Source organism: Annulohypoxylon maeteangense, assembly GCF_022496945.1.
Source record: "Annulohypoxylon maeteangense strain CBS 123835 unplaced genomic scaffold GGS22scaffold_18, whole genome shotgun sequence".
In the NCBI taxonomy this organism is placed as follows: Eukaryota; Fungi; Ascomycota; class Sordariomycetes; order Xylariales; family Hypoxylaceae; genus Annulohypoxylon; species Annulohypoxylon maeteangense.
The window spans coordinates 478091-536042 of NW_025953265.1; the positions used below are offsets into that span (position 1 = coordinate 478091).

Genomic DNA, 57952 nt, shown 5'->3' on the forward strand with positions numbered 1-57952 from the left:
GTTCATTTTTACCTAGGCGAGTCGTGGAAGACTTACGCGGTTGGATGATACAGATCTGTAGGTGGTGAATCAGATTATCAGAAGCTAGCTAGTCGGGTCGAGTTGCGAAGAAGAAGGCGACGATTGAAAAGAGTTTTAAGTTGGAGTGCATAATTGTCACAGCAACTTCAATGCATCTTTATCGAAGTCTGGCTCAGATCACCCGGATCTTACATCCCTTTCGCATATTGTTGGTGGACGAGGGTAGATCATTAATGCGTTGCTTGTTGTCTTCTTAGCGTTGGATATCTGGAAATTCCGGAAATCGAGGCAAGCGAAGCGGAGTGATTCGTTACCTATTACCTAGCAGGTAGCTAAGTGGCAATCTGGTTCATGACCTTGTCTTATTTGATCCTATTCCGAATCGTATTGGTTGAATTGTAGCGGTTTGTAGCGATTTGTAGCGATCGTAGTTTATTGTTCTTTCGCTGTTGATTGGAAATTTAGAAAACCTGGAACGCCAATGATTTTCCCGGATAGCGAACAATTAGACCAGAAGCTAAGGGACCTGGACTCAGGGGTCAAACTCATTTAACGATTTATCGCATTTAACGGGCTGTCCGATTGCTGATAGGTACATAGATTGGTGTTGTATTGAGTTTTATTTCTCATGCGAATACCTGTACCTACCTGTACCAGTGTACCTACCTTCCCGTAGACAGTTCCTCCGACAACTATTAAGGAATTCGCGACCGAACTTCCTCTGTATGGATGCTTTCACTTCTCAGTCAATACAAAATATTCGATGTTTGAGCAAGTCTTACTTCATGCATACAAACATCACTACTGGGTATCTTGCACTAAATAATAAAATCAATTCAAGATACCGTAGAATGAATGGGATTTTCAACTTCCGATATTTTTCTGTTGGAATTTGTACCCCTGACCCGGACAACCCTTTTTCCTGCCTTCGCCCCTCCATTGCCCCAATGCCCAGCCATTTCTCGTTCTGTTTTCAGTAAGGTGTTTCTGCTGTGGCAGTGATTCGTGTGGCCCTAGCACTACCTATAATTACATTTGCCCCGCCTAAAATACACCTGCAATTTGACTAGTACGAATGTACCCAGAGTACCCAGCCCAGGCCAGCCGTACGCCAGAAGACCCGCCTAAGCCACTTTTGGAGCCACTGCCGTTCCCCGACCGCTTCTCCCCAAATTCCTCCCTTTCTGATCTTCACTTTCTCAAGTTACTTACCATTCAATTCATCCGACCGATCAATTCAACCCAACAATAATCTGGCAAGGATTGACTAAATCCGTCAGCGAGACAAGCCTCGAGTCCTAATCAATCCATCAACACTCGAGAGGGATGAGCTTTCGGTTTTCCTGACGACTTTTTCGAGTATCTTAGATACTCCTGACGGACGCCAGCGACGATTGCCAACCTGCAACTCGCTCCTCGCAACCCGCAATTCCCTTCCGACCGTGGTGTTTTTTCTCCTTCGCTCCGTCGTTTTGGTCGTCCTTAACTCGTAGCCCGGTGAAAACCTTCGACATCTCAGACAATTCACAATGGCTTCCTCGTCGTCAAATGTCGTCGGTGTCCATTACCGAGTAGGAAAGAAGATTGGTGAAGGCTCTTTTGGTGTTATTTTTGAGGGTACCAACCTATTAAATAACCAACAAGTGGCTATCAAATTCGTGAGTCAATTTAGATCATTTCATTCGCAGCCTTTCATTTGACCACGGCGAAATCGCTCCTTTTGGTCAATTAAACTACCATAATACTCCATGAAGATAAGACTTATTCTAACTGAAGACATTTCTAGGAACCCCGAAAGAGCGACGCGCCACAACTACGAGATGAATACCGTACCTACAAGATTCTCGTCGGCTGCCGTAAGTCTACTACAACCCGCAGCCTTATTGAAGAATCACAGAACTGACAGGTTTCATTCGCAGCCGGTATCCCTAATGTCTATTATTTTGGCCAAGAAGGTCTCCATAATATCCTAGTCATAGATTTGCTCGGTCCCTCGTTGGAAGACCTCTTCGATCACTGTAATCGGAGATTCTCAATCAAGACAGTGGTGATGGTAGCGAAACAAATGGTTTGTCATTCCTCCAATTACTATTTTTAATAACGTTTAGTGCTAAACTAAATCTTAGCTCTCGCGTGTGCAAACCATCCACGAGAAGAATCTCATCTACCGAGATATTAAGCCCGATAACTTCCTAATCGGGCGTCCTGGAACTAAGGCTGCCAATGTGATCCATGTAGTCGACTTCGGTATGGCCAAGCAATACCGAGACCCGAAGACGAAGCAGCACATTCCTTACCGAGAGCGAAAATCTTTATCTGGAACTGCCCGTTACATGAGTATCAACACTCATTTGGGACGGGAGCAGTCTCGGCGTGATGATCTCGAGGCTCTTGGTCATGTATTCATGTACTTCCTACGGGGTGGTTTACCATGGCAAGGTCTGAAGGCTGCGACGAATAAGCAGAAGTACGAGAAGATTGGCGAGAAGAAGCAAACAACCCCAATCAAGGATCTATGCGAAGGTTTCCCGGAAGAGTTTAGCAAATACCTAACCTACGTGAGAAACCTTGGTTTCGAGGACACCCCCGATTACGACTACCTGCGTGAGCTTTTCACCCAGGCTCTCAAGAACACTGGCGAGGTGGAGGATGGCGAGTACGACTGGATGAAGATCACCAAGGAGTCGTCGAAGGGTTGGGATGCCATGCACAAGCCCGGTCCTTACCACAACCCGAACAAGCAGCCGGGCATATCTGCGAGAGAATTACACAACCAGTCTCGTAACAACACACCTGGCGGCCTTACTCACGAGCGTTTAAACGCCGCGCAGCCCCCACCTCCGTCTCCAGCCAGGCCGACGGACAAGCGCCGGCCAAACGCCCCCGGCGCCATAGGAGCCCAGCGAGGTAGCGCGGTGGGGGGTCTTCGGGATATGGCTACACCAACCCCGTCAACTCAGGCCCAGTTCCAGAACAGCAACCAAAACTTACAATCAAGGATGGTGCCCCAGGCCAACATGGGGTCATCAGCGGCCGGCAACGGAAGGTCGTCGGATCCTCAACCGACGGGATTCCAAAAGTTCATGAAAGTTCTATGCTGCGGTTAGTCAAGGCAATGCCATGCCCTCTCCTAAACCATGCGTACTAATAGAATACCAGGTTAAATATTTTCCCATTCTGGCATGTTAGCGATTTCGTATAGACTAGAGACGTTTTACTGGTTGAAGCTCCCTCCGCTACCTTATTACCTTTAATGCATTCTCCTGGTCTTCCGTGGTCAGGGTGTTTACCTCACCCCATCTGAATTGCTGCGTGTCGTTACATATCATGGTTGTCCGGGTTTAGGAAGGGCGGGTTTCATAGCCTGGACAACACGGCATACTAAGATATGTTTAAGGCACCATCGAATTCCCCGACACCATGGATTAACATCTTCAAAATCATCACACCTTTGTTCGCGGAACAATTTTCCACAATTTCCCTTTAGGAGACTTGGGAAGACGACCGATCGAATGCAACGAATTCCCGTTAGGATCCAGGCTTGGCGCTAACCCGGAGACATGAACGAATACTTTTTCCTTTCACGACTCTCGTTTTCATGAGATAGATACAGGCCGTTTAATCAGTAGAGCGCAGCGCGGCGCTTATGGGATTTGTAACCGTTGGCGAGCATTGGGATCGGGTTTCGTTTTTCCTGTTATCCGTCCCCTTATACACCATTCATAATTACATAAGAAAGAAGGAGAGCTGTTGTTGAGGGGAGAACCCGTGTTGTTGGTTGGGAGTTGGAGTTTCGGGTTGTGTATCAAGCAGAACCAGTATATGAAGATGGGAGGAGAGCTGAGTGGCAGAGTGTGGCAATTAGTGGGAAAGTCAATTACCCAGACGAAGTGCACGATAAAGCACCGAGGTTTCGCGTTTGGTAGAAGTGTGGGACATAGGGCAAAAAGACTTGATAATGATTTCGATGCCAGAGATAAATGCATCGGTGACCCCCAGATTCGAAAAAAAGGGACTTGAACCTCTTGTGCCTACCTTTGTTTAGGTTAATCAACGCTTGCTAGAGAGAAAAAGGGGAGGTATTAGCAAAAGGTGCCCCCTCCCCTTTCCTATCTCACTTTATTAACTCCTAGCGGCGTTGGGAAATTCATGAAGTTCTAGTATTAATAAAAGGCATTCTCCAAAGACATATACATACATACATACTCGTGTTTCTCGTTCTTGTATAAGGGTATTCCCTACCTATAGTAGTTTATTTTGTACGTTTATAATTCACTTTGTCTTGCCAACGGTTGCAAGACTCTTTGACCGTTGAAAGTTAAATATGTATGTATGACGGCTTGTAAGGTTAGTTGAGTATTAGTAATTCCGACGTACATATGGTAGTAGGTAGGTAAGCATGGGGTTGGTGGATGCTACGAAATGCAACGCCTTGTCCAGGTAGATGGCGAGTAAGGCTTGGGTGTCTGTCCTCTACACGATGACTTTAATCACGTTTAATTATGGTCGCAGATAGTCTAACATCGATAACCTTTTATTTCTCGCCCGTACATACATACATACACACGTAGAGAAGAAAGCCAGAACTCCCCTTTACCCTGCCAAAATCGTGACCTCCCCTCCCATCGCTCATTACTAAAAGGGGAGAGAAGGTTGTGTGTGGGGGTGTTGTGAAATGGGAGATGGGGGGTTTAGGTGAGCTTCTGCTTGATGAAGAAGGAGCGTAGATGCGAGAGCTGCCAGGCGCAGGTGATGCCCAACACGACGATCTGGATGAACATCCATCGCACGACGCGCGAGTTGGTGGATTCGGACTGGTCTCTGAATTCGGCTTCGCGTTCCTGGGGTTGCGGTTAGTAAGGATGTCATTTTTATGAATGTGGTAGTTTGAAATTTTCAATGCTGTATTCATCGTAGATCTTTATGCTTGTGTATCCTCTGTAAAGTAGATAGTGGGAAATCATTCTCTTCTCCCTGTCTACCATCTACCTTCACCGAGAAAAGGGGAAATATCTTGAAAGGGTCGGTGCTGGGGGTAGAATGGACAGGTAGAAATGAACTCACCCGTTGGAAGATCTGCTCGCGCCGGATATCCAATAGTCGCGCGTTGAGGTCGCGCACACGCTGACTGATGTCCATCAACTTGGTCTTGTCGGTCGACTCAATCTCGGAGGAACCGATGGCCAAGTCGAGGGTCAGCTTGATACCACCGTTAGGCTGGAGCGCGGACAGCCAGCCCGGGCGACCGGAGGAAGACGAGGGTGTAAAGCAGATCTTGTGTTCGCCGGCGTCAGCGGCGGTGAAGGTGAACCGGCCTGAGGAGGAACCTCGTTGGGATACTACGCGGTGGTCGTTGTCGAAGATTTCCTGAGAGGGTAATCTGTTAGTATAGTGCATTTACCTACGCCTCGCCAAACAATGACGATTTGGGAAGATAGATAAGAAGTATGACAGTAGGGGATAAGCATATCCTAATCAGGGGCGTAAAGGGAGGAAGAGACTAACATCGACGGAGATGTAGATACTGATGCCGTCGTGCTTAGACCACGACCGCGTGTTGTCGTCCCATTCTTCAGCATTGTAGTGGCCGACTACGAGTGTGTCCTTGGGCAGCTCCTCGAAGAAACATTTCGGTGTCGTGCCATCGATGAAGAAGTAGAGCGCTTGGGCGACGGAGCCCAGCATCGCGAGAGGGAGTAGCGCCCTCATTTTCTCGGGTTGGGATGAGGTTGCTAATGGATTGGATCGAACACTTTCTCAATTGATTGTCCCGGGGTTATTCGAGGTTGGTTCGAGGTCTAAGTCGCGATCGTTAGTTGTTTATTAAGCGCCGTCGTTGCGGTGGTAGGAAGCTTTTCGCGGATTCCAAGTCCAAGGTCCAAGGTGCCACGTTCGAAAAAAGAACCAGTTAGGTATTGTGCAGGGATTGCATAGCGCTAACTTACGCTAAACATCGCCTAGAAAGGAGCGGCCTTGCATTGGATGGAAGGAGCATTATCGATAATAAACACTATCTTTTCAGGTCGTCAATCACGTGCCGCATAGAACAAATCGTGGAAGGATCCCTGCCCTTTGATACAGACGGTGCAATTAATTCCGTCTTCAACTTTTTTACACCACCAAAATCCACGCCGCGTTCCTCAATTTCGAAGACAATACAGCTTCATCCACCCGCGTACTCGACCGTTTGAACCCATCAATCCCACTATTCTCGCGCCCACACAAACACGTCCACTATATCGGGATTTTTATGTTTGCTTCCCGCCATGTATTATTTAGAACTTATTTACAATACCTAATTTAATACATTCAACAACTCCAAGTCCGCACTTTGCTCTTCCAACCTCTTTCGCTGTTTACATTCCAATATTCGTGAAACGCCACGAACCCATTTAATACATACACTGGAAGCTAGCTGACCTCGACCATGGCTTCGCACGACGTACGCGACGTGCTTAATCTACCACTCGATGGCGGTTCGCGACCCGCGAAAAAACTTAAGACTGGTGCCCCGCGAACGAATTTAAAGGGTTTAGCAAGAGAAGTGCAGAACTTAGGAGGTGATAACCCTATCGCAATTGTACCGGAGCTATCCGCATTCAAGAAACGACGATTCGGAAGCCGTAAACCAGCTGCGCGATGGGAGTTGCAACCCTTCCGCAACTCGGCGCGAGGTGACCAATCATTACATCTACGACACTGGAGAAAGCAGACGGAAGATCAAACAAGACTTCAGGAAGGACAAAGTGGAGAGAATGGAGCCGACGTGGAGACTAAACCGGAACAGTTAGAGGACTCGGGATTCGCCAAGTTCAATGTGCAGGTCGATATTCCCCAGTACAGCGATGATCAGTACCAGTCCAACTTAAAGAGCGACGAGTGGACGAAGGACGAGACGGATTATCTATTCGATCTTGCTAGACTTTTTGATCTTCGATGGCCGCTCATATGGGACCGTTACGAGTACCAACCTAAGCCCGAGAAAGTGATCAACGGAGATGGAGGAGAGACTACTGACCCTAACACCGCAGTAGTTCCCGCGTCTAAGGTGCGATCATTAGAAGATTTAAAAGCCCGATATTATGAAGTAGCAGCGAAGATGATGGCAGTCCAGAAACCAGTGCAATACATGACGCAAGCAGAATTTGCTTTGCATGAAGTTATGGCCAATTTCAATCCGAACTCAGAAGCACAGCGCAAGAAATTCGCAGCAGACGCGTTATCTCGATCTAGCGAGGAGGCCCGAGAGGAGGAAATGCTACTCATCGAAGTGCGAAGGATCCTCGCTCGTCAAGAGAAGCTAAACCAAGAACGTCGCGAGCTGTATAACCGCCTGGACTACCCACACCAAGACCAGGACATCAATGCCTTCAAATCTAGCGCTGGCTTGCAGACCTTGCTCCAGAACCTTATGAATGTGGACAAGACCAAGAAGCGCAAGTCCCTTATGGAAGCCAACGGTGCCAACACGCCCGCTTCCGCACATCCCTCCGCCCATCCTGCCAACTCCACGCCCATATCAGAAACCCGTCGTGAGAGCATCGCCGCCTCTACTGTCACCGCCGGGCACCGTGATTCGATTGGCGGGGGTGAGCGACCCGAACGTCCAACGAAGAAGGGTGCACAACCAGAGCGCAAGAAGCTCACCGAACAAGAAGAACAAATATACGGGGTTTCGCATCACGATAGGCTACCATCTGGCCCAACCTTCCGATACGAGCGCATCAATAAGATACTCACGACGAAGAGCAACGCCCAGCACCAGCGCATCACGAACACGTTGGCAGAGCTAGATATTCCGAGCAGATTAAACATGCCGACGCGTGCCGTCGTCGAGGAGATGGAGAAGCTGCTCAGTGCGATCGGGGCCCTGCTAGACTTAAGAAAGACTAACGATAAGGTGGATGCGGAGATTCGACTAGAGAGGGCGAAAAAGGCTGAGCGGGATAGGAAGGAGGGGAAGGTTCCGTCGACGGATGAGAAGACTAATGGCGATATTAAAGGGGAGAAGGATAAGGATAAGGATGGTTTAACAAATGGAGACGCTGCTGCTAGTGCTGGAGAAGACAAGACGAATGGCGACGCACCAAGTACGAACGGCGAGAATGCGGATGCAGACGTGGTCAAGAAACAGCTCAACGCAGAGGAAAAGGAGAAGGGTGCGAGACCTGGAAGTAGCAGTGGGCGAAAGCGGAGTTTAAGCGTGCTGAGCGGCATCAGTGATAAGAGCGCTAAGAGGCAGAAGAAGTGAGGGTCACTACAGATATTGCATCAGCACCGGCGTTGATATCGACGGCCTGTGGTATTAGATAGGTGCTGAGTTAGTACATGAGTCCAATCAAGCAGTTCAAGATGAAGTCCCGCGAGGGAGTGCGATTCATATGAAGTACGGCATTCGAACAGAGAATGGGGAGAGGAGATGACTACGATGCTGGGTAGTCGGTTATTGTTAGGAACTTCGTGGTTGGGGATGGGGGATATGGGTGGATATGCCCCTGTATACCGGCTACGTGTATGTATGAATGAGGCTGCGATGGCTTTAATCGACACATTGCATTGCTATGAAAACATATCCTGTTCTGATTGATAGTTCTGACTTGTTTGGTTCGGCTGGATGTGACTGGGTAGATGCGATGGTTTCCGTGTTGCTTTATTGTGCTTGTGGATTGCGTTCTATTTGTTACTGCGTGATAGGTGTTAGGTATGGGTATACTGATATTTTCTGGGTGTTCTGGTCGTCGATGACTTGGTCAGGGGGACACGTTCTAGGTGAGGCTACCGGGAGTAGGTGTCTGTATCATTCATCTGCTTAACTAAGATAGAATATTCTACCTTCGGGGAGCGGTGGTTACTATAGTAGATGTAAAGAGCATTGGTGACTGGCGTGCGGTCTATGTTTTGGTATTTGTTCATTACTACGAAATAGCTTCACTGGCGATAGAGGGCATATGCTACCTCTGCTCCCCTTTTCCTAGGCGGCAGTTCGAAGGCCACCAGCCATGATTATGGGTTGGAAGGAATTAATCCAGGTCATCCGTAGATGTTAATGTAAAATCTTCACGAATTCATCACTTAGAATATTGATACAGGGTTGTTTACTCCTAAAAGCATTAGGTCTGCTTTCCTGAAAGTTGTCTCTACTCGAGCTCCATGGCACAGCTATGGTCTACTCCAACTTGCAGGGTATATGAGGTAATATCCAGATTAGTCCTATGTTGCCTAGTGGGTAGGTACCTATCTATTCTTTAGGGCGACTCCTGTTCAACAAGCGTTAGAAACGTCTTCAACAAAGTCCTAAAGAATTAGGAGGAGCTCTTACAGCCTAGGTTTATAACAAGTGAGGGCCTTCATTGGTAGTACAACAAAGAATAGACGCCATCGGAAAATAATGGTATATTCCAAGGTTGACTTATCCCTGGAATATTGGAACATGTGAGTGGTTAACACCCTATTGGTGGTGATAGTGATAGTATCTGAAGTTATCGTAAGCACCAAAAAGGGGTAACCGTTGAAAGCGGCTATGTCCTCCATTAGGGATATCTAGAGGTTCTCACAATACTACCCAACCTATTCCGTGTAATCTCTTAGATGGTGGCAAATCTAAATAAGGGCAATTTGGGCCGTTGATATTTTTTAGACATCGAGTGATGGTTTTTCTTCTTAGACACTGTGAGGATGATAAGCAGCCTTGTAATATCGTCTATTTTCAGCATCATAAGGCTGCTAGCAAGGATGGAGTTTCTACATTCTTTGCCACGTTATTGACTGATCTGTAGGAAGTCATACCCACCGAGCTGAGGGGGCTGGAGTGACTTTGTCCTACTTAGTTGATCAGGAGAGACGAAGAGACATTGAGTCACTCCAAGTCCAAAACGTGTCTGTGAGAGTTTCGGTGAATATCTCAGTAGAAGTTATTCCACTTAAACTCGATTGCGTATTGGTGACCTTTCTTCCATTGACTAGCATAGAACCTATTGGCGATATGTAGCCGCCGCGAAGTGGTAACGTGAAAAGGAAATATAGAACTTGAAACAGCAGATGACTATAGCTGGGAGCGAGTGAGGGATTAATAGTTTCTATTGGCTAGGAAACGGACCGATGAATGAGACAAGGGTAACAGTCTAGAGATTTGATCGCGATCACGATGGCTTTACTTAAGCGCGCCAAGGGAAGTTATAGGCTAAGGTAAGCATCTTATACATGGATATTCTAGAAATCAAGGAAGTCAGAGATGTTTCTTTTAAAGAGGTGACGTCTAAATTAACGCTTGCAGTCGCGAGCGGCTGCATATTGAGGCTATATCTTAATTTAGCAACCTCCCTAAAAATAAGTACCCCAGCTGATCCTCGTGGTACGAAAAATCCCCGAGCTGGATACGTCATGAGCGGTAGCTGGGGCGTGGTCGCAAGGGAGTCTAGGACGATCTGAAGGTCGTTGGGGCCCCGAGCCTTAACGCTGCCCTGTACCCCCAGGTACACCAATAAAGGTGATGTGATAACAGAGCGCACACGTGCAGTGTGCCATCTAGCAGTTGGGAGTCTCGCGTATAGCCTCGGAGCCTAGAGCGCCAGCGTCAAGGTACCCGCCGTAAGCACGGTGAGCTCTCCAAATATATGGCTATGATTGCCGCAAATGACCTAGACAAAAGTCAACTTATAAACTAAGGTCGCTTCCAAGGCTCGCAGGCGCTTCTGGAAGTCGGTGAAGGTAGGGATGACGCTCTCCCAACGCCGCTTGGTACCGCCTGGTAAGGTACAACTCGCATGCAGGCGGCGAAACGCCCGTTCTTCAAGCTTTCCCCAGATTAGAGGTTCCAACCATGAATGTAGGGTCGTAGTGCCGCCTTGGTGCCTTGCAGGAAGGATCACGATAGCAGCAGCGCGGAAGAGAGTAGGAGGGTAGGACGGGTAGATTTTCTGCAAGTGATCTAGGACAGAAATAGATTTAAACGCCCGACTCGCAGAAAGACGTTGGCGGTATGCACAGAAGAGATAGAAGACGCCATAATGCCGCGATGTTCAATTACGTGCATGAGAGAAAGAAAGATTCTCGAACACGTTGTGATGCCCTGGCGCTTAGATGTTATCGCCGGGCGGCTATTCGTGGTAATATCGTCTTATCATTGGTCGTTGGATCAAGGAGAAGTAGTAGACTGTTTCTGATTTGAGAGAGATACCATGGAGATCTGGGGTAATCAAATTTTAGAACTTCTCACCTGTAATTTTAAAGTTGGAGAAAACGATAAGAAAGAGAAAGGAGATACGAAGGCAATTCTGGTGAGGGCTAGTTTAAATTCACGAGAATGAGGCTTAAAGACTTTTTGTCGTTGTTTATGTTTAGAGGGACCTTTGAAGCGACCATCTAAACTGGATCACTAAGGTCACTAAACAAAACAATAGGCATTGAGTTTAGCGCGAATATATCATGTGACTGCCATAATAGATAGATACTGTACAGCTGCAAGGTAGCAAGATATGAATCACTGATGGTCGATGGTCGCTACCCACCTAGCATATTATGTACTACTAGGAGGTAGGTACATCCATGGATACGGCAATCGCAACCTGAAGCCACAAGATAGAATAGGAAACATCACCTTGACTTCAGCTAGCCTTGAACCTGCCGTTATTGATGAACCTTAACTCCGGAGATGTTAGATTGCATCTTTCAAGGACAATTCTAATCATTCAACGTTCCCACCATATTCCAAGGGGTTCTATCCACCAACATCTTGTTAATAATCAATTCATCGTGCTGCGCCAACGTCCACAACCGCTATTTGATCTTCGTGTTACCCGTTAATTACCTACATACTGCAAGGATGCCAAGGCCGCTAAACACAATGCCTACGTGCTATTTAGCTGTCCCTCATTCGGGCGTCGTGGGTTATACTTGTGGACTGCGACTTCTGACTTGTCACATTACTACGAGCCTTGCTTAATTTTCGGTAACAAACCATTACCTACTAGGTTCCCAAAAATAAAAATAAAAGTAATTTAATTACACCGAAATAACAACTGGAAAACGCAACAAACGACCCAGGCTAACAATGTGCTACCATCTTTATACCGGTATGTATGAATCCCATCTTCTTAGAACGTGGGCACACATACCTACCTAGCTCACCGTACTATATCTATTAACCCGGGCGATCCTAAATCGTCAAATCCTTCGCAGACTAACCCCTTACACAACCTCGTACTAACAATTCAAGACCCCAAACCACACGGTCGGGTCTATTTTTGCACAAGTCATTTATTCGGCTGCCTCCCTACGTGGCAAAGTCGAAAATAGTCTTCAAAATATCCTTAAAATTCGGGGATATTTACAGTTTGCTCGAGTTTTATCCTGTTGCCTTGAGGTCCTTCAGGGCTTGACCTTCCTTGTTATCTCAGAGTATTGTGGTCAGAGCGCGGGTCCGCCTCCGGCGTGCCTCGCGCTTACATATATAGTACGCTGTACATGACGGCCGGCTGTTGGACGTGACCCTGCAGGTCCACGCTAAGCGTTCAACAGGGGTATTAACGGACCTTTTCCCGCTTTGACTGTGTCACTTTTCTTACCTCTCTACCTCTTCTGGCATGGTATGATTTCGATATTGCTTAGGATACAATTCTAAGTCCCATGGGGTCGGCTTTCATCAAGACCAGATTGACCAGACTGATGGATTGATAGCAACGTTTACCTACTGGGTAGTACTAGGTAACTCTGTGATGTTATTAATCATCCAACAGACCGAAACTTGACCGCGATCGAACGAGGCGTATTCAGCTCTGGACCTAATAGGAATTGCTCTCCTTCACCTTTTCTCTCTGGAAAGGCCGATGGCCCCCAACGGTTGTCTCGGCTTGGTAGACCGGGGACCCTCTCATAGTCGCAGATACTGCCCAGGTTGGCTAGGTATTCACGTGTACACCTGGGCAGTTTCTAGGTGGGCAAGGAAATCAAAGCACAGACGGTAAGAAAAAAGCGTGTGCAGATCTCCGAGCAACCTGTGGGCATCGCTGATTTACAGAAGACAAAAAGTTCTATCGACTTTGGCCTCGTTGTACCCCCTCCCCCAAGGATAAGCCTTCACCGTCAGCCTGACGCAACCTTGAGAACTTCCACCTCCGCTTTCTAGTATTAGTGTCATGAGGGGTAGTAGCGAACCTTATCGGGGTTGATGTAAGGAGACCGGGGATGGAAATAGCCGCATGAGAATCCTTCAATTACTTAAGTGATGTGTCGAGGTCGCGCGCACACGGCTCTTTGTCGCAATACCGAATAGTTCTTACTTTGTGTCCTGCCGGGCTTCCAAGGTTCCAAGGTTACCAAGCGGGTCGCAGCTCGAACCGAGAAATGTTCCGCCGATTTCTAAGAAAAGAAACCCGGACCATCAGATACCAGATAAGTTTTATGCGCGGACGCGGTTGATCTAGTGTGTCTCGTCCGAACTACGAAGTTGGCTTCCCTTGTCGCAAGCTAACCAAGCTAGGAGCTGTGGCGTCGGACCAATGAGCGATGGCAAGCCGCTTAGGAGCCGATCACTTTCCTGAACGGCGGCAAACCCATAAGACCAAGGTTCCCGGACGATTCGCGACAAGCGCTTTACGCTCGCCCCACGAAAATCTACAGCACATCAGGGAAGTACTTTCAGAAACACCCTTTGAGAAAATGCTAGGGTCATAAACATCGACCCTAGCACTTACGCAAGTAAAGTTGTTCGATAAATGGGACGAATGCTATTATAGCGTGCTGAAATTTATCTTCTAGGTTTAATCATAGGATTTACCTGGTTGTTAGCTGAAGGGCCTGATATATTCGCAGGAATACCTATTACATGTATCCTTTTTTTCTTTTCCCTTTTTCGGACGAAAGCAAATTGAAGCTTCCTTTGCATCAGGCTCCGATTGTGAGTGTGGGATGCTCCCGTGTGTGCCGTGCGCGACGGGCTCTTCGAGTCACAGTTCAAAGGGTGTCATCCGGCCGGCAGGGTGCATGGCAATATACTAAATTCCAAAATGGAAGAGTTTCCGGAGCTAAGCATGCCAGCATGTGTAGCGCCCTGATCGATTACGTCGCAGTAAGATCCAGGGGAAGGACCGGCAGCGTTAATATTACTTACCTGAGGTACCGTATCAGTGTATCAGTGTATCTGCGTATTTCTTTTTTGACGGGCGGTTTGCTTGGTGAAGAAAGTAGCCTTATTTCTTATTTCTTGACCGAGCAAGCCCCCGAGATGATGACTGGCATGCCTACGTCAGCAGAAGCGGCCGTGTCGCAAAGGTGCACCGCCGCCTTCTCGGCTCGACATCACTAGTTTGGTAGAGAAGTCCCTATGACCCAGGCAGAGGCCTTCCCTGCTGCCGTATTAGCGCGTCCTCGTCTCTCTATTACCATGTACGCCATGTACGCCATGTTTCCCCCATGGTTTAGGTTTCAACTCTCGGGGTCAAAGATCGATGTAACTCGTGAACTAATACGAGACATTTGTGACGATGGGGCGAGCACATGCGCTAGCAACAAATCAATGACTTCTTGTCGGCTCTAGACGCGGGTATTCGTTGCGCCCTAATGGGAGCCCTTGACATTTTCGACATCACACGCCCGCGCCAAATTGCATGACAGCTAGATCCCTGTCTCGAGGCGCCCATTGGCTGCGGACGGAGTACAACCAGAGTCACAAACTCCTCTGACCGCACATGCCGGCAATGCTCCAGGGTCGGCCTTTTCTGGTTGGAAGCAGTGCTGCCGCAAGACTTGGCGAGAAGAATTGGCAGAATTCCAAACCCAATGTGGAATCGACGTTGCACCTTGCTGTGCCGCCCGCCGACTTCTACAAGATCGAGGACCCTTCAAACTACCTAGATCCTCCCAATCGCATGGCCTTCTCCTGCATCCCTGTTGAGATTTACCAAGCCCACCAACGCGTATGTGTGTGCTATTTTGATCCCAAACAGTCGTGGGTTAGGATAACGAGACCTGGCGGTCACGAACCGCGGCTAGGCCGCAAGAAACGGCCTTTATTGATTCATCGATGCTCTCACCTTACCATCGCGTCGCGGGTGCCAGTAATATCTAAGACGATCACGACAACAGATGTGTCGCGGGCCGAAAGTACTGAACCTATCATAGCATACGTTCGCAAAAAGAGGTGAGGGACAGCGAATCGGACAGCTCAATGGCATTGATGAGAAATTCCGGTGCAACGTTAGAGGGGCTACTAGCTGTTGGTGGCATTAAGGAGGGGGGAACGGTAAGCGCACGATTAGGTCGACGATGTTTCTCGACGGCTGTTTCTGGATGTAGAAACATTAACGACAACAAACCACAAGTTAGCCACGATGCATTAAGGCTGGTTCAGGATAATGGCACATTCCCCGCAAGGCTAGGTACCTGTTCGAAAAGAAAGCGGACAAAGTTCGTCGCTTCTAGAGTCAGATACATGGCGTTCGTCGTATTCGATGATGAATTATGCTCCTGCGGTGCCACCCAGCCCAGATTTGGTAACATCGCATGAAGAACGGCGGGAAGCAAAAGAGAGAAGAAAAAAAAGACTACGTAAGGTAGGAAGAAGGTAGGGAACGAAAGAACCTAACATATCATATGGAAGTTGTTGGTACATCCATTCTCATACCTAGCACAGCACATTACAGCACATTAATACAGCACAACACAGTACAGCACAGCGCAGCACATTCGATGTTCATCATCATGATCATTACCTACAGCGCCAGACGTATTATCTAGACGCGCAGGGCTAGACCTGTGCAAGATTGAAACAAAGTATGCCATGTAGGTACGATTCGTCATGTAGGTACTATAGGTTTATGTAAGTAATTGTCATCTTTCATGTCGCCTTACGGTATTAAAGGTATTAAAGCTATTAAATAGGTACACTGGTACAATCTATCCGAACAGGGATCCACCGCGGAATTGGAAAAAGTGTCTAAGATTCTAGCGCAAGCGGAGGTACAATAGAAGGTACCACTATGTTAAGTTAAAGTGGGTGCGGATCCCCCTGCTATCCTTGCTAGAAGCCGAAGTTTCCCTCGACTCGCTTCCAAGTTCTCATGGGCTTGTCGTCGCACACAACAATCCTAGTCAGGTTCAAGGTACCTCGTTCGGTTGTACCTCTTGTTCTTTCGGCTTACCAGCACAGCCAGTTATATACCACATGTGCAGTTATTCGTACATCGAATACATACTAGTTCACGGGATGTATGTATCTACAGCTTCCAAGCGCCATGCCGCCCAATATTGGGGCAGGTTAGCCAGGGTTCGACGATCTCGTTCTGCGTTCTAAGGTACTAAAGTATCTAGGCATCCCGCCGAGGAACATCGAGGTTGTGATCAAATCCTTTTTTGGGGGGGCATGTTTCTTTTCGTCGTCTCTTGTTGACAAATTGACAAATTACAAACTACTACTACTACAACTACAACTACGCACGTTTAATTGCTTGCATTCACTCATTTTCTTTTCCCACTCTCGCTGCCCTGCATGTTTTACATGCTAGATAAGGTACTCTACCTATAAAGTGCTGTATTGTACAATTTTCCATTTTACATACCTACGTACATACATACACATAGGTATACATACATATATGTATTTGTATACGTATACGTACCTCTATATCTGATCCCAACCAGTCCAGCCCAGTCTGGTATTCTGTATCCAGCTGTATCCTGTATGTACATGGCTCTTGCCTCTTTGCCCTGGCTAACAGACCTGCCCTATATCCACCTTCACACATACCCCCAGCTACCTTGCACCTTACTTACCTACTTACCTACCTACCCGTCTTACTTTATCTATCCTTACCATCCTTACCTTACATCACTTCCCGCTCCGCCTAGGCCCTGGTGCTGGCTAGCCACATAATTTTGTTTTCTTTATATTTTCTTATATTCCCCCTACGCTCCACCTACTACCACATGCTACCTTGATTACTGTTAACCCGTTAACCCAATTGCTCTATTGCACCATCGTATACCTTATTTCCTTTAACTCTCTCCCTAATCTCCCTTCACTCATTTTATTTTTTACATGGTGACTCGGTTGCATTAGAAGAGAGGTGAAGAGAAAGTCTATTGACATTTGAGGTTCTAACTTGACATTGACGAAGGGAGAGACGATATTCAAAAACCATTCATTCCCACAGCTGGCAAAGAAGAAAAATTAATCGCGCGTTAAATCGCCAAGCGCTGGTCCTTTTTTTGTGTACGCATTGAATAAGGGTCAAGGATCCTAGCACAAGGAACGGGTGGGAGAAACTCAATATAGTTGGTTCGAATTCGACGAGTAGCAATCGTGGGCCGGACCGCACGATAATAGTTTGGAGTTTTTTCCACACGCAGCCCAAAGCAAAAGAGTATACACGCTCAAATCAACCATCACTAGAAAAGAAAGACCGGGCAATTTCTTGGATAGGGTAGGGGGGTACTTAAGCAGGATAGGCGATTGAGGCGACATACAGTCGCCTAGGCGCAGCTGCCTGCGAACTTGTTGCTTACACCGCAACACAGCAATACACGACGTACCGCATCGGCCCTTGCACGTCACAGTCGTATTACGCAGTCCAAATTCAATAAGAAAGAGGTGCGGTTCACTCACTCCCGCTTCGCTTGTACAAAATTGCCTCCCCGCGCACCCGCCTTCGAAAGTTCGTCACCGTCCAAAAAAAGAGTTGTGCAGATCCCACCCATTGTTCTGCGCCACGACGAGCGCATTGCTTTGAGATCCGAATTGCGTATAGCTAAAGTCTATATCTTAGCTCTTATTAATGTGCTGACCTCCGGGAACGCTAGTTCGGAAGTTTTAGCAGGCCGCATCGCGACCGCTGTGCGGGTCATCATCTCTGGCCGAATTTACGATTTTTAGCTCTTACTTTTCCAGCTTTCGTCACGACTTCTCGGCTAGTTTTATTTTATACTAAGCCACAACGTTGACGGAGGTTACATACATCGGCTGTAGCTCGGACCTTATCGACAATTGCTCTTCACGCTCTCACGACAGGGCTTGGTTGTGTTGGATTGCTGGGTCTCGGGTGCCAATTACAGCGGCTACTAAAAGTGTTCAATCGCACAGCAACTGCGTTCCGACCAAACTAATAGAAGTCCACATATCGAGTTCCTATGCACCTCACGCAAGATTGCTGGGCAGAAGATATTGTTGGACGAAATATGGCTACCTTCACGGCCTTAAACGGAGGTGAGCCAAAGGGTGTCGAGAGGCCTAGCAGTAGCCCTACGTCGATACGAGCAGTCTCCGAGGAACAGTCTCTTCGCCAAATAACTACCCAGGAACCAAAGGTTGGAGAGAGTTCCGCCAATCAAAGAGAGCACTGGTCTGGTCCGAGTCCTGATCGTTCATCTTACCAACCCACTATTTATCCGGAGGCTGAAGGGGCTCACAAGCGTAAGCGATCGTATTCGAGCGAGTCTCATAGAGAAGGTCCGGTTAGTCGTGAGCGGGAACAACCGTCCCAAGCAGAGTCACGTGATGTATATTCTACGACGCAACGAGAACGAGAGTACAGGCAGTATGGTGAGGAAGGTCGAGACCATCACGATTCATGGTATCCGCGGCATAGCCATGCAGACGACCGCAGTACGTACGACCGACAAGGCTCTGCGAGTGTAGTTCCATCACCGAGTGACGAGCAGGTTGGCGATGTGCTTCGAAGAGCTACCACCCATATGGATTCCCAACACGATTACTCGGCGACAAGTCCTGACGGCGATGATAGCTCTGTGCTTTATGGTAGTACTTCTTACACCTCGGAGCAGCGGAAAGGAGACTCGGTAATCCAGTCAGACCCCAAGAAGAGGAAGCGCAACTTTAGTAACAGGACCAAGACTGGGTATGGGACCTTCAATCCTTGTTTAATACCTTGCCAATTGGAGCCTATTGCTGACTTCTAGGTGTGGTGTGGCCGAACTTGCATCCTCTTAAGTGTCGTTGGTGCGTAGCCACCTTCGAACCTAAGAGCGAGGCATCGGCTTTCCATACCGAAAAATATAGTTGCCTAACGTGTCGGAAGAGAAAGAAGAAATGTGATGAGACGAAACCGCAATGTGAGCCTCTTTAAGAACGACAGTTGAGGCATCATATACTCACGAACGGAACAGGTACTAATTGCGTTCGAGGTGGATTTTTATGCCACGGATATCCCAATCAACGAGGTTATCCGAAGATGGAGAATAAGCCCGCCGCCGTCCCTCTCGAATCTAAGGATCCTAGCTATGTCCCTCCCGGAGCCTACGGAATGCCGCAACAGAGTAGTTATCCGATTGCACCGCCGCCGCCTCCCAAACGTGACCAACCTACCCAGGCTTATCGTGGCCCCTCGCTCCGGATAGAACCGGTGCAGGGCCGGCCAATTGTGCCAGACGACGGCCGACAAGCGACCTCCGCCACCCTTCCCACCCCGACCCCATCCGCTTCGAGCCCAGAGAACAATAAATTATCATCAATATCATATACTAACTCGACAAACATGTTTCCTACTCCAATTAGTGCCAACTCTACCATACAATTGCCAACGCCGTTAAGCAGTGTCGATCGCCATAAAGATTACCAGAGAGTACCGCCGTTGCACGACATCACAAGGACCGAACATGAGACACCGCATCCGAACTCGCTTCCTCAGATTAATGTTCTCCCACCAACTCGAAGCAGCAGTCCGCCACCCCAGTCTGCGCTGCCACCTCCTCCCCCACCTCCGCCATCTGCAACTACAGCAACTAATCCTCAGGAAACTGCACAACTCGCGCTGTCACATTCTCATTACCCTCCTAGCAGGGAGCGAACACAGAAAGAGGAGATGCTTTCGGGGAATTTGTACTACCCCTTTGACGAGGAGTTGGTACTCGAAAGGCAGAGATGTAGTGCAGCATGCTTCAGGTTCAACAACTCCACGAATCCCAATGTTGGTGTATCAGCATCCGAACGATCGCGCCTCTTCCGAGAAGTTTTGAACCCGACGGAACCAATCTTTATGGATCGAAACTCGACAGCCATTACTCGTGTTGGAAGAGTTGGGCAAGAAGTAGTTGTTGAGGCACCATTCACCTGCGACTATGGATACAACATTGTGATTGGAAACAACGTGTTCATCGGTCGGAATTGTACCATTATCGATCCCATGGAGGTCATTATTGGTGAAAACAGTTACATCGGTCCGAACGTCAGTCTCTTTGGTGCTACGTTACAGACGGACCCCAAAAGGCGTAAGGGCAGCAAGAGTGCACATATCGGTGCCGCGATCTGCATCGACGAGGACGTATGGATTGGGGGCGGTGCCATAGTTCTCTACGGAGTCAGGATTGGAAGAGGAGCAACAGTTGCCGCTGGAGCTGTGGTAACTAAGGTAAGCCGATTAAACAGAGACTCCTTACTTGAACACGAGCTTAACGAAGACATCAGGATGTACCACCATTCACCGTCGTAGCTGGAAACCCTGCTCGAGTAACGCGCGGCGCTATTAGCTGACAGGGCAAAAGTTGGATTTGTTTCATATTTTTGCTATTTTGCGAATTGGCCATGATACCCAAATTCGATGTTGCTGTTGTTTAACATAATACATAGCCCCGCCTCTTGCCTTGCGTGTACTTTCCCCGCGCGCACAAGAGTCAGACATTCTGTCTATGACTTGCTGCGAGGGTTTCTGTACTAGTTACTGACAATCTTGGCTCTGGTTATCGAATCCCTCTTCTTGACATCCCTCTCGGGGAAGGATGAGGGCAACCAAGAATAGGTACGGAAAGCGATTACGATATACGAGGCGAGAGCGATGTTTTTATTATCTACGTGGAAAATCGCGATACATATTATAGAAAGATAAGAGGTAGCTCTGGAAGCTATACGGCTATATCGGCTGGGCGAGTTCTTTTTGATTTTAAGGAGGTACGCATATTTGGGGTTCTCCGGCTCTTCTGCGACACCAATTGATTGGCTTCGCTCCGGTTGTCGGAATGGGACTTGGGAACAGGTCCACTCACGAGATGACGGCCTTCACATGGATTTACGAACGCACGCAGGCACGCTGCTTATGTAGAGTAGGTAGCGAGCCACAATCGCCACTTATATGAAGACGAGGGTCAATGAAAAGACAGTTAGGGTACGATATAGGTAGATTTAGGTTAAAAGATACCCGGTTTTTTTCTGGTTCAATTAGCGGTGTGGGAATGTTTACTACATTATGCATGTCTATAGGTATGAGATACATTGATTGTCATCGTGAGTCAGCACCAACCACTATTCATGTTGTAATAGACTTAATTAACAGGTATACGTGTCAATAATATACTAGGCGCTTTCCAATTACTGCCAAAGTCTATCTAGCGTTTGCGTTCATGGCATGTATCAACAATTAAAGGGTCTACTCCAAACCAGCCCCTTTTCCTCGTTCAAAGCCCCCTCCCGATTTCTCATTTGCCTCGTAACGAAATTAAACTCGCTCATATATAGGTAGTATAGGGATGCAACAACGAGATTCATATAGAAGTTACGGTTCTAATTACTCCTTAGAGCAAAGTCAAAATGAGTGATATACCGACATATAAACTGCTCGGGTTTGGAAGTTATACTATCACTTAACTTACCAATGCCCAAACTCTAACTCTATAGGTACCTATACAATCTTTCTCAAAGATATAACTCTCTCAGGACTTGCCTTCCTAGGCCCGAGAGCAGATATTTGCCTAAATGTGCTCATATAAACGATTGACTAAAGGCGGAATATATAAGTCGACGGTTCACCGACACAATTCCTTTTCCTGACAACTTCTGGGATCAATCCAAACGTCTTCAGGCGTCGATCTACTCGCATTCATTCTTTAGACTGAGAAGATTATCTATTGCTCCTCTATTGTTGGCTTGCCCATTTTCTTGGTGTATAAGTCACCAACTAGTCACATCACGACTTCGAACCCTTACATCGGTTCTGTGTCATAGGAAGCTATCTACAATGCCGGATTAGGCTTACTGCCGGCTTCTCATCGGGAGGGCCACGACACAGGCTCGGGCACAGGACCAAGCGAGAGGTCCGTGAGTGAGTACTGCGAAGGCTGTGCCGATATTGCCTACGCAATCAAATCCCTCATGCCGTCGGTGGCGGGTACCGATGTGAGATCAGTCATGCATCCTGACATGGTCCGCGCCTTTGTGCGCTTGGTCTTCAATTGGAAGACCCATATCGAGAGGTCGTCAGTCCCGCACATTTCCAGCCATGTCCAGACGACAACGCTCGTCACGTACTGACTCACGCTTCTCTACGTACCTAAAGGGGTCGTGGATCAGATACGCAAAACAAGATACAATTATTCAGGCTACTCGCACGCTGCTCGTTTCGAGGATCGGGTTATGGAGTTGATGAGATTGCGTCGAGTACGTGGGTGATGACACCTCACGATCAGGAGGAATGGGAGGACTTTGTCGAGATGATGAGAATGAAAGACTCTTCGATAAAGGCATACTAGACGAGGCTTTAGAAATGGATTCCCATTGGTTTGGATCCATACCGGATCCTTCCCGCCGTTACATAATATACGGATAACTTCGAACTTCATCCAATGCCTCCAATACTTCTAATACTTCTAATGGGGACAATACGAGTTATGTTATATCACGGCATCCTCACCATGTCGATGAGCGGGATTAATATAAAAGGAAATCTCCCCCGACACCCCGATATTGACTAAGAGAACCTAGATGTTTCCGTCTACGAGATGAAGAAAAGGAGACATACGGTACGAGGCGATTAACGATCTTATCAGCAAAACAGTACCACAACTTGCACAAACCCTCGCCGAGAAGATCGCGGTTAACGGATGATGGTTTCTAATATTTTCAATAAAGACGCATAAAAACGGCTTGCTAGAGGAACGCCGAAACAGAATCGCAAACACGGCGCGTGAAATATCGTTACCGAAGTCATCCTGGACGCGGAATTGGCCTTGTTCGAAGTAGTGAAAGTGTCACGAGGCGGAACCAAAAGACATGGGAACAACGACGTTACTACGTAACCTACCGTCACTAAGGGAGTGTGGTATACATACGCCTGTGGCCCGTTATCTACTCTATCTCCAGGGCTAGCAACCAACACGCCTACCCAGAATCCTTCACGAGCTCTCGCGGATCTCAACGGGTTGAGTTCCGATCCTGCTAGACCCCCGGTTGCCAGTCCTCCTACATACCTGACTTCCGACAGAATACACACCAGAAATCCAAGACGGAGGCTATATCCCTCCGCGAAGATTCGCATCGAAGAACGAAATAGAAGCTACAGATACCTATGGATGATCCGGAAAACTGGATCTCCGGTAGAGACGTTGTCAAAAAACCGACTGGTCCCACAGATCCGTCAAGACCCAACACCCTGTCTGGCGCTGGAAGCATGGGTCCCAAGGCCCACGACTGTCTGTTTTGGTGAGAGCTGGAGGATTCGAATCTTCTTCCGAAAGAAGCGATATGGTCGACGAATTGAACGACCTGAAGGCCGCAATAGACATGAAAGGAGAACGATTCTCGGCCAGAAACAGCGAGCATAATGGCTGGTGACTGTTGGCTTGGCATATGCGAGGATACTTTAATTACGACACATCTTGGGAGTATCATCAAAACTTTGGCCCTGCGCTGCCCCTATTACTTGTTGTCATCAATTGGGGGGGACGAGGCGACTAATGACGATATGAAGAAGCTAGAGCAAGCACTGAAGGACAAGTACCCATCCAACCCCATTGATGCGAAGTTAGACGAAGTCGAAGACCTCACAAGAATAGAGCAAGAGAAGGATGGGCCATTGAGTCAATACTTTTCACGTGTTTCACAGGCACTGAGAAGAGCGGGAGGAAAAGGTTCGTGCGATTACGAAGCTCTCCTTGAACTCGGAGATAGGGCTAATTTTGCCAGACGAATCCAACAGCACCAAGCCTTTGACACCCAATGTCGTCAGGGGTCCTTCTCTGCCTTTTCAATACTCGCCTGTAGTTCCGGGTCCCAGAGACGAGGAATATCGCTGTAGTCTACTCTACTGTAGCTCTACTCCAGTTCGGTTGGAGGACCTCCGGGTTATGAACAGGCCCTTTTTTCTCTAACTTACCTAAGTTTAAACCCGATCCGGATCCGGGAAGGACAATGCCTCGGAGACGATACCCGCTGGCTACATCGGTCCACGAGATGACGAAAATACTAGGTCGTAATAAGCACACACGTCTGCGCATGGTCAGTTCAAAGAATGGGCTATGGGTGTGGTTCGGAACTGTCGAGCTTTACACATGAATGACCCGAACCTTCACATGCATACCCTGTGCCGTTAAAAGACTTGAGACTTAAGTCACCGCTTGCCCCTGCCCCCGATACCGAAACTGGCCCTCCCGCTGCCCCTGAACCAACTTCCACTACAACGTTAAACACCGTGTCGACCGCCCCTGCCCCTGCCCCTGCTGTCGCCGGTCCCGTCGCTCCTGCTCCTGTTGTGGATCATGCCGCCCCCGACACCGACACACCCACGAAAATCGTTGCTGTCGTACCGAAAACGAACATTCGAGCGGAGTTACCATCCCATCAACCGGGACGTTGATGTTTTTCCTTGCCGCGGACAGTTGATGGGCTCCGCCCATCAGGATGCGTCTCCGGTTCTCTCCTTCTGTTCTCGTGGGTTGTGACTTCGTTGTGAGAAGGGTTCGAGCCTTCTAGCTGTGGAGGATCAGGCATGTGATATCCAGCGTGTATATATATCCCATAGCTTAGAGAAGATTCTCTTCTTCTTCTCCTTTCAATCATCATCATCATCATCATAATCATCATCATCAATCTCTAGATTCGGTCCTCTCAATTGGTAGCTCTGGTGGATTACGGCATGGATATTCCCGCTGACTCCTACAGCTTGCCGATTTCCAATTAATTGCCGAGTTTAAGGACGCAAAAGTCCAACAATTCACGGACTGGGAAGAGAGTCAGGAATTCCCTCAGCCTCTACACAACTAGGTATGGTGGATTAGTATGCTTAGCTAGACAGAGAAGGGCCTGCCTCGTCTACAATATTTCTGCTCCGCACAAAATCTTGGAAGAGTTTAGAGTAGTTTACACGATACGGGTTTGGAAAAAGGCATAGTGTTTATACATATCTGAGCAATACAGATGAAATGGTGGTAATGCGCATAATCGACTGGTCAGGTTTTATCGAAGTAAAATAGTATGAAAAATGATATCTCACTTCGTAGTAAGCTGTTACTCTAGCTCTCTTTCATTTTTAATCAACCTCTACATATTCTCACTTCAGATTAAAATATTAGGTATGACTCGTTCATGCACCTGAACCCACTTTCGAGAATTTTCCAATGGTGAGTTGAGGCTCAATCTTCCTAGACGGTACCCACTCGTTAGCCATAAGGGTTAAGCTAACTTCAGAATTTTCAACATCACACGGGGTTCATGGCCTAATGGTAAGGCGTTAGATTTCGGTTCAATTCTTGAATAACTGTCCTCTAAAGATTGCAGGTTCGATCCCTGCTGAGCTCGACCATTCAATTTTTTGGTTTTTTTGGGTTTCGGTTTTTTATCTTTTTTTAATCCTGAGCTTTATTTTGCGGGTGTGGCGAGATCTACTGGAAAGAAACAAGCACCAATCAAATCGCATTCTGTTTGTCGAAGCAGGTATCATATGATAAGTGAGCACATGCTAAAGAGAAGAGAGCGCGACCCATGGCAAGACTTTCAAAAGTAATAACCGAAGCAAGGCTCTCCTAAACCCGGATGCTACCTCTTATTAAATCATTCCGATTTGTATAGGTCTCTAACACATGATCCCGTTGTTGGAAACTTTCGTAAGGTGGTGCACCAACAAAAGCTCAAGGCCAATGAATGTGCGGGGATTCGAAGATGAGAGCCTTGTGGCTGATCTGAAGTATCATATGGATAGCGGACATCCGCCGTACATACTAGATCAAAGTGATGCCCTCTAGTCCTCCTGATAACGTAGGTGCCCGGGTATAATTAAAAAGAGCCGCGAAATCCAATTGGTAAGGGCCATAAAATCAACTGTCGCCCCGGGTTTTGAGAGGCGTTTGCTAGCCCAAAAAGACTTGGCACACCTGAAGGTAATGGAACTTCGGGGATATGTCGTTACACCAACCTATAGTTGGTAGCGACTTAAGCAGCATGCTACTAGTAAAGTGCACTATAGAAATATCCAATTCCCAACTTGCATGTTGGAGGTCATGGTGAGCTAGATAAACGCGTAATTAGTGATATCCCAAATGCGATGAAGAGCGAATTGAAATGGCACCGATGAATTTTAGGTGGTCTGATTGAGAAGCGACGTTCGATGTGGGATGATTCGACCTGAGGGTGATATAATTCATATTGCTAAACTGTACGACGTATAAATGTAGCAGCGAAGATGGTTCGCCTCCCCCCTTTCAGCCCGCGTTATGCATGACAAATATGTAGCCTATTATTTGCCGCTCTGTCTTCAGGTGTATGTCTCGGCTTTAGAGGTGCAGGTACGTTATGCGGTGATGTTACTGGGGCAAATCCGTAGTTTTCGGGGTCGTAGACTTGGATGCTACGGTGGTAAGGGGTATTTAAGAGAGCCGTCGGACCTACGCCTTGATGCATTTCTCGAACCATACAGTCAATTCCAGGGCTAATCTTGGCTTTGGCACCTTGTTGGGACCTTCGTACGATTCATCAACGCTCCTACCACTGCACCGGTTGGAGTAGTCCGGGCCAATAGTATTATTACCGGAGATGCCGGGGACCGGTAAATTCGGAATGGAGAACCGGGTGTAGAAGGAGAGCTATAGTCGGAATGAATATTGCCGGGCACGATTTCAACTACCGTTGATTTTCGGACCTAGGTATTCTGATCCCGGGTTTGCGTCTTAAACCTAGTAAGCTACGAAACCTAGGTGCGAAGAGAAATATCCATGGTGAGGGGAAGACAGCTGGCGTCGAGTTGTGTTACGTAGATGAGGGATCGAAACCGGAGATTAGAGCCCAACCTGATCCAAGTTAGGTAAAGACGCAAGTAAGATTGTTCCGGTTCTTTGCTGTCTCGCAAGCGATAGGAATAGAAGAGTTTGAAGAGCTGCGGAGTTCGAGAATACTGAACTGCGCTAGATAAGCAGTCGATTACTGATTGCGTTGCATTCTTGATGATATTGAACATTGGATATTGGAAATTAATATTCATATCCCGGTTTCGAAGAGTAAAAAAGTACCCCCATGAGGAAAATTGTTAGTCAACGACTCGCCACTTTCAGCTAAATACCAACTATATTACCAACTATACCGAATATACTAAATACGGATATAGTAGGTCGCGTTATAGTGGCAGATTAAACATCGGTTAAGTAGCCGCATGATTGTCAAGATTCGATCGGTTCGGGTAAGTCGATCTGTTAATAGAAGAAAGGAATATCTATATTGCAATTCCAAATCAGTTAAGACCGGAGGTATGGCCGTCGATATTGCCGTAGGTTTAAAAATAACTCCCGAAAGGAACATTGGAATGTTGAAGCACTGAAGCAGGAGAACGGATTTATGAGTTGAAATGAGGGAGCTATCTTAGGACCTATCTTTAAATCCAGCCGAAGAAACTCCGTCGGGCGTAAGTTCCCAATCGGAAACGCCAAGGATGGTGCTATTGGTAATCGGTACATGTTGACGTTACTGTTACCCGCACACTATCTATTGTCTTATGTACAATATTTAGGTACCGTGTACTCATGCAACAAGTGTGGTAGGGATTAGTAGGTACCTACAATACCTCCAGGCTAGTAGGAATAGAGAGCCCTGAAGAATGGGAGGCCGTAACCCGCAACGGAGTTTCCTAGGGCGTTAGGGTGTCTGGGACTCTGGGTGTGTTTTCACCCTCCCGGATAGGCGGATGACATTGTTTCCGATAAATCCAAAGAATGCAAGAACCCACGAACCCAAGAAGCTAAGAACCAAAAAGTGAACGGTCAAGGATAGTCAAGGTTAATTATGACCATAACCTTTAGCCAATCCCATATCTCGTACCTTAGTATCCAATCCATCATCCTGGCTCGATGAACCCTCTGTAGGTACGGTAATAATAATATTTTATTTTTTAGTCTTTTTATGCTTTTTCACTTTTCGGCTTTCAATGTTCTTCGTACTACCGGACTTCTTCTCAATCAGGAATATTCTTAAGTCCTCATCGCAGTCGCGCGCTCGCTGAGACGGGAAGTATTCCCTGCTCTCATTTCGACTTGTCACTGCGCCTTGAAGCTGAACGCTTGAGGCTTAAGCTGTTTTTTTAGATGAGGTTATCGTTATTTCCGACCGAGATTCATTCGACTGCCGTCTTTTAATAAATCTTACCCGGGCCACGATGGACTCTCGGCCCGGAAGTTATCAGACAAGTGTCTTTCGCGCACAGCCAAGTGAGGGACTTCAACGGAAGATTCAGAAGCGTAATCGTCCTCCCGTCTCATGTTTGCTATGCCGGACACGCAAGTGAGTAATTACCCGATTTCTTTGTTGTACTATACTGCCTATCCTATCCCATCCCATTCCATCCCGTCTTTTCTCGCCTCGTCTCGTCTCATCCTATCGTATATTATCCCAATCCCATCCTTCGCTCATCTTCGTCTTCCAGAGTGAAATGCGACCGCCAACAGCCATGTGAGAGATGCGTCAAGAGTGGTGAGGCCAACTTCTGCGAGTATGCACCTCGTGCCTCTCGCAAGACGCGCACGGATGTGCGGCCGCAAGTGGATACCCGGTTAAGGCATGAGCCTATGTCGAGACCCGTCCTTCAGGTCCGCCTTCAGAAACTTGAGGAGATGGTCAACGGCCTAGTTTATACTCATCGCAACCGTGAGCCTGCTCTTGATACTCCCTCAAGCTCGGATCAACGAACAGAAAATACAGAGACTCGCTCCGATTTGAGCTCCCCACCTAGTTTGGGGACGACGTCTGGAAACCCGCTTCTCCCCACAACCCTTGGCGGAGAACATAATTATGTCGGTGCAACTCATTGGGCCTCCATCCTTGAGAGCATCCATGACATCCAAGGCATACTTCAAAATGAAACAGACGGGCCACCTACTCCGTCACCTCCGCCGGAACTTGACAGCCCGGAAAACCCAGATGTCATTTTTGGCAAACTTGCACCCATAACTATTTCGCAGGCCGTCGCACGATTACCGCCAAAGAACAAGACAGATGCGCTCATATTAGTCTACTTCCGCCACAAGTTTATAACAGCTCCGTACATCCACACCACGAAATTCCAAAGAGAGTACGACGCCTTCTGGGAGGATCCATCTTCTGCTAGTCTACTGTGGATAAGTTGCCTTGCTTCTATGTTATGGGTTGCTGCATCAATCACTCGCTTGAAAGGCGAGGCCGATGAACCTGAAGCATCATTTCTCGATAGGTTGACCGCGCTAGCAACTGAATGTCTCGTATCCGGAGACTACTTATCCGCCAAACCATACTGTATTGAAGCACTCCTCTTACATAGCTATTCGGAGCTACAGAAGGCCAAGGAAATTAATTCTGGCTTATGGGCCAAATTTGGACTCACTGCCCGGCTTGCGCAACGCATGGGGTATCATAGAGACCCAAAGTATCTCTCTAATATCACACCTTTCGAAGGAGAACTCCGTAGGCGAGCTTTCTTCTTCATCGAGGTCTTCGATGTCCTATTCTCGTTCCAGCTAGGCATGCCCCCAATTATTCGTGACGATGAGTGTGATACTGAGTCGCCGAGTAATCTGTTCGATTCCGACTTCGACGAGAACGTTGTGGCACTACCTCCGTCACGACCAGCTTCGGAGCCCACTTCTACTTTGTACCTAAGCTACAAATCAAAATTATGTCGACTATTACGCCGAGTGATTCGATTCGCATTATCGATACACCCTCCCCCATATGAAGAGGTTGTCAAGCTAGACGAAGAAATTCATCAGTATCACGCTCAAGTTCCCCCTTCTCTGCAGATAAGGCCGATACGTACGTACAGTTTCACGGACCAGACATACGACATCATGCACCGTCTCATGCTGGAGATGATGTATCTCAAAAGTCTTTGTGTTTTACACAGGCCATACCTTAACCGGGAAAAGGACAACGCTCTATACGATCGATCACGGACCACATGCGGAGATGCGGCTCTCAGGATTCTAGATCTACATGCCGAGTACGAAGAGGAGAGTAGACCTGGTGGTCGGATATATGAGGATAAATACATGCTTTCGGCCCTTACCCTTCACGACTTCCTAATCGCCGCGATGATCTTATGCCTAGATCTCACGGAGAACTTACCAAGCAGGTACGTTAAAATCAAACATCGTCATTGAACACTATCTAACAATATTACAGTCCAGCGGATCGATCGAGGAAACTCAAGGCCCTAGGAACGTCATACAAGATGTGGGCAGAGAGAAAGCACACTTCTAGAGATGCAGCTCACGCCACTCGAGTTGTGGGTGCTATTCTCCGGAAGGTTTCGATGCAAGACCCAGCTTCTAACCGATCGCCACCGCCACCTCCGAGGCCTGAGCTACGGGATGGCTCACTGGCCATCTTATTAAACAATGATATGCAACAAGGTCCCATGACGCCGTCTTCCTCACTCGACCCCATGTCTATTGATTTCTCCTCTTTAGACTTCATGAACAACTTACCATTAGACACTATTCTAAACGGCCAAAACTCGGTTGATTGGGTGAGGCTTATTTCCTCAAGTCTAAAATTTCAGCTCACGGCATACGCTAATTCATTGATAGAGTGCAATCGACTCCTTCCTCCTAGACAGAGTAGACAATGGGTTCAGGACCCTACCCTAGTGGCCTCACTATCGAGAGTGTCACGTTTTAATTTTCACCAATTATATCGAACGACTTTTAGAGTCTCATCGGCGATGGAGTTACGGACTGTTATGCTAACCCTCGTGTTCTAGCTGAAAAGGAGTAGGCGGCGAAGTGGGCGGTCATGGGTTCACTGCTTCTAGACCGTCTCTTTCCCACCACGGATTTTTTTATTACTGTTATTATTATCATTTTTTATTTATTTACCATCTATGTATATGTGAAATCCCTGTATAGATAACTGGGCTATTTCTTCGAGGGCGACTTCTACATACTACCTATTGCATCATCATCATCATCATCGAGGGCGTCTGGGCGCTTAGTTAACACAAAAGCAGGGCTGGTCGTCTTATTACCCACTTAGTTCACGAATGGTTTTATGATTTTTTTTCTTCAACAACGGTTTCTATTTGCCGATCGTCGTCGGCGTTTTACTACGTATAGTGACGCCATCACGGTGCTTAGCTGCCCGGGGTGATTATACATAACCAGATGTAAGCACTTAAATAGTACGTACGGAGGTAATGTGTGTGGTTGGCACTGAATAAGCCGGTGACTGCATGCGGTACACCACCACGTAGGGCTTCCAATAGCGTGCTCGCTTTTGCTTAAGACGGCTTCTAGACCACGAGCCTTGTTGTGTAAGTGTGTGTGTGTGTGTGTTTATGTACCCCACGAGATGTTGACTTGGGTGCGCTGTAGGGGTTTCGGTGAATGGTATCCATCTATGTATTTCCCTATTTACATACTCCACAATGCATACTGTACATACCTAGGTACATACATACGTAGTGGAAGACGGCAAGCCGCATTTGACCTTAGCTAACTACCTAGGTACCTACCTATCATGTATGTATGTATCATGTAGGTATCCATCGCCGGATAGTCGCAGCATATCACTCGCGCGACGGCTTATCCCGAAACCCCGAGCTGCGTGCTAGCGCCCCTTCGAATAGGGGTTTAGGTGTGTATGCAGGTGCTAGGGAGAAGCGCTTTATCGCCGCTCCGCCGATGGCTTATCTCCGCTGCGATTACACAGAGACAGATCTTGTCCCGTATTACTTTTTTTTTTACTTTTTTTTTTCTTCCCGTTTTTTTTTTATTTCCCTACCTCAGTTTATTGGGGGAGCGGGTTTAATTGGGGGAGGGGGTGGCGTGTGGTTGGCGAATCGATTGTGGTTTTAGTAAGCTTGTGGTTGGTGGCCCCGGGGTTGGTTGGTGCTTACCTAGGTCTGCTCGGGTAGGCGCTTATGAGGTGTGGATGTGTGGGCTTGGAATCGATGCTTATTGATCCTGATCCGTCTCGCTTATTTTTCGGACTTTACACACCTACCAAACACTACGATAGCTGGACTGGTTATATTTTGGAGATGTGTAAGCGTATAGTATCGAGATTCTACATAGGTAAAATTGTGCATGTGGCTATTACTATCCAATATCTATCGCGTACATCCATAGTGGTGTTTGGCGTCTGAGGGCGAAATCCGCACGTAGGGATTCAAGTTGCAGGGGCGTTTTCTTGTTCTCTTGTGTAACCCGAGCCCGGTCCCGTTGTTCTAGACTCTTATTCTGGCGAATCGAGTGGGAGGATCCGGCGGTATGGATTTGCCTGGGTCGCTGTTGCTTACCGATCTTGGGATTAATAGGGGGGTTGGGTAGAAGCATGGTTCACGAGCGGTGTTCTCTTTAGCTCGCGTGACCATCTGATAGTAAAGATGATCCTTAAGCTTGGGATAGCTTCTGAAGGTGTAGGCATTATTGGAATGCTAGGTGGCTTGGTGCGGGTATGTATGGCTGTTTAATTGAAGTTAGAGAGTAGTTTTATATTTATTTGCATATTTATGATCTATATCGGAAGAAATATATGACCCGTCTTCTAGCTATTCTCTTGACTCTCGACGACTAGCCTTGTTCTCCTTGGCATTCTTTCTCACGGACATGATAAAATCCATGTCTTTACCACCATCCTCGAGCTTCTCGTCGACCTTAGGTTTATCTTCTTGATCGCGTAGACCCGCGTTCCAACGTATATTTTCGGTCTCGATATTGTCGTAGAACCTATTTATTAGGCGAGCATCCTTCTGGGAGATGTTGGGTTCTTTTGATTCCTTTGGCCCATTCTCTTCCATTCTCCAGAGTCGGATAAGCCATTTGACGAATGTGCGCGTGTCTGTTTTTCGAGGATGTTTTTCCACTTGCCCCATGAGATCGGCAAACTCTTTCCTCTTTCCTAAGCTTAGGTGTGTAACTTCCTCTATAGTGCGATCGTTTGGTTGCAGGTCGATTTGATTTAAATGCTCTATAACCCTAACAGCTCGTGTCATCGACCCAGTGTCAAGCAAGCTCCCGATCACAACATTCCAAGTGACGATGTTGGGTGTAATATCCTTCTCGATCATCTCGTTAAGCGTCCTAATTACCCCTTCGTATTTCTTGTGGTTTCTATAGCCGTTCATCAATATCGTGTATGTATAGACTGACGGCGGCGGATGTAATGTGTTTTTCCCATGTTTCTGTTTTTCTAAATTTGCGTACCTAGCCACCCGCTGAACCAATGCAACACCGCTGTTGAAAGTCTCTTTGAATTGCAAGAAATCTCGTAGAAAAATGTCATAGATTACAGTGCCCCGGTCCTTGACGAGAGCAGTTAAAACCGGATCGCCCCAGGTCAAAGAGGACATGAAGTGTCTGTAATATATTATCAAGGCATCTGGTCCCTTGATGGATCGAAAACGGGCCCTGAGCATGATTTCGAGGGTGATGCTATCCGGCTCCAAGAGCAAATCATCTGGTAGTTGTCGCAAATTGGAAATCATCCGAGTAACTTCTTGTAAATGTGGGTGTATTGGGTCGTCTAAACCCCAATCATAAAACCCCAGTGGAACATCAACGAGCTTTTTCAACGGCGCGTAGTGGAAGAACTTTGAATATAGCTGGATCATTAGCCGATACGCCTTTATGTTCAGTCTTTCACGTTGAGCCCGCCTCTTCTCTTCTTGTGACTCGGCGAATTGGTAAATATAATCTAAAAGGTCATTTAGAAGGACTTGAGTCCAACCTTGTGTAGCCTCGATCATGTTGATGTCACGTTGAACAGATTCTCTATCCAAGTTTGTTTTTGCTCCATTAAGAAGTATCGAAAAGACATGGGCGTCCGGTTCGATGCCAGCTTCAAGCAAGCTGTTGAATATTCTCCACGCCACATCGATCCGCCCTCGAAGGCAGAAATTACGCATGAGCGCAGATAGACCGAATAGACTTGGACGGAATCCGACGTCAAGTAGCGTTTTAAATAACTCGTCGGGCGCAGCATCATCATTTGTAACCACGTCATCTTCCTTCATAGTGAAGAGTGTGGTGCAGACACTGGAAGGCGCTGGCGCATTGATATCGAATCCAGGCATGGTTGAAAGGAAACGTAGGATATCGGTGGCCTGTGCCTTATATTTAGATTTGACAGCCAAACGCCTTGCAAAATGCAGCAACGTGTTCTGGCGAAGCGGATGTTCGAGCCTCCTTAGAATCTGGTAGAACTCGAACAACCTGGACACAGGTATCAAAGATACTGCCTGCCAGATCGACCATTGATCTAGAACTAAATATTTGGGGGGCGCGTTCTGAAGTAAAAAGAAGAGGAGGTCTACTATTTGTTTGCCCCTTTTCATACGATCTTCGGCGCCCTTTAAACTCCACAGAATGAGATAGACTGAGTCTTCCACGACATAGTTTAAACACCATTCAGGTCGGAAGGTCTTATGCATAAAACTTATCGCCTGGTCCGGAGTTGAGCGAAACAAGGAGGCTATATAATCTCGCCATTTTAACTTGCGTCTTTCATTGCTTAGTTCGCTCCACACACCGGCGAATGCCTCCCAAGACTGCTTCGTAGCATCCGTCTCAACGTTCGTCTGGGTCGAACCGTCACTATCATTGGAAGTCGGCGGCTCAGCCTTGACCGCCTTCAATAATTCATGGATATTAATTTTCCATTCATGATATCGATCGAGCTCTTGGCCGGCCTCTAATCCGGAATGACGCCCACCAAGTAGTCTTCCCAGTTGGTTAACCGCATGACGGGCGCCATAATCCGGTAACCCATACAAGTAGGCGACATCATCACGAATAAACCGGAAGTTTGCGCGAGACTTCAGTATTTTTAATTTCAGATACCGGAGAGTCACAGGTCTGTGTATGTGGGCACTCCTTGCAACTGCAGGGTGTCGCTGAGGAAGAAATTTCCTCAGTCGGGGTTCTCGTCCCCTACCTGACTCAAATCCAGGAATTTGCGATACAAATGGCCCTGGATGTGAAGTAGGCGGCTGAGATAGGTGGTAACTTGGACCATCATGTTCGATAGAAGACTCTGGTCTTTCTGGCGTTGGTAAAGCCCATGCCTGTTGTTGTACCGGCGATGGCAACGCTTGGGTATGTAATTGAAAACACTTCGGTCTAATCTGGCTAGCATGAACTTTCGTAAGACGTGCTATGCATTGGCGGCATATGAATGGTGTTGACATTGTCTAAGGGGGGGATGTATCGCAAAGGGAGATAGAAAGCCTCGATCGATATGCGGTTGGCAACTAGGCATTTTTGTAGTCGTAAGAGTACATCGCCTAGAAAAGGAAAAACAGCGATAGTATCGGAGGTTATTGAAGCATAATTATAAAATCGTAACAGGTTCAAGATCTCGGAGTCGGAAATAATATACAAGGAACATCGAATAATACATACATGTGAATATTGAGAAGTAAAAGTTCCGGCGCAGATGTTGAACTTTGGGGTTGACTTTAGTGGCCCTCAATTTCTTTATCGCGGTTATCTCTTATCGATACGCCCAAACACCTACCAACCCGCCAATTCAAGGTCTGTCGTTCTTTCATCTTGTCTTTTTTTCCAAGCTTCGCAATAAAACCAAAACAAATCGTCTCCTCCTCAAGTTTTCGACGACCTTTACCTCTCGTTGTCGAATATAAACCAATTAGCACATCAAACTCTTAACGCAAAGATGTCGACGTCGCACGCGACGCTCAGCGCGGCGGCCGACGACCGCAAGGCACGGCTCGCCAAACTCAAGAACCTGAAGCGCAAGCAACCCGCCGACGAGATCGCGCCACCTGAATCAGAGCGCTCGGCCTCGCCTCCCGCACCCCTCCCACAAATCACAGATAAACCAGAACTAGAGCACAACGATGACAACGGGTTGGAGAACGACGTGACGCGCCTGCACCTATCCGGCCGCAACTACGACGCCGAGGCCAAGGGGGCCAAGCTCGGGTTCGAAGCGCCGCCGACAGCGACGATGGAGGGCCCGACGCTGGAGCAGCAGGCAGCAGTCGCCGAAGCGGAGATCAGGCGGAAGGCCGCGGAGGACGCGAAGGACGATAAGGGCATTGATTTGTTCAAGCTGCAGCCGAAAAAGCCGAATTGGGATCTAAAGCGCGATCTGGATAAGAAGCTGGAGGTGCTGAACGTGCGCACGGATAATGCTATCGCGAAGTTGGTCAGGGAGCGGATTACGAATGCTCAGGCGATGGCGGCGGAGAAGAAGAAGAAGACGACGACAGAGAAGCAGGTTGGGAATGGGGAGGAGAGCGAGGAGACGGCGGGGGTGGATGGGGTTGCGTTGGTGGAGGGTTTGCGGGTGAGGGAGAGGGAGGATGAGGAGGAGGAGAGAAGGGAGCGGGATGAGGATGATGCTATATAAGAGGCTCTCATGGTAATTCAGTTGCATTGTTACGGCGTTGGATTGATGGCATTGGCGAAAATGGATTAAAACACATATGTATGTGCAAGCTTAAGTAGAATTGGTTTTCATTTAAGACCTAAGACTATGATACCCAATCTCGGTCTACTCAACTTCAACGACCCGAGTTCATCGCCTGTGTCAGAGCTAATCTCTTGGAGAAAGGACTTAGACTCCGTTCCCGTTGTTCTCGTCGCGGCGGTGCTCCTCCTCGTCTCCGTCCGCCATCTGTATACCTCGGTGCAGGATTGCGACCTGCACCCTCATCGTATTTTCGTGGAGGCGTTCTGCCACGCCTTCTTGGTTCATCCGGTGATCTAGAGCGGAATCGTCGTCGATCATGTGCTGGTGGTGATCTGCTAGGACTTGACGAGTACCTTCTGCGACGACTGTCCGGAATTCTTCGGTTAGGCGATTCGTCTCTCACATCGTGCCGGCTTCTTGCAGGACTAGAATCTCGTGACGGTGATCTTGATCTCCGGCTTAGTCTATCTGACGGGCTGCCAGTCCTAGCTGGCCGTTGAGGACTTGGCGAATAGCGTCGCTCATCGTCGCTGGCGGAACTGTAGGACTGTCTCCGCGGGGCGTGTCTAACGGGCGAAGGGCTTACGTTTCCTCTCTTAGGCACATCCGGGTTAACCACAGATGATTGCCGAGCTCGCGGCGGTGGCGAAGCTGACCGCCTCGTAGAAATTGAGGAAACGGAGTCATAAGAAGCTGATCTCCTACGCTTTGGGGATTCGTCATCCGAGCCGTCATCTTCCAGCTCTCGTTTCTTTGCCCTCTCGGCCTCTCTCTTGGCCAGCTCTTCATCGGCTACACCTTTCCTATAAAAAGATTAGTGAATATTGAACATTGGACATTGAACGAATCAAGTAATTAAAAATATCTGAAAATTCTTACTGCTTTTGTTGAAGGATGCTTGGCTCGTCGCTGGCTAATTTTGGAACCAGCTTTGGGTTGAAGAGTTGCTGAGTTCGAGACGGCCTAGAAACGTATGGCCTATCTTGAGACGATGCCTTGCATTCGTAAGAATAGTGACGTGCTGAGAATGTTAGCAGGGGCCGAGTTGAAATTGGACAGGTGAAACATATCTTTTTTAAGGCATTTCTGGCATTGGACACTCGCGGGTGTTGATTTAGGCGGACCCCGTCGATACATCTTGGTGATGTATGATGTAGAGTAGCTCTGGTAGTATTTACACGTATGTTCCTATAATACGGATGATTAAAAGAATGTAAGTACGAATTAAGTAAAAGTAAAGGCAGACTGCCTTTGTTTCAAAGAAGGGATGAGAATAGCAGTATGAGGTGAGATATAATTAATATCTTATGAAACGACGGACTTGGAAGTTGATTTATTATGTCTCTGTCGCTTTAAAGTTGCTTTGGTTGCACCTCAGATGGACCGGTACATGTTAAAACATTTTGTGGCGGTGTACGGATCTATTCAGCCACACAGGATACCGAGATTTGGTATCACGGGCTTGAAACTCAGATAAGCCCCACGCTAGTTGGCTGGAATTCGACAAACGCACCATATGCACGGACCGTTTTTCAATTTAGGTGTGGTTTAGGCGGTAGGTACTAGGTACAGACAGTACCTAAAGCAAGTGTGACCTCTAGTGCTAAAAAGAGGAGGACACGGCTCCTACCGGCAGGTACCTAAAACTGAGGCGCTAACTCGCTAACTACCCTAGCGCCTCCCCAAGTTTTGTTAAGAAAGCCCTGCCATTTTTAAATGTTCACGTTTATCGACCCGAGACAGGGCCGTAGGCTGGAGAAGGATTGGAACCTTGATTTTAACTTCTCCGTCACAATTGATTTTCCGATTATCTACAACAATCTACATACAACGTCCATGCCTCACTTTATTCCTTCTTACTTCGCATCTCGTTGATAACTACATTTTCGGATTCGCCCGTTGACGAAAAAAAGAAAAAGGTTTTGAATGCGATTGCGAATTCCTTAGGCAGGATAAAAAGAGAAGGCGACGGCCGCCTCGTTCTTTTTTTTTCTCCTCTAATATCATCGGCCTTTTCTTCGGTCACGCTGTTAAAACCATCACCAACATCCATCATCTAAGGGCATCTAACTCTTGTTAGTCGAGGGAATCAACAACCTTGGAATTCGGTGCCTAAGGTGGCTTATATCTATACCTAAATACCGGCATAGGAACCACCTGCGCATAATCTCAAATATTTGCGACCGAGTCCTTATTAGGTACGAGAGAGCTAAAGCCATTGCCATTAAGCATTACGGTCATTACGGTACTTTCAGGACCTCTCATGCGATCAATGTTCGTGCAACCCAACTTCTCTACATACTAATATACCACTCGACCATTGTCAACCAATCCTCTCCCGTCCAATCCAATAACTGATCTGGCCTTGCCCTGGCTTACCCGTCCCGTTTCCTTCCCTTCCTGTTTCCTTCCTATCCCGCATCCCACCCCGACCTTCCTTCCACTGCTGACGGCAGCCCTATTCTAGCATCCATCATTTTCACAATCATCATTCGATATCTTCATTGCAGTCTATCGTCGACAGTTTAGAATCCCTCCGATCGACCATCTCAACTTAAAATAGTAAAGAATCTCCGAACTTAGGAACTTCATAACGCATTTTCGAGATACCCAAATCACGACACGACAATGATTAGCCGTATTTCGTACTCCCTGAGGGCTGCTTTTATCCATTTTCTTTCCTGATTCTCAGCTGTCCTGACGTCGTTACACCGAAGCTATCGGGCATCTCGATCGTTAAGTGCTTTTCTTCGTTCGTGGTTCTTAGGATTTGTGAGAACCTCAAGTTTTTACCTGTCGTTATCGAGGACGAGCGATACACCCTGATTATTCTGGTTATTATCAAACGCGATTTCTACGTACTTAATCATGGCGACCGTACCAGCAGCGACTGCTGGCCCTAAAAAATTATCCTTCGCCAAGGTATGTTTGCTCGAGAGCGCCAGCTGAGGAGACTGCAGCTTAGCGCATCATCCCCTTGCCTACTCTTTATATTGACGTATAACTAATGATACTATAGGTTGTTGCTTCTAAACCCATATCTAAACCTAAAGAGAATATTCCTATCGTTTCGGCTACCCGAGTCGCCGTACCAACCATGGACCACCGCGTACAGTCCTCTACAGCTTCTACAAATGCTGCCCCAGCAAGCAAGAATATAGTATCAACTCCCGCCCACAGTCCGACAGCTGCTACCAAATCCCCCCCTGCCCCAAAGGAAAATGGTGTAGTGGTTACTCCGCCCGGTAGCGAGGCGGTTAACAGCACTAAGCCTGCGCAAAGCGGCAAGGATCAGCAAGCCTCACTTTCCACTGCTAGCGCTTCATCCACGCCCAGCCTCGTCGTGAATGGTTCTTCATCATCATTAGGCGATTCACAGAGCAAGAACGAAAACGCAACGTCCGTATCAGATGACGCTTCGCAGAGGGCGGATTCTAACTCCGAGATGGGTACTAAGGCGCCTAGTCTTGATGGGAAAAGCATTACTTCGGGAACTACGTTCGCACTCGATGAGAAGGAATCTCTGCGCCCAGACGATAGCGCTAGTGTAAAAGCATCTGCGGAAGACGACGAAGCGTTTTCGATAAGAGGTTCATTGATTGCGACTTCTCGAGGTTCCGAAGTGGCTCGTATCCATCGACTTCGGATCGGCGATATGCCCGAGAGACGAATCGTTCAATTACTACCCGAAGCGCCAGATCAGGGCATTGTCACACCTCAAAGTGGTATTTCAAGCCAACCACCCCCTATTGAGCAACCTCCGGCGCTAGGCATTGTGAATGGATCATCTGATGCATTCACTTCTATGTACGGCCAGAATCCGGATGAAAAGCTCCTCGAGGCCATGCAATCGCCTAAGGACAGGATTTTCCTACTTAGATTGGAGCAGGAAGTTATTAACTTCGTCCAATCTTCTAAGTGAGTCGATTTCTGACCTCTATTGCAATGATGTGTTCTTTGGGACTAACGATAATATAGGGAACCTTATATGGACTTTCCACCAAACAACTCGTTCTGCAGGATGTTAACCCATAAGCTTGCTGACTATTATCACATGACACACTCTTTTGAGGCGGTTCAAGGCTCCGTCCGCATTTATCGAACTCCATTTTGCCGCGTGCCGCCATCTTTAGCAAGCATCGTGGGAACAAACACCAATACCACCACCACTACAACACCCCCGCAGCTTTTACCAAAGAAAATTATGCGGCGTGGCGAGGATGGTGGGTCAGGTGGAGCTAGTACTAGCCCATCCAAAGCAACTTCCGAAGTTGGAAGCGACGGAAAGGAAAAGGGGGCTCAAACAAAAGAGAAGTACGTGATGCAGAGGTCAGATATATATCCACATCGCTAACAATATGCTAGACTTACTAGAGAGGAGCGCGAAGAGGCTTACTTCAAAGCTCGAGAGAAGATTTTTGGCACAGATAAACCGGGAGAATCAACACCAGGTGCGCTACCCGATACCCTATTATCATATTGTAAAATACTAACAAATTTTAGAAACTGATGATGCAAATGGAGTCTCGAGAGCGAGCTCCGTATCCGCAAAGGACAAGTCAACCCTTGGAAAGCGTGGGAAGACGGGGAAGCAACGAAGAGACGACTCTGAAAGTTTCGACTCTCGTTCTCAGTACCAACCATACTATAACCCTCATCAACCCAACTGGACGCCTCATTATGTTCCAATTGGACACCCGCAATATAATAGTCCGGTCCAGCAGCCTTACCAGACTCAAATGCCTCAGGCGTATGCGCCACCTCCACAAGCATATCCGACCATGATACCAACCAACGCATACCCTCAGTATGCGAGTATGCCAGTAGTGAGTAAACGTTTCGGTAAATATTAAGTTGCAGAGCTGACCTCATCTCAAGTACCCTGCTCAGACACAGCCTACTCCGCCACGATATAACCCTTCTAATGGCCCTATGGCTACTTACGGCGGACCAGTCCAGACTCCCCCGCAACAGCAATGGCAACAACCTCCCCCTAGTTACCCTCCCCAAGTGCCCTCGTCTAGCCCGTATCAGGGACGGGCTCCTCAGCCTGCAGCTCAGGGAGCCGCAGGAGCTCTTGGCATCCCTTACGCTTTCGGACAGCTTCCTGTGAACGCCAACCCGCATGACCCTAAGAGTCAGCACCCTATTCCCGGGAGCTATAACCGCCATGCCTTTAACCCTAAGACGCAGTCGTTCGTGCCCAGCAATGGGATGATGCAGGTTCAGCCTCCCATTCCCCCCTATACCATGGGCGGTCACGGAAGCCCTCAAGTCGGGTCACCCCACCTAGCCTATAGTGGGTATGCGTCTCCTGCTCCGCCACCTCAGCCTTACGTTGGCGGGCCAGGTTATGGGATGAGCCGACAGGGCTCAAACAGCTCTCTACCGGCTTATCATCCACCTCAGCATCTCCCCCAACATCCGTCAGCGCACCTTCCGCAGGCTCCGCCTCAGATGCCGAACAAGCCAAGCATCCCTCCCCCGACCGGGCCAGGTCAAGCATTTAGCCACCTACCCACATACGGAAACCCGGCCACTCTACCTCAAAAGCCTCCTACTGGAATCTAGATAAAGACTCGCGCAACGCAATACACGCATGAAAAGTTAGCAAGCATTGGTGGTGTTTATTCTTTTCGGTGAAGACTCGAGGCGGATGGATAAAGGGCATCCACGAGAGACAACGACACCGGCGTAAATTGGCGGGCTGCTATTACGGTATCATTGGTTGGCGTTTACGGCGCGGTTGGGTTTAAATTAAGACACGTTGATGGAAATGACGAAAGATCTCCTTGCCCCTTTTTTTGTAAGAGCATCGAGGTCAGAGGTATCAGTAGCCGACATATTCGATGTAGAAGGAACTCCACTCTGTGTGGACCGGTCCTGGGTTCCGGCTGCCTAGGATTATGATGATTGCAGTTATAGTATTCGCTGATATCAAGGTAGAGTAAAGTGAGCAATTTTACTACATGCATTAAACATTACATCAGACTATACCTGAGATTGACATTGTCATTATATTGATATGTGCAGAGTGTATAATAAATATTGCGAAATCACGAAAGGTACGATTGTTGAAGCTAGGCCCCCTTCTTTGGGAAGAGAGACGTTGTCTTCTGGTTATTCGTTGCCGTAATAGCGTTCTTTTCTTTTCTTTTCTAACACCGAAGAACCCCTTAATTAAACGCCTAGTATACCCTTCAATTGCGTATCTTCACACAACATACATACATACATGCATTGCTTTGCTTGCGACCTTTTTGTTTTTCTTGTCTCTAGACTACTCGATGGATGTCCTTAAGGCCCGCCCCCCTTTCGCCACGCGTGCTGGATGTGTGTATGTATGTATTTGCAATACCAAACGGACGGATAGCAAGCAACGATGAGACGCGAGACGCGTTGGCTAGAATGGCTGGCTTGATCCACGTTACCGTTCCCCCTCCCTAACCCTAACCCCTGACCGTTCCTCAATGCTGACTTCTCCCGAATTTTGCCTTGACCCTTTGGGGAGGTGGCCTAGTCACTTCCTTTGCCCATGACATACATAATGTTAAACCCCCATATCTCTAGTACCTAACTACCCTGGTAATGGACTTCTTCTCGACGGGGACGCGCTTAGTAGATAGCGACTATTCACTCGCCCGTCTCGCGCGGCTCTCGCGGCTCGCGCTGCTGTCCACCACCACGGCCACCTCGTCCACCGCGACCACCCCTCTTCCCACCACGCTCGCCGCGCTCCGGCTTGCCGTCCTTGTCCCCGCCGTCCTTACCCTCGGCCTTATCGCCATCGGAGGCCAGCACGGCCGTGGCCAGTCGCTGGCTCAGGTCGATCTGGGTGCGGATGCTGTTCGCGAGGTAGCTCACCATCAGCACGTCCTGCACGTGGTTGTTGAAGTCGGACTCGATGCTCGCCGGGTCCACCTTCGGCGCTAGCGACAGCGCGCTCATCAGGTACTGGCCCAATGCGTTGTTCGGCTCTCGCTCCTCATCGATCACGCCGCCTACGTACTCGGATACTCGGTCGAGAAGGTCCAGAGTGTTCTCCAAGCTGCGTGTGAGAGACTCCACGTCGGAGATCACGGGGGCGGAGCGCGCTTCGGTTTCTCGTGCGGAACCGATCAGGTCGAGGGCGGAGCGCTCGGCGTCGTTGTAGGCTAGCTTGTGGGGCACTTGGATGAAGAGGCAGGACTCGGAGGCGCGCTCGGCGTTCACGGCTACGGGGGCCGAGATGTACGCTCGCGTCTGGACGTCGGCGCCGGGGTCGGCGGAGACGGTGAGGTGCACGGCGGGGTGCGGGAAGGTTCCGGTCTCGGGCGAGGCGAAGAAGTTCTGGATCAGCGCGCTGAAACTGTTCAGCTCGTGGCTCGTCGTGTACCATCCCAACAGCGTCTCGCGCGGGTGCGCGCGCAGGTGCAGCGAGAGCATGTTCTTCTGGTACTCGACGTCGACTTCCACTTGGTCCTCGTTCTCCGTGTGCGGGATCGCGAAGGAGGATGATACGTTGGCTTCGCTGCCATCTTCGGATCGCGTTCCGACTAGGGCGCCGATTACTCGTGACGAGGAGTTCGGCGCCGGGCGCATGTCCCGGCGGGTGGCATGGTCGAGGATGGAGAGGATGGCCTGTTGGGTTTGGGTTAGTTTATGTGTGAGATATTGATTTGTCGGATATTGTTTGTATGCTAGGGGGATAGAGGAGGGTTAGGAAGTATAGGGGATGATCGTACTTGAGGTTGGATGTTGACGGAGAGCGGGGCAATATTATGTTGATAGTTCAACATCGTCGGCGCCAAGGGACGCGATAGGTGAAGAAACGGCTCAGTATCGGCAGCCATGATTGCGATTTCTTCCGTTTTTTCTGTCGAATAATCGATTCTGCGGATGAGAGGGTGAATTGCGGTGCGTTTCGGAGACAAAGGAGCGTTCGCCGCGATTCCAACTCTCTCACGGAAATTGAGATTCAATCGAAACTTTTTTTTGGGCGACGTTGTAATTTTCACGTTCTGTAGTGGGGTTCTAGGCGGGTTGTGGGCAAGGCTGAAGGAGGAGTCAGGGGTGTGGAGGAGATAACGATAAAGATTTTTGGTTCGACAGGGGATAGGTGGCGATCTAGTGGGGTGTGGCTAGAGATAGGTGGGGCTCAGTGGCTTGCGCGCAAGAATTTCTGCAAGGCTGATGGTCAATACTGTAAATTTTTGGTCAAGTTCAACTCGCGACTTACTTTTTTATATAAATAATTCACCTGCTACTTTTTTGATATAATAGATACTTCTTCACCTTTCTCATTCAATTATTGACTGACATATAATATGTCAGGCAGATTCAGAGGGGGTGGCCGCGGAGGTCCTCCTAGAGGAAGGGGAGGAAGAGGAGCAAGCAGAGGTGGTGGAAGAGGAGGAAGTAGAGGTGGTGGGAGAGGTGGAAGAGGAAGAGGAAATAAGCCTTTTAGGGGTGGCCGAAAGTTCGATAGCCAAAGGCTTGCGGAGATTGAGTAAGATTCGTCTTTCATCGTCTGAACTCCTTCATGTTTCGGTATTGCTAACGTTTTGGTAGGGAATCAGACAGTGAGGTATCGGAAGAGGAACAGCCTTCACCAGGTGAGGATTCTCAAAATGAAGAGTCCGAGCCAGAGGAGCAAGAAGAACCGGCACCCAGCAGACCCTACTTTGCTTTAATGCAGAGTTTATCAAAGGAATCATCCGCTCCTAGTGCTAAGAGGAGAAAGCTTGATCATCACCCCGAGGATAACAAGTCAAGCGCAAATTCTGAGCAACCGGAGACTGTTGCTGTTAATGAGGATGAAGAGCAAGACATTGACCTTGTGGAGGAAGTTGAGGAGGGGCCAGAAGATGAAATAATAGGAGATGCTGATGATGAAGATGATATTCCAGACTCATCTGATCCATTTGAAACTCATTTTGTCAATCCCAACCAAGATGGACTGCCAAAACTCATTAAGGCTATCCAATCAAATGAATATACTCAAACGCACTCAGACCAAAATGGCTGGAGGATAATAAGAAACCTCCCTGGCAAAGACTTAACCCAATCAACACCACTTCCACCCTCTATATCCGGACCATCGAGTTTGAAACTTAAGCAAAGGCTTGCCGAGACAATTGATCGAAAACGACCAACTTTCGACAAACTGGAACAGGTCCTCTACCCATTAACTTTCGCTTACAACGATCTTCTATTCTGCGGGCGTACAGCTAAGAATGCCGAGAACTTGAGACGAATGGCATGTCTCCACAGCGTAAATCACGTCTTCAAGTAAGATCCCTAACAAGAACTCATAAAATTCAAGAACTACTGAGCTAACCAAGCTATAGAACTCGTGATCGCGTTATCAAGAATAACGCCAAACTCGCAAAAGAGGGCGAGAACAGCGGCTTCGAACCGAGGGACCAGGGTTTTACACGGCCAAAAGTCCTCATGATATTGCCAACCCGCAACTCAGCCGTCAAGATGGTCAACACAATCTGCTCCCTATGCGAACCAGAGCAACAGGAAAACAGGAAACGCTTCGACGAATCATACCTTGACAAAGAGGCCAAATTCGCAACAGACAGACCGGAAGACTTCCGAGAGCTATTCGATGGCAACGATGACGACATGTTCCGGATCGGCATAAAGTTCACACGCAAAACCATCAAATACTTCTCCCAATTCTACAACTCCGACATCCTCATCGCCTCCCCCTTAGGCCTCCGCATGGCCATCGGCTCCGAAGAAGACAAGAAGCAGAAGAAAGTAGACTTCGACTTCCTCAGCTCCATCGAGATCGTCATCGTCGACCAGGCCGACGCCCTACTCATGCAGAACTGGGAACACGTCGAGTACGTGTTCGAACACCTGAATTTGCAACCGCGCGAGGCCCACGACTGCGACTTCGGCCGCGTCCGCGAGTGGTATCTCGAAAGCCAGGCCCCGCACTTCCGGCAAACCGTCCTCCTCTCCGCCTTCAACACCCCCGAGCTCGCGGAGCTGCACCGCAGATACGGCACGAACTGGGCCGGCCGTCTGCGCGTGCAGCCCGAGACCTACGGCGGTGCGATCGAGGAACTCGGGGGCTTGGTCAAGGCCAAGCAGACGTTCTCGCGCTTCGAGGCGGCGAGCGTGGCGGGTGAGCCCGACGCTCGGTTCGAGTCCTTCACGAGCGCCGTGGTGCCGGCGCTCACGAAACGCGGGAAGGACCTTAGCGGCACCCTTGTGTTCGTGCCCTCGTACCTCGATTTCGTCCGCGTGCGCAATTACTTCGCGACGAACCCGGCGTGCGCTAACGTCACTTTCGGCGCTATCAGCGAGTACGCCGATGTGCCGGAGGCGTCGAGGGCACGCTCGCATTTCCGGAACGGCAGACACCAGGTCCTGCTTTACACGGAGCGGGCGCACCATTTCCGCCGGTACGCGATTGGCGGCGTGAGGAGGGTTGTTATGTATGGGTTGCCTGATAACCCGGTTTTTTATAAGGAGGTTGTGGGCGGGTATTTGGGGAGGAGTGAGCTGGATTCGAAGATTGAGCCCGGCCAGGGAAGTGTGAGGGTGTTGTTTTCGAGGTATGATGTTTTGAGGCTGGAGAGGGTCGTTGGGAGTAAGAGGGTTGCGAAGATGGTTAGGGATCGGGGGGATACTTTTGATTTTATATGATGGGGGAGGGTAGTTAGTTAGAGGGGGGATGGATAGGTATACATTGGTGTATTCACGGATATATGGGATGTGAACGTAGTTGTGGATTGTGATTTTTTTGATTTGTGTGTGCTGTAGTATTGGTACATATTTCATACAACACCCGTAGTGCCCAGTCCGAGAATCATACTTGATCCCCTCTTGAGCAGGCTACGGCAGATATCCCTTTAGGATTCAAATATCCCTAGTTTCGTGCCTACCGAAACTCTCCCATCAGTCGAACGACCCCTTCTGCACATCCACCGTCCTCTTCTCCAAGCTCATCTTCGAAACCTTCTTCACCATCTCATCGAAAGCCGCAGGCCCATCCTTCCGGTACCGCGTCACTTTCCTCCGGTTCATTTCTGTTAGTGGCGTGGACTCCCGCCCTAATTTCTGGTCTCGCGCTACGGCGCCGGCGGTTATTGCGAAACGTAGGTCTCGTGGCCCGTCGACGAGCTCGAGAATTGCGCTTGCGCCTTGGTCGTATCGAGACTTCGGCTCCGTGCGTAGCACCCGCGTGTATCCGCCCGGGCGATCGGCATATCGTAGACGTAGCTCGCCGAAGAGTTTGGGCATGAGGTTGTGGGGGGTCTATATGGATTGGTGGTGGTTAGTTATAGTCCCGGTTTCTTTTTCGGAGAATATATGGTAAAGGCCTACATATAATATTCCCTGGGCTTTCCGCCTACTCGTCTCGTTGTTCCGCTTCGCAATGGTGATCAGCTTGTCGGCTAACCGCTGGGTTTCCTTGGCCTTAGGCCATGTCGTGTGGATTCGCTCGTGCTGGACGAGGGCCGTCAACAGATTTCGCAATAGCGCCTGTCGGTGAGAGGACTTCCGACTTAAGTGTCGGTACCTGACTAGACCTCCCGCCATCCTTCAATTCGGCCGGTTGCTCGATTTTATGGTGGGATTGAGATTTAGCAACTGGTGATGTTCGATATTGACAGGGGTACGAAAGTACTTTCACGATGGTGGGTTTTAATTGGGTCTAGCTTAAGGTTAAGCACGGACCAAGCTGAGCTTTTTGAGGGAAGGTACGGAGGTACTTTGGACTTGTACTATGTAGCGCGACTTTCATCTGATGACGAACATCAACTCAGATCGAAGATCTAACATTATAATTAACGACTTCTTTTGGAGGCAATTGAGCTCTTTTCTCCTGATAAAACTATAGAAGAGCTTGATAATATTACACTCATTTCTCCTCTTCTTAGAAACGCCACCCTAGTTGGTATCTAATAGTACTTGCGCCGTAGTGCGCACAACAAACAGCTCATCATGGGCTTCACAACCGGCTTCGTACGTTCTTATAACATACTATATCAGCTATGTTTGGACATTTTCTAATTATTTTTTGCTATATATAGACAGGAGGCGTAACTCTTACCCTCTCCATAGCCTACCTGACCGTTCTAGCCCACCAACGGAGCAGAGAACACCAAGCCGCTGTCCTTCGGCAACAGACATATCTTCTATCAAGCATCATCGATCCACTACCGCCAGCACTGCCGCCCACGAGGTCCGAGGTCGCAGCGGCAGAGCGCGCACACTTTACCGAGAAAGCTAAGGATCGATGGAACTCAGAAGTAGAGGGTGCTGTCCGTTGGGCTCAGAGCAAAGACTGGGACGAAGTTCGCGAGGATGCCGAAGCCGCCCTCTCTAGGTTATGGGCTAAGGCGTTTAGCGAGGCCCAGGAACAGGTCGAGAAGGACCAAAGAAAAGCAGATGCCGCCGATGGCAAGTTGAGCCAAGGCAAGGAAAAGGCAGGGAGTGTAGCTGCAGCCGCTAAGGGTGCATTTACGGATGCAAAGGCAAAGGGCTCCGAAGTAGCCACTAAGACAGGAGAGAAGGCTGAGGGTACGGGAGGCTCGATATTTGGCGCCATCGCGAGTGGTTTCAGCAAGGCAAAGTCAGCAATTGTAGGATCAAGTGAGAAGATCGAGGATGTGTCACCACAACTTTCCGCAGAAGAGAAAGCACTAAGCCAACGATATCAAAAGACGGCTGGACTCGACAGAAGCAAGGAGGAGGTATTGGCTGCAAGATACAACCAGCAGAACAACACACAACTTAAAGTATAAGGATTGTATGTAAGTTAGCTTCCTGGCCATTGTATCTGTTTGCACAGGATGATTCTTGATGAGAAAGAAGAAAAGACAAATACACCTCTACCCTTGTACCATACAACTGATTACCTGCCCACCTTAAAAAAACACTAATGAACATCCATACTGTACATCCCCGTCTCTGTAGAATGGATGTGACGAGAGCCTCTAATTTTTAGGCAACTATCTCCACAAGACTCACTAGAAAGGACAGCGCCCGCCTGTAATATATACTGCCGTATGGTTTACCACATGATCTTTACAAACATTTCGTTCCTCACAAAAAATAAATTTCTCGTCACCTTTCATCACCTTTTTTTCACCCTTCACTCCAATTTACCTGTACCTTTCGTCTACCTATAATTCCGCCACATTGTAAATCATTACTTGACAATCACCACTTGACTATCATCAACTGTTCTTTGAAAGAATAATCATGAGCGCCTCACCATACGAAACCCGCACCGGCTTCAAGGCCGTAGGCGACAAGATCGACAACAAGATTAACTCGGACCACTCTGACGATAAGTACCACTGCCATCACTCTCCCCCGGGTAGCGCACGTCGACCCCGCCCTGCCACTGTTCGTACTCTTTCTACATCTTCCGAAGAAGTAAGCCACCATCGTCGAGGTGGTCATCGTAGACCGACTTCTGCCTTGTCCATGGAGCATGAGAGCATGAGCATGGAACGTGACCCCAGTCCTCCCCTTCCTAAGGGCCCTCCTCGCCCCATCATCGTCATTCAGGAGCCTACCCCTCCTCAATCAGATGGTGCCTCAGGTCGTAAACAGACACGCGAGCACGAGAAGGTCAAGTTCACGGAGTCACACAAGCTGCCCTACTACCATGACTACAACGCAGCCGCAGAGGCAGCTGGTCCATCCACCACCAAGGACAATGGCGACCACGACAACAAGAGCCAGAGCCAGGGCAAAGAAAACACCGAGTCAACCAACTCCAACAACGAAAGGCCCCGTCGTCACCTCCGCTACCACGTGACCCACCAGCATCACTATCATATCCATCACCACCATTACCACACCAACTACTACCCCGGCTCCACCACCCCCCAGCGCCGCAGCAGCAAGGTCAAGCACAAGTGGTACGCCCCGCCCCCCGTCGACCGCGACCTCCACGGCTACGTCGAACTCCCCGGCCGCCAGGGCGTCCACGTGCAGTCTAAGGACCCTCGCGCCTCGCGCCGCCAGTCGGGTCAGCATGAACACCACCGCAACAAAGAGCCCGCCTCCCTGCATGCGGAGCAGAAGGTTGAGAAGGAGGGTTTGGGAGGCCGTCGTCGTTCGCGAGATACTACTGCTGCTGGTTATGCTGCCGCTGCCGCTGCCGATGCCACCAACACTGCCGCTGGTAAGAAGGGAGAGACGTCCATCGATCCCCCCAAACCCAAAACATACTCCCACGAACGCCGAGGCAGCCAAGACCGTCAAAGCCGTCGCCATCGTCAAGATACCCGCTCCTACCCCACAACCACCCACCCCGCGCCCCACGACTCAAAACATCGCCACTCCGTCTCCATCCCGAAGGTCGCGGACGAGTTTAACACGGTATCAGGCCTAGCCGCGCGTCGTCAGGGCAAGAAACTCGGTGTTCGCGGAGAGCAAGACGAGGACGCGCGATCTGTTTCGCCGAGTGAGAGTGTTAGCCAGGTTTCTGGACGTGAGGGTTTTTGGGAGGAGGAGAAGGGTGTGGGTAAGGGTTGGAAGGGGAAGGGGAAGGGTAAGGGTAAGGGTAAAGGCGGGATGTCGAAGCTTAAGGCGAAGCTGCGCGGGTAGGTCCTGCGTTTGCTGGATTAGGCGGGATGGAGGATGTGTTGGCGCTGTGCTGATTTACCTGCCCGGGGAGTTGTGAGGGTGGATGAGGGTATGGTTGTGCGCTGGAGTACACTAGCAGGAGGAGCATTGGTGAGACACTTGGCTTTATTCGCATGGGCACTGGCACTGGCACTGGAAGGATTGCATTCATCTTTGCTCACGAGCTGGCAGGGGATATGGGCTAGGGGATGGAGAGGAAACGATCACTTGCATCTCGTCACCGATCTGGCTCGACATGCATATACCTCTTTGCACGACGACGGCCATATTGCATTGCAGACCTATCGGAGGTCAAATACGGAGTTGCTTCGTACTTTATCAACATTTTTAGACTTTCAGGCATCCTCGGATGTACATATTCGTTATGTACACACTAGGTAGTTTCTTCGTCGGAATAACAACCTTGGGGGAATTGTCTTCAGATAACTATGGGACTTTCTGGGAGTATTTCGTGATATGGGTGACTATGCTCGTAGCATTATACCGCAGATACTAACCACATCCATATATGACTGAACTGTTAATACCATGTCACAAGGCAAGATCAAATACATCACATCAAGCAAGCCCAATATTCAACTTAAAACGTAACCAGTGTTCATATCACGGTATCTCGGAACTACAAACACACGACCTCAAATCCAGGTCTTTATCATCACATCTCCCCCCCATCTCCCACATTTCCCCTGCACAATCCGCGCCCCGCATAGCGCGTACTGCACATCTAACCTCATCGCCATCAACAACAAGAGCGGGGGGTAACGAACACAAAACAACAGATTTTTCTTTAAAAAAAAGGATAGCGCGTGGTATCAACCGGACGACCAAGCCCTCTCCATTCGACTTGGTCCAACCTAACAACAACAGGAGCAGTAACACAACCCTCAGAACGAGAAAACGACAGTTAAAGAAACCGGCAGCGACGGCAGCTGCCTGATATCGACGATGGATATATGCGTGAGAAAAAAAGAAGATCTTCGTGACGATGATGTTGACTAGATTTTTTCGAGTCAACATTCTCCCGCCGAGAAAGTCATGAATATTTTATCCGTGCCTCCCGTTTTTGGTCCTAGTTCTAGAAATTCTGAAAGATTTTTGGTATGTCCTTGGTACCTACACGACTCGTGGGAATAAAATGTTGGAAATGTGAGAATTTATACATGAAGATGTAAACGTGAGTGTGAGTAGGATCCATTAATACGCCGTGGATTTCTTGCGGCGTTCAAACATGCGGGAAAATCCGCTGCTCTTGGTCTCAATAGGGGAGGGGACCCGTGCCACTGGTTGTGGAGGCGGCTCAGAATCGCGTAGGAAACTGGCCAGGTCGGATGTGCGGCTATTATTAGAGACGGCTTCTCTAGGTTCGAATTTCTTCATTGGAACGCGACCTGAAGGAGCAGCAGCCATCATTGGCCGAGCCCCCATTGGTACGGGTACCGGTGCCGGTGCTGGTGCCGACGATCTAGGCTCGCTTCCATATTTGTCCGCTCCTGGGATGACAATTGGAGTGTAAGCCTTACCGTTACCAGCTCGACTATTGAGAGATCTGGAATCGGTGCTGCTATGCCCCTTAGGATTCGATTTGCTGATGGAACCACCGCCTGACCTCAAACGAGCTATTAGGTTTGGTGCACTAGATTTCTTCTTCGGGATAGCAATAGGCTGTGGTGTCGGCTCGGGAGGGGGAGGGTAACTGTTAAGGAAATCGATTAGGCTCTCTTCCTTCTTTGGCTTCGGCTTTGGAGTCATGTCCAGGTCGTCAAATTCGTCGTCGCTAATATCAATAGCGTAAGGATCGCGAACTCTACGTCTTGTCCGTTTCGGCACCATATCATCATCGTCAAAGTTATTGCCTGTAAACTGCTGCATCTTGTTTGCCTTACTTAAAAGCGCGCTTTGGGAATTCATCGACGAAGGGGCCGATGTCTCGGTGAAATTTGTGGACGTCTCGCTGTTTCGAATGTTGGGGATTATAGCATCGACTGCTCGGCCTCCACCTGCTCCGCTCATCTGCAATTGATCCGAATCCATAGTCGTCCGGAAGGGGGCAACATGCCGAGGAATACGCGGGTTGTTTCCGTTCGTGGATGGTGGTCCACGTCGAATAAAATCTATGAGGTCGGAGTTTTCACTCGAGGAGTGAATAGAAGCATCTCTTGCTTGGAGGTTAGACCGGATGCTTGGGTTGGTCTGCCGGCTATCGACGCTTGCGCTCTTCCCCACATGTGAAGGTCCTGTGGCACTGCGCATAAGCTTGTTCCCTATACCCGTATTCCCACGATTATATTTGGCGCTATGTTCTCCTGGCGGTCCCGTAGACCGAATAAAGTCGGCGAAGTCCTGCAAAGACTCCCGAGGGATTCGTGCTTCTCTAGCTTGCGGCGCGGCAGCCGATCGACCTTTGGATTGGTTTGATATAGATGAATTCGAGATAGATGGTGCGTATTTCCCGGTAACGGGCAGGTCAGTGGGGGGATGGGAACCTAGGCTGGTCTGCTTCGTTATCGATGCAGATCTCTTAATGGACGAAGATCGGGAGCGCTCAGCAAGCCTCGTTTCTTCGGTCTTTTGGAATCTATTAGAAAGCTTGGGGCTTCCATTATGCTGAGACGAACTCGACTATTTCTCTAATTAGATTCTGCTTGGAACAGATAAAAGAAAAAGTAGTTACTTACATCAATATCGCGCATATTTTCTGGTGTCAAGGTATATTGCAGAGTTTCGCCGCTATGGATAAGCTGCTCAAAGTCGCGAGCCTTATCCTCGGAGCGCCGAGAGTTGCCGTCCTCGGAGGTACGAACCGCTTTGAATTTGGTTGAGGTAGAGGAGGGGGACTCGCTTGGCATAGGACGCGGGAATTTTGGTGACTCAGGCGAGCCTCGCCGGTCAGACCTCGGAGATGGCGCACCATTGGAGACTGATCGCCCATAAACTGGTCGGCTTGTACTTCTCTCCGGCAGCGTTGGCAGTGGCGGATTTCTCGGTGCCCTTAAAGGAGTTACTGGCTTCTCTTCGAAAGATCCTTCGGTATCAGGGCCACTTATAATTGACACTTTAGTAGGTACTGATAATTGAGACGACTGTGAATGGACGCTTCTTAAAGGGCTCGGGTTTCGAGGAGGCTGAATTATCGGGAGGCTAGCGTCTTGAGAATCCTCAAATGAAGATGGAATGATAAGATTGGTCCTCTTGATAGCAGGCGAATCGTTCGTATCACTCTCCTCGGCGATTGGAGGAGTCGTCGAGACTCTACGAATAGTCATGGCAGACTCCGGTACCTCTATGGAGCTTCCTCGAGAACCGGCAGTCGGGCTGCGAGGACTCTGCACTTCAATAACGCGCACTGACCGTGAGCTATTGGATCTCACATGCACCAGGGGAGCAGGTCTTCCAGACTCTGAAGTGGCGGGTGAGCTTCTTCCACCTATGCTCCCTCCAATAGATATTCGTGACGATGTCAGAATCTCAGGTTCTTCAGCAAACTCATCAATTTCCTCCTCTTCAGCCTTAGTCTGCGGGGTACCACTGCTAGTCGTAGCCGACATCACAGGCAAAGCGCCAGCGAGACCCTCAGGAATCATCAGATTACTTAAGGCGGCTTGTAGTTCCGGCGTATCCCTTGTCGAATCCCTAGTCCTCGTGGGATATTTATCCGCATGAGCACTGTCATCTTCATCTTCTTTGGTGGAGACAGCTTCAACTGTCGGTTCTGATACTGATTTTTCTATCAAATCCGCATCACTCTGGCTTGATTCTTTAGATGCCTGAAGGTAAACTTCGCGATTCGTCGGCGGTGGAGAAGGATATCGGGGCGTTTTTCGTAACGGAAGAGACCGTACACGCCGGATTGGGGTACGCGTGGCCGAGGACCCAATGGAGGCTAGCGCAGCCTTTGTTGACTGAGAGAAGATAGCCAAACTCTTAGGGCGTATTACATGTTCTCTTTCATCTTCACTTTCCTCCTCATCGCTATACGTAGCTTCGACATCGCTGTCTGGTAAAGGCACATCGGCCGGCTCTGCCACCTTCTGTTCCGAAGTACAACTCGCTTCCTCGCTGGCGGCCTCTGCATCTTGTTCCTCCTGTACCGCAAGCGCAGGGTCGGAGTCTCTAGGTGTAGGAAGTGGCTGCACGTGATCTGTCGCTGAACTTCCACGCCGTTGAGTGGCACCAGTCGAGCTTCTCGAGAAGGGTCGGGAGTAGTTGGGTTCTGATGGCGACCGAATCCTCTTTTTCCAGGAGCGCCAGAGTCTACCGAGAGTCCGATCCAAAGCAACGCGCTCCATGTCCAACTCTTGAACGACAAGACGATCAAAATACTCTCCTGGTACTCGAGTACCCTCCTTTAACTCCTTTTCGTATTTCACGCGCAACCGGTTGAATGCTGCTTGGCCGGCTATGACAAGAACCTGTTCGCCCATGAACTCAAGAATCGAGGTTAGGAAAATGGCGACCGCCGGGGACACAATATCCGACATAATATCGTCAGACTCGCCCCTAAGGTGTTCCTGTTCCATGTGGTAATCCTCATCTTCCTCTTCCATATCGCCAAGGGAAGAGTAGACCATACATCGTAATCTCGTTCTCTTCCATATTAGTTCAAGATCCCAATCACGAGGTGTTTCGGTGTTTGTGGCCTGTGATAAATCTTCAACTTCGCCACCACCTAGGTATTCTCGAAGTTCTTCGTCTGCATTGTTGATGGCATCCTTGGCAAGTTTCGGCTTTAATACTTCGCTAACGGCCGGTCGTAGAGCGGCTAACGAAGTGGATTGCGCAATACCGATGATGTTGAATAGAATCTGGTCAACGAAATTATTGGCGAGTTGAAGCGCACTCTGTGAAACCAAAGCCGTTTCTCCCGAAGGCTCAATTCCCATTTCATCGTACCATGACTCCGAATGGCTATCGTGGTCATTTGTCACAATTTGCGAGGCAGCAGAAGCAGCTATGAATACCGCTTCAGGAGTTACGGAGAGGGGAGGCGACATTAGGCCATGGCCGACGGTAGATGGGCGATCGCTCGAAATGCTTTGAGTCCTCGAGCGAACATGTCGCGGGGTGCTCGAGATAGCGACTGAAGATGAGCTCGACATGGCGGAATCGCGGGTAGGGAAAGCCTCAATCGGAATATCTGTGGTAACGGCAGACCCCGGAAGGTCGCCCTTGTTAGGATCTGGCGACAGGATGAATCGAAGTGCTGCAGACTCGTCGTCTGCAAGAATTAAGTCACTTAAAGGAATGTCGTCGAAACGTTGGAGCTGCGATGAAACTAGAACATTAACTGCAAGTTCTATCTGGTTCGGTGAATGTAATTAGGATGATTGCACCGAAACGATTGCCGAAGAGAGAGCTAAAAGATCATTGGTGAATTGAACGAATGGGAGCTCGCAGATGAAACATTCCGCGGAAGGACTGGGAAACCTGACGAGCCAAGTGCTGATATGCAATGTAGGAGATATGTAGGTCGGTATGTAGGATATGTATGTATGTATGTACAAATAGAATTGTCCCTAGCTTGACACTAGTCGGCGACTTCATAAATCATACATCATGACAAGACACCTTCGCAGATAACTCATCAAGAGATGAAAGAAGATGGGATACCTATGTGGTGATGTGACATGTGGTATAACACAGTCAGTGTGACCACATGTGATGTGATAGAAATTTGTGTAAGAAAAATGGAATGGATAATTGCGATGACCATCGGGTCTCTGGAAGTGATATGTAACGCATATTGCTGTTTTCCCCTATTTCGCTAATAACATGGGAATGAGGCTTCGTAGACGAACCAGCCCTTGTCGACTAGGGGTGTTCACATACGGCAGTAAACAGAGCAGATCAGTAGGCAAATTGTTTTTCCAAGATTGTTATATATTCGCCATCGAATCTGCGCGCTTCATAGATCGCGGAAGCTTCGAATAGATGACGATGATAGGCAAAAGCAAAAGCAAAACGATAAACGGCAGAGAAGTAAAAATGGACCAACAACGTACCGTATTAAGATCCTATTATTGATTAGGAATAAGCAAATACGCCACGAACTACTAGGCGAGTAGCTGTCACTTCCGGATTCTCTAAGGAACTTGGAAGTCGGGCTTGGAGCTTGGATCGAGTTCGGATTCTGTCAAGAAGACATGTTGGTCGCAAAACCGGAAGGGCGGATACAATGTTTGTCGGTGACCCAATGTTCCTTCCAATTACCCAATCCAATCACCTATGTATGTAAGTGCCAAACAGATACAGATTCGCTTCAATACGAATTGGACGGAAGTTGGAGAAGGAAATCATAGACGAGGCGGAAGTATGAAAACATTAGGAGCTAAGAAACAACATCGAAAATGTTGTACTGGTGATGGTTCTACTTTTAGTCCCAAGGTTTGCCGATACGCACCTACGAAGCACGGCACCTGGGCAAGGTTTAATAAAGTCAAACCGTCTACCTAGGTCAGCAACGACCAACGTTTCGCGGCTGTGAAGCAGGGTACATCCCACTCTGCCAACCCTACATCTTCTACATCTGTACATCTACATTGTACATCTCATCCAGTTCCAGTTCGTCCCTTCCAAACTACCATACCAGCCCATACTAAAAGCTGGGCGTCGCCCCATCCGAGCCGGAACCAAAATAACGCTAATTTAGAGATATGCACCTAAGTCGTTAGCTTGATCCCTGCTCATGTTTGTACGTACTGCGGTATGTATGCGAGAGCAGCG

The 57952-nt window shown here is 48.6% G+C and overlaps 17 protein-coding genes and 1 non-coding gene across 18 annotated transcripts; 11 read left to right on the top strand and 7 right to left on the bottom strand.

The window, feature by feature from the left end:
• Positions 1-1276: 1276 nt before the first annotated feature.
• On the top strand, positions 1277-3425 carry GGS22DRAFT_56052 (casein kinase I). Its single transcript, XM_047967424.1, has 5 exons — positions 1277-1679; positions 1808-1877; positions 1941-2089; positions 2148-3123; positions 3181-3425. The coding sequence occupies exons 1-5, from the start codon at positions 1551-1553 to the stop codon at positions 3183-3185; spliced, it is 1329 nt and encodes a 442-aa protein (XP_047815598.1). The 5' UTR covers positions 1277-1550; the 3' UTR covers positions 3186-3425.
• A 1112-nt stretch (positions 3426-4537) lies between these two features.
• GGS22DRAFT_171808 (emp24/gp25L/p24 family/GOLD-domain-containing protein) lies at positions 4538-5747 on the bottom strand. The gene is made up of 3 exons (XM_047962665.1): positions 5527-5747; positions 5086-5388; positions 4538-4862 (listed from the first exon to the last, which is right to left on the bottom strand). Exons 1-3 carry the CDS (start codon positions 5728-5730, stop codon positions 4713-4715), a joined length of 657 nt encoding a protein of 218 aa, XP_047815599.1. The 5' UTR covers positions 5731-5747; the 3' UTR covers positions 4538-4712.
• A 393-nt stretch (positions 5748-6140) lies between these two features.
• On the top strand, positions 6141-8598 carry GGS22DRAFT_56059 (uncharacterized protein). Its single transcript, XM_047967425.1, has one exon. It carries the CDS (start codon positions 6449-6451, stop codon positions 8270-8272), a length of 1824 nt encoding a protein of 607 aa, XP_047815600.1. The 5' UTR covers positions 6141-6448; the 3' UTR covers positions 8273-8598.
• A 9212-nt stretch (positions 8599-17810) lies between these two features.
• GGS22DRAFT_56089 (uncharacterized protein) lies at positions 17811-20766 on the top strand. Its single transcript, XM_047967426.1, has 4 exons — positions 17811-18869; positions 19031-19083; positions 19138-20378; positions 20435-20766. Exons 1-4 carry the CDS (start codon positions 18142-18144, stop codon positions 20498-20500), a joined length of 2088 nt encoding a protein of 695 aa, XP_047815601.1. The 5' UTR covers positions 17811-18141; the 3' UTR covers positions 20501-20766.
• Positions 20767-23473: 2707 nt separating this feature from the next.
• On the top strand, positions 23474-24340 carry GGS22DRAFT_56117 (uncharacterized protein). Its single transcript, XM_047967427.1, has 2 exons — positions 23474-23865; positions 23921-24340. The coding sequence occupies exons 1-2, from the start codon at positions 23559-23561 to the stop codon at positions 24103-24105; spliced, it is 492 nt and encodes a 163-aa protein (XP_047815602.1). The 5' UTR covers positions 23474-23558; the 3' UTR covers positions 24106-24340.
• Positions 24341-25438: 1098 nt separating this feature from the next.
• On the top strand, positions 25439-25531 carry GGS22DRAFT_t118. Its single transcript has one exon. It is a non-coding gene; the product is annotated as a tRNA-Arg (tRNA).
• Positions 25532-27943: 2412 nt separating this feature from the next.
• GGS22DRAFT_171830 (fungal-specific transcription factor domain-containing protein) lies at positions 27944-31368 on the top strand. Its single transcript, XM_047962666.1, has 4 exons — positions 27944-28495; positions 28638-30317; positions 30368-30713; positions 30775-31368. Exons 1-4 carry the CDS (start codon positions 28371-28373, stop codon positions 30832-30834), a joined length of 2211 nt encoding a protein of 736 aa, XP_047815603.1. The 5' UTR covers positions 27944-28370; the 3' UTR covers positions 30835-31368.
• Positions 31369-32688: 1320 nt separating this feature from the next.
• On the bottom strand, positions 32689-35577 carry GGS22DRAFT_171832 (uncharacterized protein). The gene has a single exon (XM_047962667.1). It carries the CDS (start codon positions 35370-35372, stop codon positions 32736-32738), a length of 2637 nt encoding a protein of 878 aa, XP_047815604.1. The 5' UTR covers positions 35373-35577; the 3' UTR covers positions 32689-32735.
• A 176-nt stretch (positions 35578-35753) lies between these two features.
• On the top strand, positions 35754-36573 carry GGS22DRAFT_171834 (cwf18 pre-mRNA splicing factor-domain-containing protein). The gene has a single exon (XM_047962668.1). The coding sequence runs from the start codon at positions 35861-35863 to the stop codon at positions 36557-36559; it is 699 nt and encodes a 232-aa protein (XP_047815605.1). The 5' UTR covers positions 35754-35860; the 3' UTR covers positions 36560-36573.
• Positions 36574-36644: 71 nt separating this feature from the next.
• Positions 36645-37967, bottom strand: GGS22DRAFT_171836 (zinc knuckle-domain-containing protein). The gene is made up of 3 exons (XM_047962669.1): positions 37693-37967; positions 37502-37640; positions 36645-37425 (listed from the first exon to the last, which is right to left on the bottom strand). Exons 1-3 carry the CDS (start codon positions 37757-37759, stop codon positions 36714-36716), a joined length of 918 nt encoding a protein of 305 aa, XP_047815606.1. The 5' UTR covers positions 37760-37967; the 3' UTR covers positions 36645-36713.
• A 1077-nt stretch (positions 37968-39044) lies between these two features.
• GGS22DRAFT_171841 (uncharacterized protein) lies at positions 39045-42653 on the top strand. Its single transcript, XM_047962670.1, has 6 exons — positions 39045-39544; positions 39642-40540; positions 40601-40936; positions 40988-41073; positions 41126-41448; positions 41501-42653. The coding sequence occupies exons 1-6, from the start codon at positions 39491-39493 to the stop codon at positions 42191-42193; spliced, it is 2391 nt and encodes a 796-aa protein (XP_047815607.1). The 5' UTR covers positions 39045-39490; the 3' UTR covers positions 42194-42653.
• Positions 42654-42687: 34 nt separating this feature from the next.
• On the bottom strand, positions 42688-44639 carry GGS22DRAFT_171843 (Mov34-domain-containing protein). The gene is made up of 2 exons (XM_047962671.1): positions 44347-44639; positions 42688-44242 (listed from the first exon to the last, which is right to left on the bottom strand). Exons 1-2 carry the CDS (start codon positions 44452-44454, stop codon positions 43256-43258), a joined length of 1095 nt encoding a protein of 364 aa, XP_047815608.1. The 5' UTR covers positions 44455-44639; the 3' UTR covers positions 42688-43255.
• Positions 44640-44928: 289 nt separating this feature from the next.
• Positions 44929-47269, top strand: GGS22DRAFT_191967 (DUF1253-domain-containing protein; the record flags this gene model as incomplete). Its single annotated transcript, XM_047965192.1, has 3 exons — positions 44929-45110; positions 45173-45892; positions 45952-47269. 3 exons carry the CDS (start codon positions 44929-44931, stop codon positions 47267-47269), a joined length of 2220 nt encoding a protein of 739 aa, XP_047815609.1.
• An 82-nt stretch (positions 47270-47351) lies between these two features.
• On the bottom strand, positions 47352-48226 carry GGS22DRAFT_171846 (ribosomal protein L17). The gene is made up of 2 exons (XM_047962672.1): positions 47951-48226; positions 47352-47881 (listed from the first exon to the last, which is right to left on the bottom strand). The coding sequence occupies exons 1-2, from the start codon at positions 48164-48166 to the stop codon at positions 47522-47524; spliced, it is 576 nt and encodes a 191-aa protein (XP_047815610.1). The 5' UTR covers positions 48167-48226; the 3' UTR covers positions 47352-47521.
• Positions 48211-49637, top strand: GGS22DRAFT_171847 (uncharacterized protein). Its single transcript, XM_047962673.1, has 2 exons — positions 48211-48592; positions 48661-49637. The coding sequence occupies exons 1-2, from the start codon at positions 48572-48574 to the stop codon at positions 49372-49374; spliced, it is 735 nt and encodes a 244-aa protein (XP_047815611.1). The 5' UTR covers positions 48211-48571; the 3' UTR covers positions 49375-49637.
• A 243-nt stretch (positions 49638-49880) lies between these two features.
• GGS22DRAFT_171848 (uncharacterized protein) lies at positions 49881-51318 on the top strand. The gene has a single exon (XM_047962674.1). It carries the CDS (start codon positions 50063-50065, stop codon positions 51191-51193), a length of 1131 nt encoding a protein of 376 aa, XP_047815612.1. The 5' UTR covers positions 49881-50062; the 3' UTR covers positions 51194-51318.
• Positions 51319-51804: 486 nt separating this feature from the next.
• GGS22DRAFT_56202 (uncharacterized protein) lies at positions 51805-52338 on the bottom strand. Its single transcript, XM_047967428.1, has one exon. It carries the CDS (start codon positions 52247-52249, stop codon positions 51836-51838), a length of 414 nt encoding a protein of 137 aa, XP_047815613.1. The 5' UTR covers positions 52250-52338; the 3' UTR covers positions 51805-51835.
• Positions 52338-56568, bottom strand: GGS22DRAFT_56214 (uncharacterized protein). The gene is made up of 2 exons (XM_047967429.1): positions 53908-56568; positions 52338-53851 (listed from the first exon to the last, which is right to left on the bottom strand). The coding sequence occupies exons 1-2, from the start codon at positions 56326-56328 to the stop codon at positions 52427-52429; spliced, it is 3846 nt and encodes a 1281-aa protein (XP_047815614.1). The 5' UTR covers positions 56329-56568; the 3' UTR covers positions 52338-52426.
• Positions 56569-57952: the final 1384 nt, after the last annotated feature.

Coding starts and splice junctions, on each gene's coding strand:
- GGS22DRAFT_56052 (XM_047967424.1), top strand. CDS start 1,551: ATGGCTTCCTCGTCGTCAAATGTCGTCGGTGTCCATTACCGAGTAGGA. Junction 1,878..1,940: donor CAAGATTCTCGTCGGCTGCC/GTAAGTCTACTA, acceptor TTTCATTCGCAG/CCGGTATCCCTAATGTCTAT. Junction 2,090..2,147: donor TGATGGTAGCGAAACAAATG/GTTTGTCATTCC, acceptor ACTAAATCTTAG/CTCTCGCGTGTGCAAACCAT.
- GGS22DRAFT_171808 (XM_047962665.1), bottom strand. CDS start 5,730: ATGAGGGCGCTACTCCCTCTCGCGATGCTGGGCTCCGTCGCCCAAGCG. Junction 5,389..5,526: donor GTATCTACATCTCCGTCGAT/GTTAGTCTCTTC, acceptor TTACCCTCTCAG/GAAATCTTCGACAACGACCA. Junction 4,863..5,085: donor GCGAGCAGATCTTCCAACGG/GTGAGTTCATTT, acceptor CCGCAACCCCAG/GAACGCGAAGCCGAATTCAG.
- GGS22DRAFT_56059 (XM_047967425.1), top strand. CDS start 6,449: ATGGCTTCGCACGACGTACGCGACGTGCTTAATCTACCACTCGATGGC.
- GGS22DRAFT_56089 (XM_047967426.1), top strand. CDS start 18,142: ATGCACCTCACGCAAGATTGCTGGGCAGAAGATATTGTTGGACGAAAT. Junction 18,870..19,030: donor AGTAACAGGACCAAGACTGG/GTATGGGACCTT, acceptor CGAAAAATATAG/TTGCCTAACGTGTCGGAAGA. Junction 19,084..19,137: donor TGATGAGACGAAACCGCAAT/GTGAGCCTCTTT, acceptor CGAACGGAACAG/GTACTAATTGCGTTCGAGGT.
- GGS22DRAFT_56117 (XM_047967427.1), top strand. CDS start 23,559: ATGGCTGGTGACTGTTGGCTTGGCATATGCGAGGATACTTTAATTACG. Junction 23,866..23,920: donor GAGAAGAGCGGGAGGAAAAG/GTTCGTGCGATT, acceptor TAATTTTGCCAG/ACGAATCCAACAGCACCAAG.
- GGS22DRAFT_171830 (XM_047962666.1), top strand. CDS start 28,371: ATGGACTCTCGGCCCGGAAGTTATCAGACAAGTGTCTTTCGCGCACAG. Junction 28,496..28,637: donor TTGCTATGCCGGACACGCAA/GTGAGTAATTAC, acceptor TTCGTCTTCCAG/AGTGAAATGCGACCGCCAAC. Junction 30,714..30,774: donor GCCAAAACTCGGTTGATTGG/GTGAGGCTTATT, acceptor ATTCATTGATAG/AGTGCAATCGACTCCTTCCT.
- GGS22DRAFT_171832 (XM_047962667.1), bottom strand. CDS start 35,372: ATGTCAACACCATTCATATGCCGCCAATGCATAGCACGTCTTACGAAA.
- GGS22DRAFT_171834 (XM_047962668.1), top strand. CDS start 35,861: ATGTCGACGTCGCACGCGACGCTCAGCGCGGCGGCCGACGACCGCAAG.
- GGS22DRAFT_171836 (XM_047962669.1), bottom strand. CDS start 37,759: ATGTATCGACGGGGTCCGCCTAAATCAACACCCGCGAGTGTCCAATGC. Junction 37,641..37,692: donor CCAGAAATGCCTTAAAAAAG/ATATGTTTCACC, acceptor CATTCTCAGCAC/GTCACTATTCTTACGAATGC. Junction 37,426..37,501: donor AGCATCCTTCAACAAAAGCA/GTAAGAATTTTC, acceptor ATCTTTTTATAG/GAAAGGTGTAGCCGATGAAG.
- GGS22DRAFT_171841 (XM_047962670.1), top strand. CDS start 39,491: ATGGCGACCGTACCAGCAGCGACTGCTGGCCCTAAAAAATTATCCTTC. Junction 40,937..40,987: donor GGGGCTCAAACAAAAGAGAA/GTACGTGATGCA, acceptor ACAATATGCTAG/ACTTACTAGAGAGGAGCGCG. Junction 41,074..41,125: donor ACCGGGAGAATCAACACCAG/GTGCGCTACCCG, acceptor AACAAATTTTAG/AAACTGATGATGCAAATGGA.
- GGS22DRAFT_171843 (XM_047962671.1), bottom strand. CDS start 44,454: ATGGCTGCCGATACTGAGCCGTTTCTTCACCTATCGCGTCCCTTGGCG. Junction 44,243..44,346: donor CCGTCAACATCCAACCTCAA/GTACGATCATCC, acceptor CAAACCCAACAG/GCCATCCTCTCCATCCTCGA.
- GGS22DRAFT_171846 (XM_047962672.1), bottom strand. CDS start 48,166: ATGGCGGGAGGTCTAGTCAGGTACCGACACTTAAGTCGGAAGTCCTCT. Junction 47,882..47,950: donor AAGCCCAGGGAATATTATAT/GTAGGCCTTTAC, acceptor CAATCCATATAG/ACCCCCCACAACCTCATGCC.
- GGS22DRAFT_171847 (XM_047962673.1), top strand. CDS start 48,572: ATGGGCTTCACAACCGGCTTC. Junction 48,593..48,660: donor TGGGCTTCACAACCGGCTTC/GTACGTTCTTAT, acceptor TGCTATATATAG/ACAGGAGGCGTAACTCTTAC.
- GGS22DRAFT_171848 (XM_047962674.1), top strand. CDS start 50,063: ATGGAGCATGAGAGCATGAGCATGGAACGTGACCCCAGTCCTCCCCTT.
- GGS22DRAFT_56202 (XM_047967428.1), bottom strand. CDS start 52,249: ATGTTGACTCGAAAAAATCTAGTCAACATCATCGTCACGAAGATCTTC.
- GGS22DRAFT_56214 (XM_047967429.1), bottom strand. CDS start 56,328: ATGTCGAGCTCATCTTCAGTCGCTATCTCGAGCACCCCGCGACATGTT. Junction 53,852..53,907: donor AAAATATGCGCGATATTGAT/GTAAGTAACTAC, acceptor TTAGAGAAATAG/TCGAGTTCGTCTCAGCATAA.